Source organism: Nerophis lumbriciformis, linkage group LG07 (genome assembly GCF_033978685.3).
Source record: "Nerophis lumbriciformis linkage group LG07, RoL_Nlum_v2.1, whole genome shotgun sequence".
Lineage (NCBI taxonomy): Eukaryota > Metazoa > Chordata > Actinopteri > Syngnathiformes > Syngnathidae > Nerophis > Nerophis lumbriciformis.
Genome location: NC_084554.2, coordinates 1,713,158 through 1,780,000, shown reverse-complemented (window position 1 = coordinate 1,780,000; position 66,843 = coordinate 1,713,158). Strand labels below are relative to the sequence as shown.

General features: G+C 40.3%; 2 protein-coding genes across 7 annotated transcripts in view; both read left to right on the top strand.

Moving 5' to 3' along the window:
• The first annotated feature begins 9,614 nt into the window (after positions 1-9,614).
• u2surp (U2 snRNP-associated SURP domain containing) lies at positions 9,615-56,567 on the top strand. Of its 3 annotated transcripts, XM_061965938.1 has the most exons (26): positions 9,615-9,736; positions 15,902-16,000; positions 16,073-16,187; positions 16,284-16,411; positions 16,483-16,553; positions 19,485-19,573; positions 19,709-19,744; positions 19,886-19,968; positions 24,935-25,100; positions 28,064-28,275; positions 28,446-28,489; positions 32,147-32,251; positions 32,323-32,389; positions 35,382-35,548; positions 35,619-35,781; positions 35,844-35,923; positions 35,994-36,081; positions 36,158-36,295; positions 42,244-42,433; positions 42,502-42,582; positions 42,645-42,696; positions 49,462-49,594; positions 55,728-55,838; positions 55,903-56,024; positions 56,095-56,253; positions 56,330-56,567. In XM_061965938.1, the coding sequence occupies exons 1-26, from the start codon at positions 9,692-9,694 to the stop codon at positions 56,466-56,468; spliced, it is 2,883 nt and encodes a 960-aa protein (XP_061821922.1). In that variant the 5' UTR covers positions 9,615-9,691; the 3' UTR covers positions 56,469-56,567. The 3 variants fall into 3 exon arrangements, with proteins under 3 accessions (XP_061821922.1, XP_061821923.1, XP_061821924.1); XM_061965939.1 differs by lacking the exon at positions 19,709-19,744; XM_061965940.1 differs by lacking the exons at positions 9,615-9,736; positions 15,902-16,000; positions 16,073-16,187; ... (5 more) ...; positions 24,935-25,100; positions 28,446-28,489 and having other exon boundaries at positions 28,070-28,275.
• Positions 56,568-64,372: 7,805 nt separating this feature from the next.
• The window catches only part of arhgap12b (Rho GTPase activating protein 12b), a 159,667-nt gene continuing 157,196 nt past the window's right edge, over positions 64,373-66,843 (top strand). For all 4 annotated transcript variants that reach the window (XM_061965949.2, XM_072913441.1, XM_061965946.2 and 1 more), the window contains exon 1: positions 64,373-64,518. In XM_061965949.2, the coding sequence (XP_061821933.2) occupies positions 64,429-64,518 (90 nt within the window). In that variant the 5' untranslated portion in view covers positions 64,373-64,428. The remainder of the gene's footprint in view (positions 64,519-66,843) is intronic.

The following is a 66,843-nucleotide window of genomic DNA, read 5'->3' as shown; positions in this document are numbered from 1 at the left end:
ATGAAGAGATACAGACATGTAGATGAAGAGATACAGACAGGTAGATGACGAGATACAGACATGTAGATGAAGAGATACAGACAGGTAGATGAAGAGATACAGACATGTAGATGAAGAGATACAGACAGGTAGATGAAGAGATACAGACAGGTAGATGAAGAGATATAGACAGGTAGATGAAGAGATACAGACAGGTAGATGAAGAGATATAGACAGGTAGATGAAGAGATACAGACAGGTAGATGAAGAGATACGGACAGGTAGATGAAGAGATACAGACAGGTCGATGACGAGATACAGACAGGTAGATGAAGAGATACAGACAGGCAGATGAAGAGATATAGACAGGTAGATGAAGAGATACAGACAGGTAGATGAAGAGATACGGACAGGTAGATGAAGAGATACAGACAGGTAGATGAAGAGATACAGACAGGTAGATGAAGAGATACGGACAGGTAGATGATGAGATACAGACAGGTCGATGAAGAGATACAGACAGGTAGATGAGGAGATACAGACAGGTAGATGAAGAGATACGGACAGGTAGATGAGGAGATACAGACAGGTAGATGAAGAGATACGGACAGGTAGATGAAGAGATACAGACAGGTAGATGATGAGATACAGACATGTAGATGAAGAGATACAGACATGTAGATGAAGAGACACAGACAGGTAGATGAAGAGACACAGACAGGTAGATGAAGAGATACAGACAGGTAGATGACGAGATACGGACTGGTAGATGACGAGATACAGACAGGTAGATGAAGAGATACAGACAGGTCGATGAAGAGATACAGACAGGTCGATGAAGAGATACAGACAGGTAGATGATGAGATACAGACAGGTAGATAAAGAGATACAGACAGGTAGATGACGAGATACAGACAGGTAGATGAAGAGAGGATTTCAGTCGTGTGTATGAGAGGATTTCAGTATTGTGTATGAGAGGATTTCAGTTGTGTGTATGAGAGGATTTCAGTCGTGTGTATGAGTGATGATTGTGTACATGAGAGATGTTTCTGTGCATGAGTGTTAATTGTGTGCATGAATGATGTTTGTGTGTGTGAGTGCCATGAGCGTGTTTGTGTGAGGGATGATTGTGTGCATGACTGATGATTGTGTGCATGAATAATGATTGTGTGTGTGAGTGCCATGAGTGTGTTTGTGTGAGTTATGATTGTGTGCATGAGTGATGAATACGTGCATGAGTGATGATTGTGTGCATGAATGATGATTGTGTGCATGAATGATAATTGTGTGTATGAATGATAATTGTGTGTGTGAGTGCCATGAATGTGTTTATGTGAGTGATGATTGTGTGCGTGAGTGATGATCATGTGCATGAGTGATGATTGTGTGCGTGAGTGATGATTGTGTGCATGAGTGATGATTGTGCGCGTGGGTGATGATTGTGTGTGAGTGCCATTAGGGTGTTTGTGTGAGTGATGATTGTGTGCATGAGTGATGATTGTGTGCAGGAGTAATGAATATGTGCATAAACGATGATTCTGTGCGTGAGTGATGATTGTGTACATGAGTGATGATTGTGTGCATGAATGATGATTGTGTGCACGAGTGATGATTGTGTGTGAGTGCCATGAGTGTGTTTGTGTGAGTGATGATTGTGTGCATGAGTGATGATTATGTGCGTAAGTGACGATTGTGTACATGAGTGATGATTGTGTGCTTGAATGAAGATTGTGTGCATGAGTGATGATTGTGTGCTTGAATGAAGATTGTGTGCATGAGTGATGATTGTGTGCATTGGTGATGATTAGGTGCGTGAGTAATGTTTGTGTTGATGATTGTGTGCATGAGTGATGATTGTGTGCGTGAGTGATGATTGTGTGAGTGATGATTGTGTGCATGAGTGATGATTATGTGCATGAATGATGATTGTGTGTATGATTGATGATTGTGTGCATGAGTGCCATGAATGTGTTTATGTGAGTGATGACTGTGTGCATGAGTGATGATTGTGTGCATGAGTGATGATTGCGTGCATGAGTGCCACGAATGTGTTTATGTGAGTGATGACTGTGTGCATGAGTGATGATTGTGTGCATGAGTGATGATTGTGTGCGTGAGTGATGATTATGTGCATGAATGATGATTGTGTGTATGAATGATGATTGTGTGCATGAGTGCCATGAATGTGTTTATGTGAGTGATGACTGTGTGCATGAGTGATGATTGTGTGCATGAGTGATGATTGCGTGCGTGAGTGATGATTGTGTGTATAAATGATGATTGTGTGCATGAGTGCCATGAATGTGTTTATGTGAGTGATGATTGTGTGCATGAGTGATGATTGTGTGCATGAATGATGATTGTGTGCATGAGTGCCATGAATGAGTTTATGTGAGTGATGACTGTGCATGAGTGATGATTGTGTGCATGAGTGCCATGAATGTGTTTATGTGAGTGATGACTGTGTGCGTGAGTGATGATTGTGTGCGTGAGTGATGATTGCGTGCATGAATGATGATTGTGTGTATAAATGATGATTGTGTGCATGAGTGCCATGAATGTGTTTATGTGAGTGATGACTGTGTGCATGAGTGATGACTGTGTGCTTGAATGATGATTGTGTGCATGAGTGCCATGAATGAGTTTATGTGAGTGATGACTGTGCATGAGTGATGATTGTGTGCATGAGTGCCATGAATGTGTTTATGTGAGTGATGATTGTGTGCATGAGTGATGATTGTGTGCGTGAGTGATGATTGTGTGCATGAGTGATGATTGTGTGCATGAATGATGATTGTGTGCATGAGTGCCATGAATGAGTTTATGTGAGTGATGACTGTGTGCATGAATGATGATTGTGTGCATGAGTGATGATTGTGTGCATGAGTGCCATGAATGTGTTTATGTGAGTGATGACTGTGTGCATGAGTGATGATTGTGTGCATGAGTGATGATTGTGTGCATGAGTGCCATGAATGTGTTTATGTGAGTGATGATTGTGTGCATGAGTGATGATTGTGTGCGTGAGTGATGATTGCGTGCATGAATGATTATTGTGTGTATGAATGATGATTGTGTGTATGAATGATGATTGTGTGCATGAGTGCCATGAATGTGTTTATGTGAGTGATGATTGTGTGCGTGAGTGATGATTGTGTGCGTGAGTGATGATTGTGTGCGTGAGCGATGATTGTGTGTATGAATGATGATTGTGTGCATGAGTGCCATGAATGTGTTTATGTGAGTGATGATTGTGTGCATGAGTGAGGATTGTGTGCATGAATGATGATTGTGTGCATGAGTGCCATGAATGAGTTTATGTGAGTGATGATTGTGTGCATGAGTGAGGATTGTGTGCATGAATGATGATTGTGTGCATGAGTGCCATGAATGAGTTTATGTGAGTGATGACTGTGAATGAGTGATGATTGTGTGCATGAGTGATGATTGTGTGCATGAGTGCCATGAATGTGTTTATGTGAGTGATGATTGTGTGCATGAGTGATGATTGTGTGCATGAGTGCCATGAATGTGTTTATGTGAGTGATGATTGTGTGCATGAGTGATGATTGTGTGCATGAGTGATGATTGTGTGCATGAGTGCCATGAATGTGTTTATGTGAGTGATGACTGTGTGCATGAGTGATGATTGTGTGCATGAGTGATGATTGTGTGCGTGAGTGATGATTGTGTGTATGAATGATGATTGTGTGTATGAATGATGATTGTGTGCATGAGTGCCATGAATGTGTTTATATGAGTGATGACTGTGTGCATGAGTGATGATTGTGTGCATGAGTGATGATTGTGTGCATGAGTGCCATGAATGTGTTTATGTGAGTGATGATTGTGTGCATGAGTGATGATTGTGTGCGTGAGTGATGATTGTGTGCATGAATGATTATTGTGTGTATGAATGATGATTGTGTGCATGAGTGCCATGAATGTGTTTATGTGAGTGATGATTGTGTGCATGAGTGATGATTGTGTGCATGAATGATGATTGTGTGCATGAGTGCCATGAATGTGTTTATGTGAGTGATGATTGTGTGCGTGAGCAATGATTGTGTGCATGAGTGATGATTGTGTGTATGAATGATGATTGTGTGCATGAGTGACGAAGTCACTAAATGAATGTCACTAAATCCCACAATGCATTGCTGCGTGACGCATGTTTGCCACTGTCATCCTGTGATTATCAGCGAGTGTCCCGTAGAGAACCTTTCAGCCCGGTTTGTGTTGCCGTGTCGCCATGGCGACGACGCAGGAGGCCAGTTTTCAAGTCCACGTCCTCATGAGAGGATGCTCAGCTTGCAGAGGGCGAAGGCCCGCGTAGTCATGCGAGGGAGGGCCGTAAGAAAAGCTCCGTGGTTAACGAGTGACAGGAGGTCTGCTCCTCAAAGAATGTGGAACGTGACCCAGCTCGTCCAAATCCGCCCGGGGGGGAGGGGGACGCGCTTTATGGAGTTTTAGAAGAAGAAACAACCTCTGGGATGTCATCATGTCACTCCCGGGTAATTTTCCCCTTTTGTGTGCAGCTGATCATTGCCAGAAGCTCCTTCTCAGCCTGCTAGCGCCACCTTGTGTTCACAGGAACAAACAGCAGCACAATGAACTCCTATATCCACCTCAATCAATCAAACTTTGGACTCTTGACTTGTATTTTCTTCAAGAGCTCTGTGCTCTTGTGTGTCCTCGTTTTGTGTTCTTGATGCTTGACTCTTGTTTGCTTGTCTTCGTTTGACTTTTGGTTCGCATTTAACCCTTTAAAGCAGGCCTGGGCAATTATTTTGACTCAAAGAGCCAAATTTAGAGAAAAAAATATGTGTCTGGGGGCCGGTATATCTATTTATCTATGTATACATATATACATATACATTTACACGCTAAAAGTGATATATTAGATTGTAGGTGTTTTTTTTCACCTTCGCGTTCATATTTCGCTGTGTTTGTTGCATTTTTGTTGTGTTTTGCTTGATTGTTGAAATATGTGGATGGTTCATATGTTGTCAATATTTAGTGTTTTATCCCTAATAGTTAATATTGTAACTCCCACATTCTTTATTTTCATGTACATTCTGGGTGTCTCATACAGTAAAAAAAATTTAAAATTCCATTCCGTATTTGAAGACTTTGTATTAGTGTTCCTAAAAGTGTACAGCAGATATATATATATATATATATATATATATATATATATATATATATATATATATATATATATATATATATATATATATATATATATATATATATATATATATATATATGTATGTGTGGGGAAAAAAATCACAAGACTATTTCATCTCTACAGGCCTGTTTCATGAGGGGGGGTTCCCTCAATCATCAGGAGATTTTAATAGAAGCATTCACATACCATGGTTTATATAGGGCACAGAGTGGGTGGGTACAGGCTGGTGTAGGGGCGTGGTGATTGGCTCATGTGTTACCTAGGAGGTGTTTCCGTCTGTGGCGGCATGCTGTTACAATTTCGCTGCGCTTGTTGAGGGATGACAGGTCTGGACGGTAAATAATAAACAGTTTCTCTTTCAAGCATAGGTTGCATCTTTTATTACCACTATTGTAAGGTGTGCTGGATGCAAGAATTTGCCATGTTATTGAATATTCAACATTATTGTCTTTGAGGTCCCAAATGTGTTTGCTGAGTTCTGTGGTATTCCGCAGGTTTTGGTTCATGAAAGAAGCCTTGTGATTGTTCCATCTGGTTTTGAACTCCCCCTCGGTTAATCCTACATATGTGTCGGATGTGTTAATGTCCTTGTGTGTTACCTTAGATTGGTAGACAACTGATGTTTGTAAGCACCCCCCGTTGAGAGGGCAATCAGGTTTCTTTCGACAGTTGCAGCCTTTGTTGGTTTTGGAGTCGCTCTGTCCGGGGGCCGACGGCTCATTTGCAATTGTTTTGTTGTGGTTTGAGATAATTTGTCGTATATTGTTCATACAGCTGTAGCTCAATTTAATGTTGTTCTTGTTGAATACTTTTCTTAGGGTGTTGTCTTTGGGAAAGTGTTTGTCAATCAGATTGAGGAATTTGTGTCCAATGTTAGTTGAGACGTTTTTGCTGTATGGGGGGTTATGAGATAATGTTTGAAGAAAGGTGACCGGTTTTTACAAACATTTTGTTTTGAAGGGGGAATAGCAAACTTCTTGTTGATTTTTGCTGGGGGTTGTCAATTTATGAAATGCAGTGCTAAGTGAGACCTACATAGAGGTTTTTGTTTCGTTTCATGTCTCTCCGACCTTCCCAGTGGGAGTTACAGGCAGTGTTGTCATTTTTTTCTTCCGAGGAGCAGTTTTTTCTGCGTTTTATTCAAAAATTGCGGTAGAGCTTTGGGGTTAGGTTTTTTTATTAGATCGCAATTTTTGCCAGTCCTGATGTGTGCGTTCAGTTTGGTGAGTTTTGAAGCATGTTAAGGGGGTCAAATTACAGCTCAAAGAGGCAAAAGTGACTGTTTTTAGTACTTTTTTTTGTCTTGAAGGGGGAATTGCCAACTTCCTGTTGATTTTAGCCCGATAATGTACTACTATAAAATCTAGGTCTGAGTCAGACCTACTTAAAGGTTTTTGTTTCATGTCTCTCCGACCTTCCTAGTGGGAGTTACAGGCAGTCTAGTTTTTTTTTTCCTAGGGGGCGCTAGAGCGCAATTTTGAGTTTTGTGGTTCGTTTTTTCAAAAAAAAGGCAATTTTCGCAGGTCCTGATGTGTGGGTCAAATATGGTGAGTTTTGAAGCATGTTAAGTGGGTCAAATTACAGTTTAATGTGGCGGCGGAAGAATAAAGAATAATTAAAGCTGCAAGCAGCATTGGTCGGGCCCGCATATTTGGCAGGTGCTAGTCCTAAGTGTCCCAATGCTTTTGTCCAGTTTTCGTCCCAAGTGTCCCAATACTTTTGTCCAGTTTTAGTCCTAAGTGTCCCAATACTTGTGTCCAGTGTAGGTGTCCCAATACTTTAGTCCAGAGGTAGTCCTAATTGTCCCAATACTTTTGTCCAGTTTTAGTCCTAAGTGTCCCAATACATTTGTCTAGTGGTAGTCCGAAGTGTCCCAATACTTTTGTCAAGTTGTAGTCCTTAGTGTCCCAAAACGTGTGTCAAGTTTTAGTCCCAAGTGTCCCAATAGTGTTGTCCAGTTTTTGTCCAAAGTGTCCCAATACTTTTGTCCAGTTTTATTCCTAAGTGTCCCAATACTTGTGTCAAGTTTTCGGCCTAAGTGTTCCAATACTTTTGTCAAGTTTTATTTCCAAGTGTCCCAATACTTTTGTCCAGTTTTCGTCATAAGTGTCCCAATACATTTGTCCAGTTTTGTTCGTAAGTGTCCCAATACCTTTGTCCAGTTTTAGTCCTAAGTGTCCCAAAACTTTTGTCAAGTTGTAGTCCTAATTGTCCCAATACTTTTGTGCAGTGTAAGTGTCCCAATACTTTTGTCCAGTGTAAGTGTCCCAATACTTTTGTCAAGTGGTAGTCCTAAGTGTCCCAATACTTTTGTCCAGTGGTAGTCCTAAGTGTCCCAATACTTTTGTCCAGTTGTAGTCCTTCGACCTTCCCAGTGGGAGTTACAGGCAGTTTTGTCATTTTTTTCTTCCGAGGAGCAGTTTTTTCTGCGTTTTATTCAAAAATTGCGGTAGAGCGCAATTTTGAGATTTGGGGTTAGTTTTTTTTATTAGATCGCAATTTTTGCCAGTCCTGATGTGTGTGTTCAGTTTGGTGAGTTTTGAAGCATGTTAAGGGGGTCAAATTACAGCTCAAAGAGACAAAAGTGACTGTTTTTAGTACTTTTTTTGTCTTGAAGGGGGAATTTCCAACTTCCTGTTGATTTTAGCCCGAGAATGTACCACTATAAAATCTAGGTCTGAGTCAGACCTACATAGAGGTTTGTGTTTCATGTCTCTCCGACCTTCCTAGTGGGAGTTACAGGCAGTCTAGTTTTCTTTTCCCTAGGGGGCGCTAGAGCGCAATTTTGAGTTTTGTGGTTCGGTTTTTTAAAAAAAAGGCAATTTTCGCAGGTCCTGATGTGTGGGTCAAATATGGTGAGTTTTGAAGCATGTTAAGTGGGTCAAATTACAGTTTAATGTGGCGCCGGAAGAATAAAGAATAATTAAAGCTGCAAGCAGCATTGGTCGGGCCCGCATATTTGGCAGGTGCTAGTCCTAAGTGTCCCAATGCTTTTGTCCAGTTTTCGTCCCAAGTGTCCCAATACTTTTGTCCAGTTTTAGTCCTAAGTGTCCCAATACTTGTGTCCAGTGTAGGTGTCCCAATACTTTAGTCCAGAGGTAGTCCTAATTGTCCCAATACTTTTGTCCAGTTTTAGTCCTAAGTGTCCCAATACATTTGTCTAGTGGTAGTCCGAAGTGTCCCAATACTTTTGTCAAGTTGTAGTCCTTAGTGTCCCAAAACGTGTGTCAAGTTTTAGTCCCAAGTGTCCCAATAGTGTTGTCCAGTTTTTGTCCAAAGTGTCCCAATACTTTTGTCCAGTTTTATTCCTAAGTGTCCCAATACTTGTGTCAAGTTTTCGGCCTAAGTGTTCCAATACTTTTGTCAAGTTTTATTTCCAAGTGTCCCAATACTTTTGTCCAGTTTTCGTCATAAGTGTCCCAATACTTTTGTCCAGTTTTGTTCGTAAGTGTCCCAATACCTTTGTCCAGTTTTAGTCCTAAGTGTCCCAAAACTTTTGTCAAGTTGTAGTCCTAATTGTCCCAATACTTTTGTGCAGTGTAAGTGTCCCAATACTTTTGTCCAGTGTAAGTGTCCCAATACTTTTGTCAAGTGGTAGTCCTAAGTGTCCCAATACTTTTGTCCAGTGGTAGTCCTAAGTGTCCCAATACTTTTGTCCAGTTGTAGTCCTTCGACCTTCCCAGTGGGAGTTACAGGCAGTTTTGTCATTTTTTTCTTCCGAGGAGCAGTTTTTTCTGCGTTTTATTATTAAAAAATTGCGGTACAGCGCAATTTTGAGATTTGGGGTTAGGTTTTTTTATTAGATCGCAATTTTTGCCAGTCCTGATGTGTGTGTTCAGTTTGGTGAGTTTGGAAGCATGTTAAGGGGGTCAAATTACAGCTCAAAGAGACAAAAATGACTGTTTTAGTAAATTTTTGTCTTGAAGGGGGAATTGCCAACTTCCTGTTGATTTTTGCCCGAGGAATATAATTAATGAAAAGTAGGTCTAATTGAGCCTTACATAGAGGTATTTCTTTCATGTCTCTACGACATTTGTAATGGGAGTTAGAGGCAGTTTTCCTTCTAGGGGGCGCTAGAGTGCAGTTTTGAGTTTTGGGGTTTGATTTACCAAAAAGTTTTGTTCGCGTTTATTTATGTGTGCGTCAAATTTGGTGAGTTTTGCAGCATGTTAAGGGGGTCAAATTACAGCGCAAAGCTGCGGAATAATAATAATAATAAGAAGAAGAAAGAATAAAACGTTACAAATTCAATAGGTCCTTATGTCCCATTGTAAAAGGACTCCCGTTGGGATTCCTTTTACAATGGGCCATGCGGGCCCTAATAAAACCTTACAAATTCAATAGGTCCTTATGTCCCATTGCATAAGGACTCTCTTTGGTCCATGCGGGTCCTAATGAAATGGGGGTAAAAAAAATGGAAACAACTATCGATGAATTTGCGATTGATTATTCACCCTCGTTTCCGTTTTCCGCCTGGCATCTATTTATCGGCGATCGATTGTGTTTGAGTTCCACAAAAGATGGCGGACCGAACACCTGGAGGCTCTCATAAAGCAGGCGCTAAGGTGAATGTACGCTTTCTCCTCGCGTCAGCTCCGAACTATTTTGTGTAATGGTGACCCACGCGTGTATTTATGTGCCCGAACCGCGGCGAAAAGGTGACGCTCGCGGCGTGTACGCCACTATGCTAACTGTCTGCTACGTTAGCTTAGCACAGCTAGCTACATTAGCTTAGCCCAGCTAGCCACTCGCCTCCTCGATCGTGGTTTCATTCCACCACTGAAAGGCACGTTTTGCCACAGCTGAGTTAAGCGCTGTATCGGCGAAGGCAATAGGAATAACATGCCTGTATAATAGGTAATTGGGCCGAACGATGCTAGCGCTGCTTGGCTGCGGTCCGTCGGTGTTAAGGCGGCGTGCATGATCCGTCCAGTAGGCCCCTGGCTCATCAACCAACATCCTGCAGGGACATAATGTCAGCTTTATGTCAAATATGACAATAAATGTTGCACATGAGTGACCATACTCCAGTGACAGTAGCCAGTGCTGTGTTGGCGCTAGGAATTTTCAAAATGGGGTCCCAGGGACCCCCCCATCAAGTCATAAAAAAATGGGGTCCAACAGTAAATATTTGGGGTCCCACTTTTTTGTAAGCAAGATCTGGCCCCCGGACCTTGAGTTTGACACCTGTGGCCTAGCGCTTGCATAAGAGAATGACGGGCTCATAGCTTGTGTGGTGGGGCCACTTTTGCTTGAGACGCTCATAGATGATTTCAGAGGTGGGTAGAGTAGCCAGAAATTGTACTCAAGTAAGAGTACTGTTACTTTAGAGATGTATTACTCAAGTAAAAGTAATGAGTAGTCACCCAAATATTTACTTGAGTAAAAGTAAAAAGTATGTTGTGAAAAAACTACTCAAGTACTGAGTAACTGATGAGTAACATACACACACATATCATATATAAGGCTGCAGCTAACGATTATTTTTCTATCGATTAATCTATAGATTATTTTTTCGATTAATCGGTTAATCTATAGATTTTTTTTTTTTCGATTAATCTATAGATTTTTTTTCCTTTTACCGATTATTTTTTTTATTTAAAATGAAGATGAAAAAATAAATGTAGGCCAGTTTTTTCAAAAGGCATGGCTTTTATTTACAAAAAAAAGTATGGCCACTCAGTCAACATTGACAACAACATGACAAAATATTCTGTAACAATGTAAACATTTAACAAAATTAAAAGTAGCTTATTTGCTTTTAATGTGCAAATATAAAAGTAAACATCCAGTGCAAATCTTAATATTCTGCAATAGTATAAGCATTTCAAAAGTAAAAGTATTGTTTATTTTGCTTTAAAATGTGCAAAAATAAAGATAAACATCCAATTCAAAAAAGTGCAAAACGGAAATATTCTGTAACAGTGTAAACATTTCAACAAAAGTAAAAGTATTGCTTATTTGCTAAAATGTGCAAAAATAAAGATAAACATCCAATACAAAAAAGTGCAAAACGAAATATTCTGTAACAACAGTGTAAACATTTCAACAAAAGTAAAACTTTTGCTTATTTTGCTTAATAACACAACAATGATAGTATGATTAAAGTGAAAGTTAATTGTTCGTTTGTACATAGTATACGTAATTGTTAATGTTGTAAAAGGTATTTGCACAACTAATTAACGTTAGCGTTAAAGAGGAGCGCGTCTTTGTAAACACTGAACAGGCACGCCAAACGCTCCTCTCAGAGCGAAACGGTGCTTTAGTTTATGAATTTACAACGCAGATACAAATGACACATTCATGTTTTTGTGTAATGATGACAACGTATACTCACGCGGACGATTGACTAGTTGATGGTGATGGCAAGAACGCTGCCGTTGTGCTGCTATGATAGGCCATTTCCGCTCGACACAGTGTGCATACAACAACATTATTAGCAGAGGTGGGTAGAGTAGCCAGAAATTGTACTCAAGTAAGAGTACTGTTACTTTAGAGATTTATTACTCAAGTAAAAGTAAGGAGTAGTCACCCAAATATTTACTTGAGTAAAAGTAAAAAGTATGTTGTGAAAAAACTACTCAAGTACTGAGTAACATACACACACATATCATATATATATATATATATATATATATATATATATATATATATACATACATTGATATATACAGTATATAATTTATATTTATTTATTTTGCCGTTTTTGTTTACATGTTAAAGGTGTTTTAATGAATATACATGCATGTTTAACACATATAGATTCCTTTCTTTCATGTTGACAAGAATATAAGTTGGTGTATTACCTGATTCTGATGACTTGCATTGATTGTAGTCAGACAGCAGTGCTTAACGTCCACGTTTTCAAATGCAGGAGAAAAAAAGTTCCTCCTTTCTGTCTAATACCACATGAAAGTGGTTGGTTTTTGGTATCTTATTTGGCCAGCTTCCATATTCGTTTTCACACACTTTACAAGAAATACATTGGCGGCAAACTCCGTAGCTTGCTAGCTTGTTTGCGCAGGCTTTCGGAGACTCTTATTTTGAAAGCGCCGGCGCGGTGGAGCGGCACTTTTATTGTGAAGACAGGAACTGTGCAGTCAGTCTTTAGGCTTGTGACGGGATGTACGTTTGAAATAAAAAAGTGTATTTTTTCCTTTACACTTTTGATTGATTGATTGAAACTTGTATTAGTAGATTGCACAGTACAGTATATATTCCGTACAATTGACCACTAAATGGTAACACCCGAATAAGTTTTTCAACTTGTTTAAGTCAGGTCATGTGACCGCCTGGCTCTGTTTGATTGGTCCAACGTCACCAGTGACTGCATCTGATTGGTGGAACGGAGTCAAACGTCACTAGTGACTGCATTTTATTGGTGGAACGGAGTGAAACGTCACCAGTAAGGCAGGCACTTTGAAGGTCTGTCTGACAGACCAAAACAAACAAAGCGTGCATTAACAGATCGATAAAAATGAGTAGCGAGTAGCGAGCTGAATGTAGATAAAAGTAGCGGAGTAAAAGTAGCGTTTCTTCTCTATAAATATACTCAAGTAAAAGTAAAAGTAAGTTGCATTAAAACTACTCTTAGAAGTACAATTTATCCCAAAAGTTACTCAAGTAGATGTAACGGAGTAAATGTAGCGCGTTACTACCCACCTCTGGATGATTTTGAGCAAGCTGTCACGCCAAATTTCTTCCCCCTACAAAAACCTTCCCCCCACATTTACTTCCGGGGTCATTTCCTCCTACGTCATTGACAGCGATCGATAACACTTCGGCTTTGACTGCCCGTCGCTGGATGATACTTGTTTTTTTTAATTTTTTATAATATAGCGTTAACTAGTGATGGGTTGATGAGGCATCATGAAGCGTTTCAACCAGAGGTGGGTAGAGTAGCCAGAAATTGTACTCAAGTAAGAGTACTGTTACTTTAGAGATTTATTACTCAAGTAAAAGTAATGAGTAGTCACCCAAATATTTACTTGAGTAAAAGTAAAAAGTATGTTGTGAAAAAACTACTCAAGTACTGAGTAACTGATGAGTAACATACACACACATATCATATATATATATATATATATATATATATATATATATATACGTATGTGTGGGAAAAAAATCACAAGACTATTTCATCTCTACAGGCCTGTTTCATGAGGGGGTTCCCTCAATCATCAGGAGATCTCCTGATGATTGAGGGAACCCCCTCAAACGCTTTTGCCCCACACTTGACAAATTACGGTTGTCTGTCCGACATATTCCCACTTGAAGCCAAGACCATGGACCCCCTGCTGTTTTTTGGGGGGGAATTAATTCTTCCTTCATTTGTTACCAGATTCGCACCTTCTTTCTCTCGTATTACCACTCGCACTGCTGCGCTAGCATCACAGCTAATGTTAGCCTTGCTGCGACCTCTCTGCTCGGGGAGGGCGTATACGTACGTGACTTATGACGCGACAGTATGTGACGTATGTAAGAAGGTGCGCTTGCTGTCTGTGAGAAGGAGACACAGGAAAGAGCGAGGAGAGCCTGTAGTGTAATGCCAGCAGTTAAAAGCAACTGCGTGAGAACGTATACTCGAATATCACGATATAGTCATTTTCTATATCGCACAGAGACAAACCCGCGATATATCGAGTACAGGCAAAAGCCAGTAAATTAGAATATTTTGAAAAACTTGATTTATTTCAGTAATTGCATTCAAAAGGTGTAACTTGTACATTATATTTATTCATTGCACACAGACTGATGCATTCAAATGTTTATTTCATTTAATTTTGATGATTTGAAGTGGCAACAAATGAAAATCCAAAATTCCGTGTGTCACAAAATTAGAATATTACTTAAGGCTAATACAAAAAAGGGATTTTTAGAAATGTTGGCCAACTGAAAAGTATGAAAATGAAAAATATGAGCATGTACAATACTCAATACTTGGTTGGAGCTCCTTTTGCCTCAATTACTGCGTTAATGCGGCGTGGCATGGAGTCGATGAGTTTCTGGCACTGCTCAGGTGTTATGAGAGCCCAGGTTGCTCTGATAGTGGCCTTCAACTCTTCTGCGTTTTTGGGTCTGGCATTCTGCATCTTCCTTTTCACAATACCCCACAGATTTTCTATGGGGCTAAGGTCAGGGGAGTTGGCGGGCCAATTTAGAACAGAAATACCATGGTCCGTAAACCAGGCACGGGTAGATTTTGCGCTGTGTGCAGGCGCCAAGTCCTGTTGGAACTTGAAATCTCCATCTCCATAGAGCAGGTCAGCAGCAGGAAGCATGAAGTGCTCTAAAACTTGCTGGTAGACGGCTGCGTTGACCCTGGATCTCAGGAAACAGAGTGGACCAACACCAGCAGATGACATGGCACCCCAAACCATCACCCAACCATGCAAATTTTGCATTTCCTTTGGAAATCGAGGTCCCAGAGTCTGGAGGAAGACAGGAGAGGCACAGGATCCACGTTGCCTGAAGTCTAGTGTAAAGTTTCCACCATCAGTGATGGTTTGGTGTGCCATGTCATCTGCTGGTGTCGGTCCACTCTGTTTCCTGAGATCCAGGGTCAACGCAGCCGTCTATCAGCAAGTTTTAGAGCACTTCATGCTTCCTGCTGCTGACCTGCTCTATGGAGATGGAGATTTCAAGTTCCAACAGGACTTGGCGCCTGCACACAGCGCAAAATCTACCCGTGCCTGGTTTACGGACCATGGTATTTCTGTTCTAAATTGGCCCGCCAACTCCCCTGACCTTAGCCCCATAGAAAATCTGTGGGGTATTGTGAAAAGGAAGATGCAGAATGCCAGACCCAAAAACGCAGAAGAGTTGAAGGCCACTATCAGAGCAACCTGGGCTCTCATAACACCTGAGCAGTGCCAGAAACTCATCGACTCCATGCCACGCCGCATTAACGCAGTAATTGAGGCAAAAGGAGCTCCAACCAAGTATTGAGTATTGTACATGCTCATATTTTTCATTTTCATACTTTTCAGTTGGCCAACATTTCTAAAAATCCCTTTTTTGTATTAGCCTTAAGTAATATTCTAATTTTGTGACACACGGAATTTTGGATTTTCATTTGTTGCCACTTCAAATCATCAAAATTAAATGAAATAAACATTTGAATGCATCAGTCTGTGTGCAATGAATAAATATAATGTACAAGTTACACCTTTTGAATGCAATTACTGAAATAAATCAAGTTTTTCAAAATATTCTAATTTACTGGCTTTTACCTGTATATCGCCCAGCCCTACTTGTAATGCTTTCTTGGGGTAACTCTTTTTAGTTGACCTTGTACCAGTCAATCTGTACCGTCATGAAACTCTGCCTGATCCTCTGCAAACTTCTAAGAAATTCTTCAATTAATCGATCTATTATAATTAGTCAGAAAAGGTTGGAAAGGGAGCTAACACTACTTAGCTGTGTTCACTTACCGGAGACAAAATGTTCACAGCACAGTCTGGAGTGTTCTGTAGGAGTCCAGTGATCGATTTGATCGGTTTCTTCTTCGGTAGTTGCTTCAGGTCTTTCCGGTGCACTGCTGTGGATATAGCGCCTCTATAGTGGCGCAATGCTGCAACTGCAGTTAAAGTACGTAGAGGGACATCAATCGCTCAATCAACACAGCCAGAGCTTCACGCTGTGTTGAGCGATGTCAATTACGCAATTTTGAACGCAGGAAAAACCCTGCTGTCAATTTTCCCCTAAAATTAACATGTTGACCTCAACAGGCGCTGCTGGAGAGCAAACTAAAGTCTTTCAGCATAGGAAAAATGTCAGCGACCAAGCGAACGCTAAGCAAAAAAGAGCAAGATGAGATCAAGAAAAAGGTTAGTACATTGAATGGTGGTATATTCCCTTCAGCTCTACACATTATTGAATGCATTATTTTCCGTGTTCAGGAGGACGAGCGTGCAGCAGCAGAGATCTATGAGGAGTTTCTTGCTGCGTTTGAAGGCGGCGGGGAGGGAAAAATCAAAGCTTTTGTCCGTGGTGGAATTGCAAACGCCACGAAAGGTAAAGCGTTGCAAATTTCACTGTTTGCATGTAGAAGAATGCGCAGGTTTGCCTCCACAACACGTGTTTGTGTGTGCACGTGAAATACATTTTCAGAGGAGGCAGCAGTAGATGAGAAGAAAGGGAAGCTGTACAAGCCCAAGTCACGTTTCGAGGGAGAAAGCAAAACCATCTTGCCTCTGGAGAGTCCAACGCCTCAGTTCTTACCAGTGGACAAGCGACAAGTGAGTACGCTGCTTTGGTCGCGGTGTGCGGTGCCAGTTTTTCAAAACATGTTTTGTTGTTCATATCGCAGCTGGCGAAGAAAATGAGCGAGAAGGAGAGGAAGAAGAGCAACCTGGAGCTGTTCAAAGAGGAGCTTAAACAGTACGTTGTGACATTCTGTTAGGGCTGGGCAATATCAATCCAATCCACTTTATTTATATAGCACATTTAAACAACAAAATGTTTCCAAAGTGCTGCACAACAATATTAAACACAATTAAAAACAATATAAAATAAATATGATTAAAAACAATTTCAAAGGGTAAAACCAATTACCGTATTTTCCGCACCATAAGGCGCCCTGGGTTATAAGCCGCGCCTTCAATGAACGGCATATTTCAAAACTTTGTCCACCTATAAGCCGCCCCGTGTTGTAAGCCGCATCTAACTGCGCTAAAGGAATGTCAAAAAAACAGTCAGATAGGTCAGTCAAACTTTAATAATATATTAAAAACCAGCGTGATGTGGGCACGCACGGAGTCGTTTATCAACATGGACGGAGCTGCGTGAAAAAAGCCACCCGGCCTCTTCGCGTAAACTTAAACTTACCTTAACCACTCGCTCATCTTTTCTTCATCCATCCCTTCGAGTTAGCTTTTATGATGACGCCGGCTGGAAAGGTCTCTTTTGGCAAGGTCTTCCTTTTGAATATCACCATGGGTGGACGTTTCTGGCCATTAGCATGGCAAGCTAGAACCACAGTGAAGGATGACTTCTCATTCCCTGTGGTGCGAATATTCACCGCACGTGCTCCCGTTGTATCCACAGTGCGGTTCACAGGAATATCAGTTGCTGTAAAATAGTAATCCGTGTGCGGATGGAGAGATTGCGTCTTTTCATGAACCGGATCCCTGACGCTTAGTAGGAGCCATTTTGTGGTCTTTACAGATGTAAACAGGAAATGAAACGTACGGTAATATCCGCGCGCTTTTTCTTCTTCTACGCGGGCGGGTGGTTGCTTACAGTAGAAGAAGAAGCGCTTCCTGTTCTATGGGGGCGGGTGCTTACCTTGGCGGTTGCTTGCGTAGAAGAAGAAGCGCTTCCTGTTCTACCGGGAAAAAAGATGGCGGCTGTTTACCGTAGTTACGAGACCGAAACTTTATGAAAATGAATCTTAATATTTATCCATATATAAAGCGCACCGGGTTATAAGGCGCACTGTCAGCTTTTGAGAACATTTGTGGTTTTTAGGTGTGGCTAATAGTGCAGAAAATACGGTAAATAGAAAGCAACATTTTAAAAACACAGAGGACAACAGAGGACCACACAACTCACGTAGTGTTAAAAGCCAGAGAATAAAAGTGGGTCTTGAGACGAGACTTAAAACACTCCACTGTGGGAGCAGTTGGAACATGGAGGGGCAGAGTGTTCCAGAGCTTAGGGCCGACCACAGAGAAGGCCCTGTCTCCCCTGGTTTTAAGTCTCGTCTTGGACACCACGAGCTGGAGCTGGCTCTCGGACCTCAGAGCGCGCGCAGGATTGTAAGTTTGGATGAGGTCAGAGATATACTTAAAAACAAACAGCAAGGTTTTAAAATCAATTCTAAAATGAACAGGGAGCCAGTGCAAACTCTCAAGGATTGGGGTTACCGTATTTTCCGCACCATAAGGCGCCCTGGGTTATAAGCCGCGCCTTCAATGAACGGCATATTTCAAAACTTTGTCCACCTATAAGCCGCCCCGTGTTGTAAGCCGCATCTAACTGCGCTAAAGGAATGTCAAAAAAACAGTCAAATAGGTCAGTCAAACTTTAATAATATATTAAAACCAGTGTGATGTGGGCGCGCATGGAATCGTATATCAACATGGACGGAGCTGCGTGAAAAAAGCCACCCGGCCTCTTCGCGTAAACTTAAACTTACCTTAACCACTCGCTCATCTTTTCTTCATCCATCCCTTCGGGGTTAGCTTTTATGATGACGCCGGCTGGAAAGGTCTCTTTTGGCAAGGTCTTCCTTTTGAATATCACCATGGGTGGAAGTTTCTGGCCATTAGCATGGCAAGCTAGAACCACAGTGAAGGATGACTTCTCATTCCCTGTGGTGCGAATATTCACCGTACGTGCTCCCGTTGTATCCACAGTGCGGTTCACAGGAATATCAGTTGCTGTGAAATAGTAATCCGTGTGCGGATGGAGAGATTGCGTCTTTTCATGAACCGGATCCCTGACGCTTAGTAGGAGCCATTTTGTGGTCTTTACAGATGTAAACACACAAAGGAAATGAAACGTACGGTTTTTTCCGCGCGCTTTTTCTTCTTCTACGCGGGCGGGTGGTTGCTTACAGTAGAAGAAGAAGCGCTTCCTGTTCTATGGGGGCGGGTGCTTACCTTGGCGGTTGCTTGCGTAGAAGAAGAAGCGCTTCCTGTTCTACCGGGAAAAAAGATGGCGGCTGTTTACCGTAGTTACGAGACCGAAACTTTATGAAAATGAATATTAATATTTATCCATATATAAAGCGCACTGGGTTATAAGGCGCACTGTCAGCTTTTGAGAAAATTTGTGGTTTTTAGGTGCGCCTTATAGTGCGGAAAATATGGTACATTACGATAGCACATACAAATATGTGTAAAAGCACCCCTATAAATGTCACACATGGGATGGTTTAGTAAGTAAGAATTGTTTTAGTTATATTGTAAAACTTACAAATGTTGCTTGGAGTGATGAATGAAGAATCCGTACAAATAGAAACGCTATGAACGACTAGAAGATGGAACAGCAAAATCTCTAACCAGAAGGGAACTGCAGCAAAAAATCCATAAATTAGCCACAGAGTTCAAAGCGTAGGAAAAAATTAGCGGATTATAGGCCGTAATTTCCGGTAGTTGATTTTGCCCTTAAACAAATATTTGAACAATATCTTTCCTATGAATTTGTGTGAAAACAAAACACGCATCAAATAAAAATCAAGTTTGATTACCGTATAAAAATAATTTCAGGTAAATAAAGAGTGAAAAAAATGAGATTGAGCTGTGAGATGATTCCCCGGCCCTCCATTGTTGTGACATTGTTGTGACATTGTTGTGACGTTGGCAGGATCCAGGAGGAGAGGGACGAGCGGCACAAGCAGAAGGGGAGAGTTAGTCGATTTGAACCTCTCAGCGGCGCAGAGAGCAGACGTTCATGTAAGTGTTTGCAAAAAAAAAAACTCCCTAGACTGCGTGGAGCGGGTCGGAACCGGCCCATACCCCTCCCCCCCGCCACTGCGTCCACCTCACCCTGAAAAAAAACAATTTACACTGCCTCTCTGCTTCTTTTAGCGGATGGTTCCTCACGAAGAAACCGTCCGTCCAGTGGTAATTTTGACTTTAAGTACAGTGGCTGTGAATATCTTGAAGATGTTAAAATGATGATTGACTTTCTTTACTGGCCAAGAGCAAGTCGTCGTCCTCCTCCGGCAGCAATTGGAAATGTCCTCTTGTTTTGTGTCTGTGCAGTTTTGGATGACTGTGCGCCCGGCTCACACGATGTGGGAGACCCGTCCACCACTAACTTGTATCTGGGCAACATCAATCCACAGGTAAGGTCATCTCACAGGGGTGGGAAGGTCATGCGCGTGAAAGATACAATGACTTTCAATGGCTGCAGTTTATGGGACAATTCCACAGCATCAGTTTAGATTTTGATGTGTTTTGATCAGGGATCCACTTATCATTTCATTTTATTTTTAAAATTTATCTCCTTCATTTATGTGCATTTTTGATCAATAGACAATGAAACTTTAGCAACAAAACACATATTCACGCACCTATGCTTGAGAAGGAACAGGATGAAGAAAATCTTATACAGTGGGGCAAAAAAGTATTTAGTCAGCCACCGATTGTGCAAGTTCTCCCACTTAAAATGATGACAGAGGTCTGTAATTTTCATCATAGGTACACTTCAACTGTGAGAGACAGAATGTGAAAAAAAAATCCAGGAATTCACATTGTAGGATTTTTAAAGAATTTATTTGTAAATTATGGTGGAAAATAAGTATTTGGTCAATAACAAAAATTCAACTCAATACTTTGTTATTGCCAACAAAGGTTATATTACAGAGGTCAAACGATTACTATAGGTCTTTACCAGGTTTGCACACACAGTAGCTGGTATTTTGGCCCATTCGTCCATGCAGATCTTCTCGAGAGCAGTGATGTTTTGGGGCTGTCGCCGAGCAACACGGACTTTCAACTCCCTCCACAGATTTTCTATGGGGTTGAGGTCTGGAGACTGGCTAGGCCACTCCAGGACTTTCAAATGCTTCTTACGGAGTAAAAGTATTTAGTCAGCCACCGATTGTGCAAGTTCTCCCACTTAAAATGATGACAGAGGTCTGTAATCTTCATCATAGGTACACTTCAACTGTGAGAGACAGAATGTGAAAAAAAATCCAGGAATTCACATTGTAGGAATTTTAAAGAATTTATTTGTAAATCATGGTGGAAAATAAGTATTTGGTCACTTCAAACAAGGAAGATCTCTGGCTCTCACAGACCTGTAACTTCTTCTTTAAGAAGCTCTTCTGTCCTCCACTTGTTACCTGTATTAATGGCACCCGTTTGAACTTGTTATCTGTATAAAAGACACCTGTCCACAGCCTCAAACAGTCAGACTCCAAACTCCACTATGGCCAAGACCAAAGAGCTGTCAAAGGACACTAGGAAAATAATTGTAGACCTGCACCAGACTGTGAAGAGTGAATCTACAATAGGCAAGCAGCTTGGTGTGAAAAAATCAACTGTGGGAGCAATTATCAGAAAATGGAAGACATACAAGACCACTGATAATCTCCTTTGATCTGGGGCTCCACGCAAGATCTCATCCCGTGGGTTCAAAATGATCATGAGAACGGTGAGCAAAAAATCCCAGAACCACACGGGGGGACCTGGTGAATGACTTGCAGAGAGCTGGGACCAAAGTAACAAAGGTTACCATCAGTAACACACTACGCCGACAGGGAATCAAATCCTGCAGTGCCAGACGTGTCCCCCTGCTTAAGCCAGTGCATGTCCAGGCCCGTCTGAAGTTTGCCAAAGAGCACATGGATGATACAGCAGAGGATTGGGAGAATGTCATGTGGTCAGATGAAACCAAAATAGAACTTTTTGGTATAAACTCAACTCGTCGTGTTTGGAGGAAGAAGAATATTGAGTTGCATCCCAAGAACACCATACCTACTGTGAAGCATGGGGGTGGAAACATCATGCTTTGGGGCTGTTTTTCTGCTAAGGGGACAGGCCGACTGATCTGTGTTAAGGAAAGAATGAATGGGGCCATGTATCGTGAGATTTTGAGCCAAAACCTCCTTCCATCAGTGAGAGCTTTGAAGGTGAAACGTGGCTGGGTCTTCCAGTATGACAATGATCCCAAACACACCGCCAGGGCAACGAAGGAGTGGCTCCGTAAGAAGCATTTGAAAGTCCTGGAGTGGCCTAGCCAGTCTCCAGACCTCAACCCCATAGAAAATCTGTGGAGGGAGTTGAAAGTCCGTGTTGCTCGGCGACAGCCCCAAAACATCACTGCTCTCGAGAAGATCTGCATGGAGGAATGGGCCAAAATACCAGCTACTGTGTGTGCAAACCTGGTAAAGACCTATAGTAATCGTTTGACCTCTGTAATATAACCTTTGTTGGCAATAACAAAGTATTGAGTTGAATTTTTGTTATTGACCAAATACTTATTTTCCACCATAATTTACAAATAAATTCTTTAAAAATCCTACAATGTGAATTCCTGGATTTTTTTTTCACATTCTGTCTCTCACAGTTGAAGTGTACCTATGATGAAAATTACAGACCTCTGTCCTCATTTTAAGTGGGAGAACTTGCACAATTGGTGGCTGACTAAATACTTTTTTGCCCCACTGTATTTCTTGCCCCCTTCAACATAAAAAGTAGTCTTCATGGATAGCCCAGATTCACAAGCATACAAACCAAACAAATACATCCAAAATATAATGAAAACAAACAAAAAACACAAAAAAAAAACAAGTGCAAAACTTCATGAAGTACAAACCGAACAAAAAAAATAATATACACTTCCATACCTGCCAACTACTCTGGTTTTCCCGTAATTAGTACGGTTTTCATCAACCTATTCCGGGTTACGGTTGCAGTGATAAAAAATACGGTTTTTCATTAATTAAATTTTTTTTTTTTTTTTTAAGTTTTATTCACGAAATCGCGTAACAACAATGACAATCGACACTGCTTCCCGTAACTTCCTATCGAGCCATTCCGAATGCCATGCGCGAGGCTATTTATAGCACCGCTGCCAAGCACGAGGCACCTGTTGCCCATTGTTTCCAAACGAGCGAACGATCATGGAATCAGCCGGAGAAAAATCGCAAACGAGTCTTAAACCGAAAAGAAAACTGCAGTCATTCCGTGAAGAATATTCAAAAGCCTATCCGGGAATAATTATCCGTTCCAAAAAGGGTGAAAACTACGCGAATTGCACCTTGTGCAGACAAGATTTTTCGATCGGACACGGAGGAATTAGCGATGTAAAAGACCACGTTGGGAGAAGAAAACACAAGTCTAATGCCGTTGCTAAATTTGGATTTTAGCCACAAAAAGGTAATGACACCAATGTTATCTATTGGAATTGTTTAGTACTGTTATACTGTTAAAAGTGTTTATACTATTTATGCTTTCAAGTCCAAGTTGAAGAAATCTTGTTAAATGTTGACAGCATAACTACCAAAATACAGAAGTACCGTATTTTCCGCACCATAAGCCGCCCTGGGTTATAAGCCGCGCCTTCAATGAACGGCATATTTCAAAACTTTGTCCACCTATAAGCCGCCCCGTGTTATAAGCCGCATCTAACTGCGCTAAAGGGAATGTCAAAAAAACAGTCAGATAGGTCAGTCAAACTTTAATAATATATTAAAAACCAGCGTTCTAACAACTCTGTTCACTCCCAAAATGTACGGTAATGTGCAAATGTGCAATCAATAAGCATCAATAACTTAATGTTGCTCGAACGTTAATGTCACAACACACAAAATAAACATAACGCTCACTTTCTGAAGTTATTCTTCATTCATAAATCCCTCGAATTCTTCTCCTTCGGTGTCCGAATTAAAAAGTTGGGCGAATACGGGATCCAAAATGGCCGGCTCCGTCTCGTTCTGTGAATCCTGCCTTCCGGAAAGCTCGGACCACAGTTGTGACCGAAATATCCGCCCAGGCATTTACGATCCACTGGCAGATGTTGGCGTATGTCGTCCGGCGCTGTCTCCCTGTCTTAGTGAAGGTGTGTTCGCCTTCGGTCATCCATTGTTCCCACGCCGTTCGCAGTCGTGCTTTAAATGCCCTGTTGACACCAATATCGAGCGGTTGGAGTTCTTTGGTTAAATATTGCCTTAAGTTTAAATTCTGCGTTATACGCGTGTCGCTTAGTAGGAGCCATTTTGTGGTCTTTACAGATGTAAACACACAAATGAAATGAAACGCAATATCCGGGGGCTTCTTCTTCTATGGGGGCGGGTGGTTGCTTACAGTAGAAGAAGAAGCGCTTCCTCTTCTATGGGGGCGGGTGCTTACCTTGGCGGTTGCTTACCATAGAAGAAGAAGCGCTTCCTCTTCTACGGGGAAAAAAGATGGCGGCTGTTTACCGTAGTTGCGAGACCGAAACTTTATGAAAATAAATATTTATATTAATCCATATATAAAGCGCACCGGGTTATAAGCCGCACTGTCAGCTTTTGTGAAAATTTGTGGTTTTTAGGTGCGGCTAATAGTGCGAAAAATACGGTAGGCTAAATAACTTTAAACTTTAATACATGCTCGGATAGGCCAGTATCGGTATCGGATCGGAAATGCAAAAACAATATCGGTATCGGATCGGAAGTGCAAAAACCTGGATCGGGACATCCCTATATGAGTGATACTTCAGTGATTATGTAGATTTATTTTCTCAACCACAAGTGGTAGAAGATGGATGGATTTTTTTTTTTTTTTTTTTGTTAATATTTACAAATTCAGGAAATAATTTCCTGGACACATGAGGACTTTGAGAACAAAAACCAAAGGATTTAAAAGAGTAGTAAATAGTAGTTTTTAGGGGTGTGACTCTTTAGGTACCTAACGATTCGATCCAATTCCTGGGTTGACGAACCGCTTCAGAATTGATTCTCGATTCAAAACGATTTTCTTTGATATAATTATAATGAAACTTTTTCAAAACAGGTTAGAAAAGATTCTTCTGGTTGCCTAAACACATTGATTCTTATCAAATAAAACTTGTGCCCACAGCTGTCCAACACCCAGGAAGTAGGACTAACCTCATAACTCATTCATAATGACCACATGAAATCTGTGTGGACTTGGCATATAGGGATCAGGATGTAAATAATGGTGTTTTAAACGTATCGGATGGTTGCTTGTGAACGTTCGTCATACCAGAGATGCCCATCCCTGTCATCCCCATATATACCAACCGTTTTGCCTTTTCAAATCACGCTTTTGCTACATGTCTGCTGTGTGGTTGTGGTGCAGATGAACGAGGAGATGCTGTGTCAGGAGTTTGGGCGCTACGGACCTCTGGCCAGCGTCAAGATCATGTGGCCCAGGACTGACGAGGAGAGGGCACGGGAGAGGAACTGTGGCTTTGTGGCCTTCATGAACAGGAGGGATGCTGAGAGAGCCCTCAAAAACCTCAATGGTAAGCTTGTCTACTCGAGATGCACCGATATGTTTTTTTTTAAGGTTTTTTATCGATAACGGTCAAGGAGGCCGTTGAGCGATATTTGGAGCTGATATACAGGTAAAAGCCAGTAAATTAGAATATTTTGAAAAACTTGATTTATTTCAGTAATTGCATTCAAAAGGTGTAACTTGTACATTATATTTATTCATTGCACACAGACTGATGCATTCAAATGTTTATTTCATTTAATTTTGATGATTTGAAGTGGCAACAAATGAAAATCCAAAATTCCGTGTGTCACAAAATTAGAATATTACTTAAGGCTAATACAAAAAAGGGATTTTTAGAAATGTTGGCCAACTGAAAAGTATGAAAATGAAAAATATGAGCATGTACAATACTCAATACTTGGTTGGAGCTCCTTTTGCCTCAATTACTGCGTTAATGCGGCGTGGCATGGAGTCGATGAGTTTCTGGCACTGCTCAGGTGTTATGAGAGCCCAGGTTGCTCTGATAGTGGCCTTCAACTCTTCTGCGTTTTTGGGTCTGGCATTCTGCATCTTCCTTTTCACAATACCCCACAGATTTTCTATGGGGCTAAGGTCAGGGGAGTTGGCGGGCCAATTTAGAACAGAAATACCATGGTCCGTAAACCAGGCACGGGTAGATTTTGCGCTGTGTGCAGGCGCCAAGTCCTGTTGGAACTTGAAATCTCCATCTCCATAGAGCAGGTCAGCAGCAGGAAGCATGAAGTGCTCTAAAACTTGCTGGTAGACGGCTGCATTGACCCTGGATCTCAGGAAACAGAGTGGACCGACACCAGCAGATGACATGGCACCCCAAACCATCACCCAACCATGCAAATTTTGCATTTTCTTTGGAAATCAAGGTCCCAGAGTCTGGAGGAAGACAGGAGAGGCACAGGATCCACGTTGCCTGAAGTCTAGTGTAAAGTTTCCACCATCAGTGATGGTTTGGGGTGCCATGTCATCTGCTGGTGTCGGTCCACTCTGTTTCCTGAGATCCAGGGTCAACGCAGCCGTACCTGTATACCTGTATATTGTGTATCGCAATATGGCCTTAAAATATCGCAATATTAAAAAAAGGCCATATCGCCCAGCCCTAGTTTCAATGATGCCATTTCTGTTTGTTATGTATAATTTTGTCTATTTTGTGTTTATCCTTTAATAAACAGGTCAGTTTCTTGTTACCAACCATTGTGTATTATTCAAACTCCCCTAATTCAGCTGGCTAGTTGTTATCAAGAGTACTAAAACCCTTTTCAACATGATTCTGACTAGGGCTGCAGCTAACGATTATTTTTCTATCGATTAATCTATAGATTATTTTTCCGATTAATCGGTTAATCTATAGATTATTTTTTTCGATTAATCTATAGATTATTTTTCCTTTTACCGATTATTTTTTTTATTTAAAATGAAGAGGAAAAAATAAATGTAGGCCAGTTTTTTCAAAAGGCATGGCTTTTATTTACAAAAAAAAAAGTATGGCCACTCAGTCAACATTGACAACAACATGACAAAATATTCTGTAACAATGTAAACATTTAAAACTTTTAACATTTAACAAAATTAAAAGTAGCTTATTTGCTTTTTAATGTGCAAATATAAAAGTAAACATCCAGTGCAAATCTTAATATTCTGGAATAGTATAAGCATTTAAAAAGTAAAAGTATTGCTTATTTTGCTTTAAAATGTGCAAAAATAAAGATAAACATCCAATACAAAAAAGTGCAAAACGGAAATATTCTGTAACAAGTGTAAACATTTCAACAAAAGTAAAAGTATTGCTTATTTGCTAAAATGTGCAAAAATAAAGCTAAACATCCAATAAAAAAAAATGTACAGTGTAAACATTTCAACAAAAGTAAAAGTATTGCTTATTTTGCTTAATAACACAACAATGATAGTATGATTAAAGTGAAAGTTAATTGTTGGTTTGTACATAGTATATGTAACTGTTAATGTTGTAAAAGGTATTTGCACAACTAATTAACGTTAGCGTTTGTGACACGTCTTGTGCCGTGGGGTTCTTTCAGGACCGACAGACTGAACGCCAGACGGCTTTGCCAGGTTTACAATCTTTTCATTTTACACAAAGTCTTTTCTCTTCCAACTCTTTTCTCTTTCTTTCCTCGCTTTTCAGCTCCTCTTCCTCGCTCGCTCGTCGTCCCCTGTCTCTTGCGGCGTCGCTCCCGGCGCGCCCCGCCTCGCCGCCGTCTCGCCGCCGCCGCCTCTCCACAGCGTTAAAGAGGAGCGCGTCTTTGTAAACACTGAGCAGGCACGCCAAACGCGCCTCTCAGAGCAAACGGTGCTTTAGTTTATGAATTTACAACGCAGATACAAATGACACATTCATGTTTTTGTGTAATAATGACAACGTATACGCACGCGGACGATTGACTTGTTGATGGTGATGGCAAGAACGCTGTCGGGGGTTTTCTTTTCAAATGTTCGTTCATAGCCGTTGTGCTGCTATGATAGGCCATTTCCGCTCGACACAGTGTGCATACAACAACATTATTAGGCCGTTTATTGAAATACTCCGACACTTTTGACGACTTTTGGCGTGCTTTTTTCCCCTCGCTCGCATCGTCTGCTTTGCGCTCCGCCATGACAGTAGTGTGACGTAAATATGCGACGCGCCGACGCACAAAAACGGCGTCGACGTATTTACGTAACCGATGACGTCGACGCGTCGTTTCAGCCTTAATTCTGACAACTAAGTAGGCTAAATAACTTTAAACTTTAATACATGCTCGCATAGGCCAGTATCGGTCGGTATCGGATCGGAAATGCAAAAACAATATCGGTATCGGATCGGAAGTGCAAAAACCTGGATCGGGACATCCCTAGTCCAAACCTTTGGCCTGTACTGTATGTCAAAATGCCAGGTAATGGTTCATCACTACTGTTTACCCAGAAAAATGAGGAAGTGGATTTGTTGTGGTATTGCAGGGAAGATGATCATGAACTTTGAGATGAAACTGGGATGGGGCAAAGGTGTTCCCATCCCCCCGCACCCCATCTACATCCCTCCGTCCATGATGGAGCACACACTCCCGCCGCCTCCCTCGGGCCTCCCCTTCAACGCCCAGCCCCGCGAGAGGTTAAAGAACCCCAATGCCCCCCTGCTGCCTCCCCCTAAAAACAAGGAGGACTTTGAGAAGGTAATGCCCCCTCTTCCGAAAGTTAGCTTTCATCATGACTTTGTTAGTGCTAGTTGTTGTAAACTAGGTCAGGGCTTTTCAAAATGCATTTTTTTGATATTCACCTGTTGCCTTTGTAACAATACTCACTCACGCTCTATGTTTATTATCTGATGTGACTTCATATACAGACTCTGTCGCAAGCCATAGTCAAAGTGGTTATCCCAACAGAAAGGTACATGCTTTTTTCATTATTCCCCTAAATTGGTGTAGAAACACAAAAACATCCCATAAAGAGATGAATAAGCTTATTGATGGCCGCACGCCACGGGGGTTGGTCAGTGTGCGTGAGCAATGGTGGCGGCCACCGCATCATGTCCGCCTGTTACGATAGACTCCATCACAATAAATGTCATGGACACCTGTTGAGCAAGCACCTCACCTCATAAGAGTAGCCACACGTTAACTTAGCGTTGACTGAACGCCTCGGGTTGCTAGCCGCCACATCGACGTGCGGCCGTCGGACCATTGCTCACGCCCGCCGCCCCGCCCCTCGGCCTGCGTCGCGCCCAATCCGGCCCCCGCCAAACAAGCCACCACTCTTAGCCTAGCCATGACCTTTGACATTGGCCTTGGTGAGCAGCACACGTTGAACTGTCTGCGGCAGCGAGGGACCCGAAAAAGGCTTCATGGGATGGATTGGGAAAGTATACAGGCTTGTGCCCCGCCATCGGTACGATCGGCTCCAATACAAGTAACTGTGATCTGTGTTGACTTGATTGATTAGTTATGTCCCAAATTGACCTTTTGGCCACGCACGCACTGACTCACAACACGATGCCCACGCACACACCACACACTGTCCACGCAGTGTCCTGACATGAAACACACAACACTGAAACACACATATGTGATATAGTACTGACACCTTTGGAGGGGAGGAGTGATGCTTTTGTCACCTGACACTTTTCAACTGTTGCCTTTCTGACGACACGGCGTATTATTCAACAATCCTGTAGAGCAGGGGTCCCCAACCTTTTTCCCACCATGGACCGGTGTAAAGTATGCATTATTTTCACAGACCGGCTTTTCACCTGTGGCAGATTAAAAAGAGCAAAACAATTAGCATGAAAAATCAACTCACTATAATGCTGAAATAATGGCGTGTTTTTTTGCAAAAAGATGGTTTCCGGCACATTGATGGCATATACATACCTGCCAACTACTCCGGTTTTCCCGTAATTAGTACGGTTTTCATCAACCTACCGTATTTTCCGCACCATAAGGCGCCCTGGGTTATAAGCCTTGCCTTCAATGAACGGCATATTTCAAAACTTTGTCCACCTATAAGCCGCCCCGTGTTGTAAGCCGCATCTAACTGCGCTAAAGGAATGTCAAAAAAACAGTCAAATAGGTCAGTCAAACTTTAATAATATATTAAAACCAGCGTGATGTGGGCGCGCATGGAGTCGTATATCAACATGGACGAAGCTGCGTGAAAAAAGCCACCCGGCCTCTTCGCGTAAACTTAAACTTACCTTAACCACTCGCTCATCTTTTCTTCATCCATCCCTTCGAGTTAGCTTTTATGATGACGCCGGCTGGAAAGGTCTCTTTTGGCAAGGTCTTCCTTTTGAATATCACCATGGGTGGAAGTTTCTGGCCATTAGCATGGCAAGCTAGAACCACAGTGAAGGATGACTTCTCATTCCCTGTGGTGCGAATATTCACCGTACGTGCTCCCGTTGTATCCACAGTGCGGTTCACAGGAATATCAGTTGCTGTGAAATAGTAATCCGTGTGCGGATGGAGAGATTGCGTCTTTTCATGAACCGGATCCCTGTCGTTTAGTAGGAGCCATTTTGTGGTCTTTACAGATGTAAACACACAAAGGAAATGAGACGTACGGTAATATCCGCGCGCTTTTTCTTCTTCTACGCGGGCGGGTGGTTGCTTACAGTAGAAGAAGAAGCGCTTCCTGTTCTATGGGGGCGGGTGCTTACCTTGGCGGTTGCTTGCGTAGAAGAAGAAGCGCTTCCTGTTCTACCGGGAAAAAAGATGGCGGCTGTTTACCGAAGTTGCGAGATCGAAACTTTATGAAAATGAATCGTAATATTAATCCATATATAAAGCGCACCGGGTTATAAGGCGCACTGTCAGCTTTTGAGAAAATTTGTGGTTTTTAGGTGCGCCTTATAGTGCGGAAAATACGGTATTCCGGGTTACGGTTGCAGTGATAAAAAATACGGTTTTTCATTAATTAAAAAAAAAAATTTTTTTAAATGCGTGAGGCTATTTATAGCACCGCTGCCAAGCACGAGGCACCTGTTGCCCATTGTTTCCAAACGAGCGAACGATCATGGAATCAGCCGGAGAAAAATCGCAAACGAGTCTTAAACCGGAAAGAAAACTGCAGTCATTCCGTGAAGAATATTCAAAAGCCTATCCGGGAATAATTATCCGTTCCAAAAAGGGTGAAAACGACGCCAATTGCACCTTGTGCAGACAAGATTTTTCGATCGGACACGGAGGAATTAGCGATGTAAAAGACCACGTTGGGACAAAAAAACACAAGTCTAATGCCGTTGCTAAATTTGGACTTTAGCCACAAAAAGGTAATGACACCAATGTTATCTATTGGAATTGTTTAGTACTGTTATACTGTTAAAAGTGTTTATACTATTTATGCTTTCAAGTCCAAGTTGAAGAAATCTTGTTAAATGTTGACAGCATAACTACCAAAATACAGAAGTATGTCCTTAATATTTTTGCAGTGCTATTTCTGTTGAAAAGTTCAAACGATTACATTAGAGATGTGATGTGCCACTTTTCAAGTGTCTGATGGCTTCAATTAATTTTCATGAATTTTTCATATTTGGAATTCTTTTGAAAGGCTTACAAAAAAACTACATTTGAATTGTAATTCCATGCTATTGACAGGACTATTAATTTTAATGAAGTTAGCTTACCATGTTTACAGTATGATAATTGTGATAGAAATGTGAATTTTAGGCACAGACTATTTTATACAATTGAACAAGGCAGTAGATTATACAAGCTTGGACAGAAAGTTAATAATGACACCAATTTTTTTTTAAATGGAATTGTTTAGTACTGTTTTACCATTTGTTTACTGTAAAAAGTGTTTATACTGTTTATACTTTCAATGAACAAATTGAAGTCTTGTGAAAGGTTGACAGGATAACTGGCATTAACTGTCAAAATAATTTCAAACTATTGAAGTTAGCTTACAGAATAAACATGTCAATCAACCCATATGATTTTTACTGTAATATTTTTGTTTTGAAAAGTCACTGTGACTGATAGAAAAGTGATGGTTTTAGCAACATTTTAACCTGTCTGAATGCTATTAATCATTTTGCGTCGGGGGGCGAAGCCTGAACCCCCCACCAGGACTTTGTGCTGGACCTACCGGGGCCTGCGGCCCCTGGACCCTGGCTACTAGGTTTTTCTGATTTCAAAAGTTGGCAGGTATGCTAATGTAATGTGATGAAAAACATGAATTACTAAGTCAATATTTTTAAATTGCAAAGAGACTTTGTGGACTGTTGGATATTTCAAGAACGCAAACCGGCTTGTGAGTACCAACATTTTAGCACATAACACCTTCTTGCTCTTCTCGTGCACATTAAAAAAATGAGCCGTGGGCTGCACTTTAAAGCCTTGCTCTCAGTCTATTAAATTTCCTTTGTGATTATTTGTTAAAATGATTTATTTCCTCACCGACTGTGTCGCGGGGATGTGCAGTTCCTGTCCAATCGAAGTAGTTTAACCCGGGGAGGCGACAGTTGAAAAGCAGCCGTCTTTACAAAGAACTTAAGCGACGTGCAGCCGGTCTGAATTGTTTGCTTTAACTGTGTCTTTCTTGTAGGAATTTGCTCTCTCTCATCCACCGAATGATCGAGTTTGTGGTGCGTGAAGGCCCAATGTTTGAAGCCATGATCATGAACCGAGAAATCAACAACCCCATGTACAGGTGAGCCACGTCCGCCGGCTTTGCTGCAAGCTTTGCCGACTGCTGGCTAACGCTTTTGAATTGTCTTCAAGGTTTCTGTTTGAGAACCAGAGTCCAGCACACGTTTACTACCGCTGGAAGCTCTACACCATCCTGCAGGTGTGTGTATATTCTCAAAAACTCAGCACTTAATCTAAGGACAACCCTTAAACGGATGCCTAGAGGGCGCTAACTTTGCACTGTTGTAAAGACGTACATAATACACACACACACGCATATATATTAGCTTTGTGTGTGGTCAGCTAATGATAGCGATTAGGTAAAGTTTAGCGACTACATTAGCTATCATTTAGTGATGTAACAATAAATGTTAATAATAATTAAAGCTGCAAGCAGCATTGGTCGGGCCCGCGTATTTGGCAGGTGCTAGTCCTAAGTGTCCCAATACTTTTGTCAAGTTTTAGTCCCAAGTGTCCCAATACTTTTGTCAAGTTTTAGTCCCTTTTGTCCAGTTTTCGGCCTAAATGTCCCAATACCGTATTTTCCGCACCATAAGCCTCCCTGGGTTAAAAGCCGCGCCTTCAATGAACGGCATATTTCAAAACTTTGTCCACCTATAAGCCGCCCCGTGTTATAAGCCGCATCTAACTGCGCTAAAGGAATGTCAAAAAAACAGTCAGATAGGTCAGTCAAACTTTAATAATATATTAAAAACCAGCGTGATGTGGGCGCGCATGGAGTCGTATATCAACATGGACGGAGCTGCGTGAAAAAAGCCACCCGGCCTCTTCGCGTAAACTTAAACTTACCTTAACCACTCGCTCATCTTTTCTTCATCCATCCATCCCTTCGAGTTAGCTTTTATGATGACGCCGGCTGGAAAGGTCTCTTTTGGCAAGGTCTTCCTTTTGAATATCACCATGGGTGGAAGTTTCTGGCCATTAGCATGGCAAGCTAGAACCACAGTGAAGGATGACTTCTCATTCCCTGTGGTGCGAATATTCACCGTACGTGCTCCCGTTGTATCCACAGTGCGGTTCACAGGAATATCAAAAGTCAGTGGAACCTCGTCCATGTTGATAATGTTCTCTGGCCGGATCTTTTTTTCAGCTATCTTGTTTTTACAATATGCACGGAAAGTAGCCAGCTTTTCTTGAAAGTCTTTAGGCAGTTGCTGTGAAATAGTAGTCCGTGTGCGGATGGAGAGATTGCGTCTTTTCATGAACCGGAAACCTGTCGCTTAGTAGGAGCCATTTTGTGGTCTTTACAGATGTAAACACACAAAGGAAATGAAACGTAATATCCGCGCGCTTCTTCTTCTTCTACGGGGGCGGGTGGTTGCTTACAGTAGAAGAAGAAGCGCTTCCTGTTCTATGGGGGCGGGTGCTTACGTAGAAGAAGAAGCACTTCCTCTTCTACGGGGAAAAAAGATGGCGGCTGTTTACCGTAGTTACGAGACCGAAACTTTATGAAAATGAATCTTAATATTAATCCATATATAAAGCGCACCGGGTTATAAGCCGCACTGTCAGCTTTTGAGTAAATTTGTGGTTTTTAGGTGCGCCTTATAGTGCGGAAAATACGGTAATTAAAAAATTTTTTTTTTTTTAAAGTTTTATTCACGAAATCGCGTAACAACAATGACATTGGACATGCTTCCCGTAACATCCTATCGAGCCATTCCGCGAGGCTATTTATAGCACCGCTGCCAAGCACGAGGCACCTGTTGCCCATTGTTTCCAAACGAGCGAACGATCATGGAATCAGCCGGAGAAAAATCGCAAACGAGTCTTAAACCGAAAAGAAAACTGCAGTCATTCCGTGAAGAATATTCAAAAGCCTATCCGGGAATAATTATCCGTTCCAAAAAGGGTGAAAACTACGCGAATTGCACCTTGTGCAGACAAGATTTTTCGATCGGACACGGAGGAATTAGCGATGTAAAAGACCACGTTGGGACAAAAAAACACAAGTCTAATGCCGTTGCTAGCGATACAAGTGGAAAACTTTCAACGTTTTTCGGATTTTAGCCACAAAAAGGTAATGACACCAATGTTATCTATTGGAATTGTTTAGTACTGTTATACTGTTAAAAGTGTTTATACTATTTATGCTTTCAAGTCCAACTTGAAGAAATCTTGTTAAATGTTGACAGCATAACTACCAAAATACAGAAGTATGTCCTTAATATTTTTGCAGTGCTATTTCTGTTGAAAAGTTCAAATGATTACATTAGAGATGTGATGTGCCACTTTTCAAGTGTCTGATGGCTTCAATTAATTTTCATTCATTTTTCATATTTTGAATTCTTTTGAAAGGCTTACAAAAAAACTACATTTGAATTGTAATTCCATGCTATTGACAGGACTATTAATTTTAATGAAGTTAGCTTACCATGTTTACAGTATGATAATTGTGATAGAAATGTGAATTTTAGGCACAGAATATTTTTTACAATTGAACAAGGCAGTAGATTATACAAGCTTGGACAGAAAGTTAATAATGACACCAATTTTTTTTTTTATGGAATTGTTTAGTACTGTTTTACCATTTGTTTACTGTAAAAAGTGTTTATACTTTCAATTAACAAATTGAAGTCTTGTGAAAGGTTGACAGGATAACTGGCATTAACTGTCAAAATAATTTCAAACTATTGAAGTTAGCTTACAGAATAAACATGTCAATCAACCCATATGATTTTTGCTGTAATATTTTTGTTTTGAAAAGTCACTGTGACTGATAGAAAAGTGATGGTTTTAGCAACATTTTAACCTGTCTGAATGCTAATAATCATTTTGCGTCGGGGGGCGAAGCCTGAACCCCCCACCAGGACTTTGTCCTGGACCTACCGGGGCCTGCGACCCCTGGCTACTAGGTTTTTCTGATTTCAAAAGTTGGCAGGTATGAGGGTTCAAAGTGTGGCGGCTTATAGTCCGGAGTTTAGAGTAGTCATTTTGAAAAATGTATAAGTTCTGTTAAACCACCAATGGTAACATAAGCAAGCTGCTGATGTTCTTCTTACATTTAAAAATGTAACTTAAAACAAACCGCAAGCAGTCCTTTTTAACTAAAAGCATCCAAATGATGCCCAGCGGGAGACTTTGTGGTCGTTTACAACTTTGGTGCTAACTGGACATGTTGACGTTTGCAGGGCGAAGCTCCGGTCAAATGGCGAACAGATGACTTTAGAATGTTCAAGAATGGCTCTCTGTGGCGCCCGCCTCCTCTCAATCCGTACCTGCACGGCCCGTACGACGACGGCGAGGAGGAGGAGGACGACGACGACGAGTCCATCAAGAGAGGCGGCTTGAAAGAAGAGTAAGACTTGCAGATCTCCCAGGTCCACGGTGACACTCGGCTGACCTTTTGCTGCCATGCTTGTGTGCAGCGAGCGCGACAAGCTGGAGGAGATGCTGCGCGCTTTGACGCCCAGGAGGGGCGACGTGGCCGAGGCCATGTTGTTCTGTCTCAATCGCGCCGAAGCTGCGGAAGAGATCGTGGAATGTGTCGCCGAGTCTCTTTCCATCCTCAAGACTCCTCTGCCCAAGAAGGCGAGCAGACGGCGCGAGGAGAAGACTGAGCTGCAGACACTAAACAACTGCTCCGCTTTCAGATCGCTCGCTTGTATCTGGTGTCTGACGTGCTCTACAACTCCTCGGCCAAAGTGGCCAACGCCTCCTACTACAGGAAATAGTCAGTCGCTTTCTGTCCACACTCAGCTGCTCTCCACCTCACACTGAGACTCTCTCTCTCTCCTCGCCAGCTTCGAGAACAAGCTCTGCCAGATCTTCTCCGACCTCAACGCTACCTACAGAAGCATCCAGGGCCACCTTCAGAGTGAGAACTTCAAGGTGAGCCAGGAGAACAGACCTCACTCCCAAAGCCTCTTGGATGAGTCATTCAGCTGTGTGGTCTCCATGGTAACAGCAACGCGTGATGGCGTGCTTCCGAGCGTGGGAGGACTGGGCCGTGTATCCCGATCCTTTCCTCATCAAGCTGCAGAACATCTTCCTGGGCCTCGTCAACCTGGCCGCCGACAAGGAGCCCGTTCCAGTGCCTGAGGAGGTAAACACCTGGAAGATACTTGTTTTTATTCTACAAAGAAAACCAGATTTAAAAGATCTACACCAACACTTGATTATACTTTAAGTACAGGTAAAAGCCAGTAAATTAGAATATTTTGAAAAACTTGATTTATTTCAGTAATTGCATTCAAAAGGTGTAACTTGTACATTATATTTATTCATTGCACACAGACTGATGCATTCAAATGTTTATTTCATTTAATTTTGATGATTTGAAGTGGCAACAAATGAAAATCCAAAATTCCGTGTGTCACAAAATTAGAATATTACTTAAGGCTAATACAAAAAAGGGATTTTTAGAAATGTTGGCCAACTGAAAAGTATGAAAATGAAAAATATGAGCATGTACAATACTCAATACTTGGTTGGAGCTCCTTTTGCCTCAATTACTGCGTTAATGCGGCGTGGCATGGAGTCGATGAGTTTCTGGCACTGCTCAGGTGTTATGAGAGCCCAGGTTGCTCTGATAGTGGCCTTCAACTCTTCTGCGTTTTTGGGTCTGGCATTCTGCATCTTCCTTTTCACAATACCCCACAGATTTTCTATGGGGCTAAGGTCAGGGGAGTTGGCGGGCCAATTTAGAACAGAAATACCATGGTCCGTAAACCAGGCACGGGTAGATTTTGCGCTGTGTGCAGGCGCCAAGTCCTGTTGGAACTTGAAATCTCCATCTCCATAGAGCAGGTCAGCAGCAGGAAGCATGAAGTGCTCTAAAACTTGCTGGTAGATGGCTGCGTTGACCCTGGATCTCAGGAAACAGAGTGGACCGACACCAGCAGATGACATGGCACCCCAAACCATCACCCAACCATGCAAATTTTGCATTTCCTTTGGAAATCGAGGTCCCAGAGTCTGGAGGAAGACAGGAGAGGCACAGGATCCACGTTGCCTGAAGTCTAGTGTAAAGTTTCCACCATCAGTGATGGTTTGGGGTGCCATGTCATCTGCTGGTGTCGGTCCACTCTGTTTCCTGAGATCCAGGGTCAACGCAGCCGTCTACCAGCAAGTTTTAGAGCACTTCATGCTTCCTGCTGCTGACCTGCTCTATGGAGATGGAGATTTCAAGTTCCAACAGGACTTGGCGCCTGCACACAGCGCAAAATCTACCCGTGCCTGGTTTACGGACCATGGTATTTCTGTTCTAAATTGGCCCGCCAACTCCCCTGACCTTAGCCCCATAGAAAATCTGTGGGGTATTGTGAAAAGGAAGATGCAGAATGCCAGACCCAAAAACGCAGAAGAGTTGAAGGCCACTATCAGAGCAACCTGGGCTCTCATAACACCTGAGCAGTGCCAGAAACTCATCGACTCCATGCCACGCCGCATTAACGCAGTAATTGAGGCAAAAGGAGCTCCAACCAAGTATTGAGTATTGTACATGCTCATATTTTTCATTTTCATACTTTTCAGTTGGCCAACATTTCTAAAAATCCCTTTTTTGTATTAGCCTTAAGTAATATTCTAATTTTGTGACACACGGGATTTTGGATTTTCATTTGTTGCCACTTCAAATCATCAAAATTAAATGAAATAAACATTTGAATGCATCAGTCTGTGTGCAATGAATAAATATAATGTACAAGTTACACCTTTTGAATGCAATTACTGAAATAAATCAAGTTTTTCAAAATATTAAAATTTACTGGCTTTTACCTGTATATCTAATATGTCTAAATCTTCTACTGTTGTCACTCTATGAACATTTATTATCGCAGTTATTGAGACCAAAATTATCACGGTATTTGTGCTCAAAATTTAAAAAAATGACTTCTACTGAAGTCTTTTTGTCACGTTCAAACACTGAAGACATCTATTAAACAAGACAAAAGGCAAGTAATCAAACAGAGACAGAATTCAACTTGGACTCAATATTGAGGAGAGACATGGCCACTGCACTCTCTGTACAGCCCTGCACCACGCTCTGACGAAGAAGGTTTTCGTCTCCTCTTTTATTAGATATTCAATGTTCACGCACCAACACATGTCTCATTAGAAATAGGAAGTACCGTATTTTCCGCACCATAAGCCGCCCTGGGTTAAAGCCGCGCCTTCAATGAACGGCATATTTCAAAACTTTGTCCACCTATAAGCCGCCCCGTGTTATAAGCCGCATCTAACTGCGCTAAAGGAATGTCAAAAAAACAGTCAGATAGGTCAGTCAAACTTTAATAATATATTAAAAACCAGCGTGATGTGGGCGCGCATGGAGTCGTATATCAACATGGACGGAGCTGCGTGAAAAAAGCCACCCGGCCTCTTCGCGTAAACTTCCCTTAACCACTCGCTCATCTTTTCTTCATCCATCCATCCCTTCGAGTTAGCTTTTATGATGACGCCGGCTGGAAAAAGTCTCTTTTGGCAAGGTCTTCCTTTTGAATATCACCATGGGTGGAAGTTTCTGGCCATTAGCATGGCAAGCTAGAACCACAGTGAAGGATGACTTCTCATTCCCTGTGGTGCGAATATTCACCGTACGTGCTCCCGTTGTATCCACAGTGCGGTTCACAGGAATATCAAAAGTCAGTGGAACCTCGTCCATGTTGATAATGTTCTCTGGCCGGATCTTTTTTTCAGCTATCTTGTTTTTACAATATGCACGGAAAGTAGCCAGCTTTTCTTGAAAGTCTTTAGGCAGTTGCTGTGAAATAGTAGTCCGTGTGCGGATGGAGAGATTGCGTCTTTTCATGAACCGGAAACCTGTCGCTTAGTAGGAGCCATTTTGTGGTCTTTACAGATGTAAACACACAAAGGAAATGAAACGTAATATCCGCGCGCTTTTTCTTCTTCTACGGGGGCGGGTGGTTGCTTACAGTAGAAGAAGAAGCGCTTCCTGTTCTATGGGGGCGGGTGCTTACCTTGGCGGTTGCTTGCGTAGAAGAAGAAGCACTTCCTCTTCTACGGGGAAAAAGATGGCGGCTGTTTACCGTAGTTGCGAGACTGAAACTTTATGAAAATGAATCTTAATATTAATCCATATATAAAGCGCACCGGGTTATAAGCCGCACTGTCAGTTTTTGAGTAAATTTGTGGTTTTTAGGTGCGGCTAATAGTGCGGAAAATACGGTACTAATACTTTCTTGGTGTATTTGCTTGTTTTTTTAAAAAGTTTTTTTTAACTATTTTTATTATGGCTGTTATTGGAGAAAAATCCACAAATTAGCCGCACCGTCTTATATGGTCTTCTGTGTTTTTAGAATTTTGATTTATATTTATTGTTTTAATTGATTTTACCCTTTAAAATAGTTTGTAATCATATTTATTTTTGTATGGTTTTTATATTGGTTTTATATTTATTTATTTTTTGTTTTTATTCAGTCATTGGTGGAGCCAAGGATAATATTTGAATATTGTTTTTAATATTGTTGTGCAGCACTTTGGAAACATTTCTGTTGTTTAAATGTGCTCTACAAATAAAGTGGATTGGATTGGATTATCAGCCGCAGTGTTCAAAGTATAAGAAAAAAGTAGCGGCTTATAGTCCAGAATTTACGGCATATCTATATAATTTTATATATTAATACAGCCTATTATTTTTGCACTATTCGGCTGCCAAACTGGATGATGTGATGACATCACAGAGGCTTGCTGCAGCTCTCTCTGTTCGTCGCGTACATTAAGGGACAGGAGTAAAGAGTCTCTTAACACGAGTACAGTCTATAATAACATCAGAAGAAGATGCTACATTTATTTTGAGTTGTTTTTAATTTAAAAAAAAAAAAGTGAAAGGATTGGAGAAGTCTCTAAAAAGTAGCAAAAATTCTCTCAGTACGTTGTACAAACTTTTTAAAAGTGTAAAAATAGAGCAAAATGATTGAAGAAAAACATATGGTGATACTTATTAACACTGAATTGGTTTTAAATGTATGTATTACATATTTTTTTAGCCTTTTTAAAGAAAATATATACATACCGTATTTTCCGCACTATAAGGCGCACCTATAAACCTCCTATTTTCTCAAAAGCTGACAGTGCGCCTTATAAGCCGGTGCGCCTTATATATGGACCAATATTGAGCCACTACAGGTCTCGCAACTACGGGATGCATAACGTAACCCCAGCCTCTACTATAGCGTCTATTCCAGGGGTGCTCACACTTTTTCTGCAGGCGAGCTACTTTTCAATTGATCAAGTCGTGGGGATCTACCTCATTCATATATATCATTTATATTTACTTATATGTTTTTGTTAACAAGTTAAAGGTGTTTAATGATAATGCAAGCATGTTTAACACATATAGTTAATATTGTTAATACATTAAAGGTGTTTAATGATAATACAAGTATGTTTAACACATATAGTTAATATTGTTAACAACTTAAAGGTGGTTAAAAATATTACAAGCATGTTTAACACAAATAGTTAATATTGTTAACAACTTAAAGGTGGTTAAAGATAAAACAAGCATGTTTAACACATATAGTTAATATTGTTAACAACTTAAAGGTGGTTAAAGATAATACAAGCATGTTTAACACATATAGTTAATATTGTTAACAACTTAAAGGTGTTTAAAGATAATACAAGCATGTTTAACACATATAGTTAATATTGTTAACAACTTAAAGGTGGTTAAAGATAATACAAGCATGTTTAACACATATAGTTAATATTGTTAACAAGTTAAAGGTGTTTAAAGATAATACAAGCATGTTTAACACATATAGTTAATATTGTTAACAAGTTAAAGGTGGTTAAAGATAATACAAGCATGTTTAACACATATAGTTAATATTGTTAACAACTTAAAGGTGGTTAAAGATAATACAAGCATGTTTAACACATATAGTTAATATTGTTAACAAGTTAAAGGTGGTTAAAGATAATACAAGCATGTTTAACACATATAGTTAATATTGTTAACAAGTTAAAGGTGGTTAAAGATAATACAAGCATGTTTAACACATATAGATTCCTTTCTTTCATGAAGACAAGAATATAAGTTGGTGTATTACATGATTGTGATGACTTGCATTGATTGGAATCAGACAGTGGTGATGATAACGTCCGCATTTTCGAATGGAGGAGAAAAAAAGTCCTCCTTTCTGTCCAATACCACATGAAAGTGGTTGGTTTTTGGCATCTTATTTGTCCAGCTTCCGTACTCCTTTGTATACACTTAACAAGAAATACATTGTCGGCAAACTCCGTAGCTTGCTAGCTTGTGCACGCCAGCTTTCTGAGACTCTTATTTTGGTAGCGCAGGCAGGATAAAGCAGAGCTTTTATTGTGCAACTGTGCAGCCGGTCTTTGGAGTTTTGACGACAGGTACGGCGCCAGAGTCTGTTGAAATAAAGTGTTTCTCGCCTTCCTGTCGGTAATTTGAATGAGCTGGCAGCAGCCAGCGTCATCTCAGAAGACCCTCGGGTGCCGTGAATGTCAATCAAGTGACGAAAGTGACGTCATAGTGAAGATTTATGATCGCTCATTTTTAGGACTATTTTTTTTAATGCCTGGCTGGTGATCGACCGGTAGATCGCGATCGACGTAATGAGCACCCCTGGTCTATTCTATGCGCCTTATAATGCGGTGCGCCTTATATATGAACAAAGTTTTCAAATAGGCCATTCATTGAAGGTGCGCCTTATAATCCGGTGCGCCTTATAGTGCGGAAAATACGGTAATCGCAGATTATGCTAATTATGTCATGTTGACCGCGCCCCCACCGCCAAAGGTATGTTGGCAATCTAGGGAAAACCCTCACCTGGTCTCCATAGGCGAGGGTAGGGGCGTAGATCGGTAGACTAAGTTCTCACTTAGTCCAGTACATGGACCACATTACTGCAGATGCTGTCCCAGTTCCAAGGTACTCAGATACCTGAACTCCTCCACCTGGGGAAAAACTTGACTCCCAGGGTGCAATCCCTTAAGACAGAAAATAACCTTTTTTGAGCTAGAACTGAATTAGACGCTGTCTCTGTGACGTTGTAGGCGGAGCCAGCAGAGGACATCGACGGCGCTCCGATCGGCGACTACGGGGACGCCTCTCCACTAGAAGACGTGGACGGGATCCCCATTGACGCGGGGGCCATTGATGGCGCGGTGATTGACGGGGCGCCCCTGGACGACCTGGACGGCGTTCCCATCAAGCCCATGGAGGAGGACCTCGATGGCATTCCCTGTGAGTAAAACCAAGGTCACGACGACGGTGACGATGAACAAGGTACTCATTGAATTTGTCCTCTAAAGTCGACCAGTCCAAGGAGGCCACGTTTAAGGTGGCGCCCTCCAAGTGGGAAGCTGTGGATGAGTCTGAGCTGGCGTCTCAAGGTGAGACAACAAACTTGGCATCTTTAACTTCTTTTAAACTCCTTTTTGTGTTTGCTGCTCAGCTGTGACCACATCAAAGTGGGAAGCTTTTGAACAACCTGAAGAGGGCAAGAGGTGAGTGTTTAACCATCACTATCAGTCCCTCCGGGGCTTTTATTGTGGCCTGGAAAACCTGAATTACCGCAGCTTTTTCACAATGTTGCAGGAAAAAGTTGAGATATTTCGAGGCTTAGTTATGAATTTGTTATCCATCCATCCATTTTCTACCACTTGTCCCTCTCGGGGTTGCGGGGGGTGCTGGAGCCTATCCCAGCTGCACTTGGACGGAAGGCGGTGTACACCCTGGACAAGTCGCCACCTATTAATATTTGTATTGTTTTTTTGTAACCTTAACCTAAAAAAAGCAGGGTTTTAACAAAAATGTTACCTCATAGACTTTAAAAGGGTCATATTACGATTTCTTTTCCATGCTCTTTTTTTCGGACCATAGAGCTCTAGGGATTATAAGGCTCACAGCCGATGCGCGGGTCTATTCGGGTATATTTTAATACAAAAGGCGCATTAGAGTGGTCATATTATATTTTTCCTACATTCAAACACTTACTTGTGGTGTACATAACATGCATACCTGCCAACTACTCCGGTTTTCCCGTAATTAGTACGGTTTTCATCAACCTATTCTGGGTTACGGTTGCAGTGATAAAAAGTATGGTTTTTCATTAATTAAAAATATATATTTAAAAAAAAAAGTTTTATTCACGAAATCGCGTAACAACAATGACAATCGACACTGCTTCCCGTAACTTCCTATCGAGCCATTCCGAATGACATGCGAGAGGCTATTTATAGCACCGCTGCCAAGCACGAGGCACCTGTTGTATGGCGTCACATTAGTGCCAAAAATCCGAGCGCATAAAAACTGTTATCGCGCGCTGATTCTCCACTTCGTGCGCGCGCGCGCGACACCATTTTGCGCGCGCGTGGTGCCTTTTAGCGCGCGCGCGGTGCCTTTCTGCGCGCTCTCTGTGTACTCCTGGCATCTCTCCTCGCGCTGTCATGTTTCTTTTTGGCACTTTGGGGGCGGGTATGCTTAGACGGCCCCTTCTTTCTGATTGGTCAGGCGAAAAACGCTGAAAAATGCTCAGAGCCAATCAGAAGTATAGCAGGGCGGGTCATCGTCAATATGTATCAAGATTTACGGAGGAAGAAGTGGATAAAAAAATGTGGCGCGCTGATGAAGGTTATTTCATAGCACATAAATAGCACACAATACAGGGTAATACAAAATGTGAGCCAAATAAATAATAAGACAACAAACACCATCATCACATCTTTCAGCCAGAACTGGTCCACCAGCAATAACATTATTTTATATTTTCACTTCTTCTTGAACATTTGTTTTCTAATTTATGGAATTTCTTTTGATTCAGCCATAAAATTAATGAAATAATCTTTGAATTTTGTTTTTAAAATGTTAAAAATAGCTTTTAATAATGTATTCTGAAACAGTTTAAAATAATCAGAGAACTGACTAACACTGACCCTACACAACTATGTTGCACAATTAAGTCTTTTTTTTTTTAAAGCGAAAGAGGTCATTTCAACAGGTACAGCATCCTATGTCATATCTACATGTAATAATTTTGTAACAAGGCAAACCGTTTGTAAATTGGTTGAAAATCGAGCAAGTTATGGTAATTTAATTAGTACATGTACCATTGACATCAATGTAATGATTGAGGCTAGATGTCTGAAGTAAGATGGCTACAACGTTGCTACGCTGGAGAATGATTGGTCATATGAAAAATGCTCACAGCCAATCAGAAAGAAGGGGCCGTCTAAGCATACCCGCCCCCAAAGTGCCAAAAAGAAACATGACAGCGCGAAGAGAGATGCCAGGAGTACACAGAGAGCGTGCAGAAAGGCGCCGCGTGCAGAAAGGCGCCGCGCGCGTGCGCGCAGAATGGCGCCACGTGCGCAGAAAGGCGCCGCGCGCGTGCGCGCAGAATGGCGCCACGTGCGCAGAAAGGCGCCGCGCGCAGAATGGCGCCACGTGCGCAGAAAGGCGCCACGTGCGCAGAAAGGCGCCGCGCGCGCGCAAAATGGTGTCGCGTGCGCGCACGAAGTGGAGAATCAGCGCGCGATAACAGTTTTTATGCGCTCGGATTTTTGGCACTAATGTGACGCCATACAGTTGCCATTGTTTCCAAACGAGCGAACGATCATGGAATCAGCCGGAGAAAAATGGCAAACGAGTCTTAAAGCGAAAAGAAAACTGCAGTCATTCCGTGAAGAATATTCAAAAGCCTATCCGGGAATAATTACCCGTTCCAAAAAGGGTGAAAACTACGCGAATTGCACCTTGTGCAGACAAGATTTTTCGATCGGACACGGAGGAATTAGCGATGTAAAAGACCACGTTGGGACAAAAAAACACAAGTCTAATGCCGTTGCTAGCGATACAAGTGGAAAACTTTCAACGTTTTTCGTCGCCCAAACAGTGATGGTTTTAGCAACATTTTAACCTGTCTGAATGCTAATAATCATTTTGCGTCGGGGGGCGAAGCCTGAACCACCCACCAGGACTTTGTCCTGGACCTACCGGGGCCTGCGGCCCCTGGACCCTGGCTACTAGGTTTTTCTGATTTCAAAAGTTGGCAGGTATGTAACATGTACCGTAATGGTGGTTCTTTGCTCAAAATGTTGCATAGATGATGTTTTACAGACAATCATCAAGACGATTTCTGACAGTCTTTTTTTGTGGGCGGTCTTATTTATGTGCCTCCACTTTGACTGCGTCTTCTCCCCTCATCTTTGTTGTAGTTTTTAGCGCTTCTATAGCGAGACTACTGACCGATAAGCAGAGGTGGGTAGAGTAGCCAGAAATTGTACTCAAGTAAGAGTACTGTTACTTTAGAGATTTATTACTCAAGTCAAAGTAAGGAGTAGTCACCCAAATATTTACTTGAGTAAAAGTAAAAAGTATGTTGTGAAAAAACTACTCAAGTACTGAGTAACTGATGAGTAACATACACACTCATATTATATATATATATATACATATATATATATATATATATATATATATATATATATATATATATATATATATACATTGATATACCGTATTTTCCGCACCATAAGGCGCCCTGGGTTATAAGCCGCGCCTTCAATGAACGGCATATTTCAAAACTTTGTTCACCTATAAGCCGCCCCGTGTTATAAGCCGCATCTAACTGCGCTAAAGGAATGTCAAAAAAACAGTCAAATAGGTCAGTCAAACTTTAATAATATATTAAAACCAGCGTGATGTGGGCGCGCATGGAGTCGTATATCAACATGGACAGAGCTGCGTGAAAAAAGCCACCCGGCCTCTTCGCGTAAACTTAAACTTACCTTAACCACTCGCTCATCTTTTCTTCATCCATCCCTTGGAGTTAGCTTTTATGATGACGCCGGCTGGAAAGGTCTCTTTTGGCAAGGTCTTCCTTTTGAATATCACCATGGGTGGAAGTTTCTGGCCATTAGCATGGCAAGCTAGAACCACAGTGAAGGATGACTTCTCATTCCCTGTGGTGCGAATATTCACCGTACGTGCTCCCGTTGTATCCACAGTGCGGTTCACAGGAATATCAGTTGCTGTGAAATAGTAATCCGTGTGCGGATGGAGAGATTGCGTCTTTTCATGAACCGGATCCTTGTCGCTTAGTAGGAGCCATTTTGTGGTCTTTACAGATGTAAACAGGAAATGAAACGTACGGTAATATCCGCGCGCTTTTTCTTCTTCTACGCGGGCGGGTGGTTGCTTACAGTAGAAGAAGAAGCGCTTCCTGTTCTATAGGGGCGGGTGCTTACCTTGGCGGTTGCTTGCGTAGAAGAAGAAGCGCTTCCTGTTCTACCGGGAAAAAAGATGGCGGCTTTTTACCGAAGTTGCGAGACCGAAACTTTATGAAAAGGAATCTTAATATTTATCCATATATAAAGCGCACCGGGTTATAAGGCGCACTGTCAGCTTTTGAGAAAATGTGTGGTTTTTAGGTGCGCCTTATAGTGCGGAAAATACGGTATACAGTATATAATTTATATGTATTTATTTTGCTGTTTTTGTTTACATGTTAAAGGTGTTTTAATGAATATACATGCATGTTTAACATATAGATTCCTTGCTTTCATGAAGACAAGAATATAAGTTGGTGTATTACCTGATTCTGATGACTTGCGTTGATTGTAATCAGACAGTCGTCCACGTTTTCAAATGGAGGAGAAGAAAAGTTCCTCCTTTCTGTCTAATACCACATGAAAGTGGTGGGTTTTTGGCATCTTATTTGTCCAGCTTCCATATTCGTTTTTATACACTTTACAAGAAATATGTTGGCGTCAAACTCCGTAGCTTGCTAGCTTGTTTGCGCTGGCTTTCGGAGACTCTTGTTTTGAAAGCACAGGCGCGATGGAGCGGCACTTTTATTGTGAAGACAGGAACGTCCTCATGTGCGGTCAGTCTTTAGGCTTTTGACGGGATGTACGGTTGAAATAAAACAGTATCTTTTTTCCTTCACACTTTTGATTGATTGATTGGAACTTTTATTAGTAGTACAATACACATTCCGTACAATTAACCACTAAATGGTAACGCCCCAATAAGTTTTTCCACTTGTTTAAGTCAGGTCATGTGACCACCTGGCTCTGTTTGATTGGTCCAACGTCACCAGTGACTGCATCTGATTGGTGGAACGAAGTGAAACGTCACCAGTAAGGCAGGCACCTTGAAGGTCTGTCTGACAGACCACAACAAACAAAACGTGGATTAACAGATCGATAAAAATTAGTAGCGAGTAGCGAGCTGAATGTAGATAAAAGTAGCGGAGTAAAAGTAGCGTTCCTTCTCTATAAACATACTTAAGTAAAAGTAAAAGTATGTTGCATTAAAACTACTCTTAGAAGTACAATTTATCCCAAAAGTTACTCAAGTAGATGTAACGGAGTAAATGTAGCGCGTTACTACCCACCTCTGCCGATAAGTTAGAACTGTACGCTACTTTGTATTAGAAACGGCAAGAGTGGAAGATACATGTGCATGTACGAGCCAGTCTGCCCCATAACAAGAGGATGGGAAAAAAAAGAAGCTTATTGACAACAGCGCGGATTACAATGGCGGACTCGCGCAAAGCACTCTGGGTACATTTCTACCATATATGGAGATATCCTTTGACGTCACTTTTGGAGGAAAACGTCACAAATCGGGCAGGAAATTTGGAAGAAGGCAAGATTGTTTTATAAAAAATCTCCGCCATAGTTTGATTTCACATTATTGGGACTTGCGGTGATCCCATATACATAAAAATAGGTATGAGTAGGTAAGAAAAGTTGCTTTTGCATAATAGGACTTGTTTAATGTAGAGCTCGTTGTCAAATGATTGTACTGTTTTCATGCGTAATATTTCATTATAATCATAAAAGGCTTTCTTTTTGTTCGCTCTCTGCTCAGTCGTCCACAAGTTGCAGACATTCTTAATCTATAGGAGTTCTGATTTATTTTACCCTGGATAGAGAAAATGTAAATACATGTAAATGTTTTCATACTACATTACCCAGAGGGCTTAGCGCCATAGACAGGAAGAGGAAGTAGGTCTGATTGTTACATTGTTGTTCCTGCCTCGTCAAGGCAAGAAACAAACTACCGTATTTTCCGCACTATTAGCCGCACCTAAAAACCACAAATTTACTCAAAAGCTGACAGTGCGGCTTATAACCCGGTGCGCTTTATATATGGATTAATATTAAGATTCATTTTCATAAAGTTTAGGTCTCGCAACTACGGTAAACAGCCGCCATCTTTTTTCCCCGTAGAAGAGGAAGCGCTTCTTCTTCTACGGCAAGCAACCGCCAAGGTAAGCACCCGCCCCCATAGAAGAGGAAGCGCTTCTTCTTCTACTGTAAGCAACCACCCGCCCCCGTAGAAGAAGAAGAAGGGCGCGGATATTACGTTTCATTTCCTTTGTGTGTTTACATCTGTAAAGACCACAAAATGGCTCCTACTAAGCGACAGGTTTCCGGTTCATGAAAAGACGCAATCTCTCCATCCGCACACGGACTACTATTTCACAGCAACTGCCTAAAGACTTTCAAGAAAAGCTGGCTACTTTCCGTGCATATTGTAAAAACAAGATAGCTGAAAAAAAGATCCGGCCAGAGAACATTATCAACATGGACGAGGTTCCACTGACTTTTGATATTCCTGTGAACCGCACTGTGGATACAACGGGAGCACGTACGGTGAATATTCGCACCACAGGGAATGAGAAGTCATCCTTCACTGTGGTTCTAGCTTGCCATGCTAATGGCCAGAAACTTCCACCCATGGTGATATTCAAAAGGAAGACCTTGCCAAAAGAGACCTTTCCAGCCGGCGTCATCATAAAAGCTAACTCGAAGGGATGGATGAAGAAAAGATGAGCGAGTGGTTAAGGGAAGTTTACGCGAAGAGGCCGGGTGGCTTTTTTCACGCAGCTCCGTCCATGTTGATATACGACTCCATGCGCGCCCACATCACGCTGGTTTTTAATATATTAAAGTTTGACTGACCTATCTGACTGTTTTTTTGACATTCCCTTTAGCGCAGTTAGATGCGGCTTATAACACGGGGCGGCTTATAGGTGGACAAAGTTTTGAAATATGCCGTTCATTGAAGGCGCGGCTTATAACCCAGGGCGCCTTATGGTGCGGAAAATACGGTACTTAAGTTTTGATTAGACCGTTGACGCTCTCAGACTAATTCCCTGACGCCGATTGGCTGAAATGTGAATTTGTGACACCACAACTTCCTGGAGGGACTTAGTCGTGTGAGCACCTTGTGAACAAAAGTGTGCTCCGTGTTTAAAGGCACAACAACGACAACAGCGACGAGGACAAGAGCCCACGCTCAGTGGACACGCCCGGGTACTCCAACGCCATCAGGGACGACGTGGACCTGAAGATGAACGAGGAGAAGCGCACGAAGCTACGGGAGATAGAAGTGAGAAAGTCACTTTGGATGTCTTTTCCATGTGACCACACTGTGGAACTTTGATACTAAGTCAAGTAGTCCACACACTATCAGTCCACACTCATGCATCAAAGCATGCTTCAAAAAACAATAGTGCGTGCGTGTAACTATTGGAGTCCGAAATGGGTCAATAATTCATAACAATAGTGATTTAGATTCATTAGATTTTGAGCAATGACAGTTTAAAAAAAAAAAAAAAAAAAAAGCTCATAAGTGTGAAAAATGTCATATTTCTTTTTTTTCTTTTTGATCAGCTTCATTCGTCGATTATAAGTATTTATTTTTTATCAAGTTTTTTTCATTTGTTTTATGCCTTTTTTTGGCATAGAAACGTTTGCTTTTATTTGGCAAAATACATAAAATAATATAAATATTATTTTTTAATGTTTTTGTTTTAAGCCCTTTTATCATAGATTTTTATTTTATGGCAAAAACACAAAAAAATGCAATATTTTCCTTAAAAACATATTTCAAAATATAATATTTGTTGTAATTGGAGCCTTAAATAGGTCAATAATTCACAACAACGTTGATTTTGATTTATTATTTTTGAGCAATGACAGTTTAAAAAAAAAAAGCTGAGTGATCCATAAGCCCCCCCCACTCATAAGTGTTAAAAATGTAATTTCTTTTTTTTCTATTTATTTTTTACTTTTGACGCTTGAATTTCTAGATCAGCTGCATCCGTCGATTATAAGTATTTATTTTTTATAACGTTTTTTCATTTGTTTTATGCCTTTTTTTGGCATAGAAACGTTTGCTTTTATTTGGCAAAAACACAAAATATATAAAATAATATAATAAATATTATTTTTTAACGTTTTTGTTTCAAGCCCTTTTATCATACAATTTTTTTTATGGCAAAAACACAAAAAAATGAAATATTTTCCTTAAACATATTTCAAAATATAATATTTGTTGTAATTGGAGTCTTAAATAGGTCAATAATTCACAACAACATTGATTTTGATTTATTATTTTTGAGCAATGACAGTTTAAAAAAAAAAAAAAAAAAAGCTCATAAGTGTTAAAAATGTCATATTTCTTTATTTTTCTTTTTGATCAACTTCATTCGTCGATTATAAGTATTTATTTTTTATAACGTTTTTTCATTTGTTTTATGCCTTTTTTGGCATAGAAACGTTTGTTTTTATTTGGCAAAAACACAAAATACATAAAATAATATAAATATTATTTTTTAATGTTTTTGTTTTAAGCCCTTTTATCATAGATTTTTTTTTATGGCAAAAACACAAAAAAATGCAACATTTTCCTTAAAAACATATTTCAAAATATAATATTTGTTGTAATTGGAGCCTTAAATAGGTCAATAATTCACAACAACATTGATTTTGATTTATTATTTTTGAGCAATGACAGTTTAAAAAAAAAAAGCTGAGGGATCCATAAGGCCCCCCCCCCCACTCATAAGTGTTAAAAATGTCATATTTCTTTTTTTTCTTTTTGATCAGCTTCATTCGTCGATTATATGTATTTATTTTTTATCAAGTTTTTTCATTTGTTTTATGCCTTTTTTTGGCATAGAAACGTTTGCTTTTATTTGGCAAAAACACAAAATAATATAAATATTATTTTTTAATGTTTTTGTTTTAAGCCCTTTTATCATAGATTTTTTTTTTATGGCAAAAACACAAAAAAATTCAACATTTTCCTTAAAAACATATTTCAAAATATAATATTTGTTGTAATTGGAGCCTTAAATAGGTCAATAATCCACAACAACATTGATTTTGATTTATTATTATTTTTGAGCAATGACTGTTTAAAAAAAAAAAAAGCTGAGGGATCCATAAGCCTCATAAGTGTTAAAAATGTCATTTCTTTTTTTTCTATTTATTTTTTACTTTTGACGCTTGAATTTCTAGATCAGCTGCATCCGTCGATTATAAGTATTTATTTTTTATAACGTTTTTTCATTTGTTTTATGCCTTTTTTTGGCATAGAAACGTTTGCTTTTATTCGGCAAAATATATAAAATAATATAAATATTATTTTTTAATGTTTTTGTTTTAAGCCCTTTCATCATAGATTTTTTTTTATGGCAAAAACACAAAAAAATGCAACATTTTCCTTAAAAACATATTTCAAAATATAATATTTGTTGTAATCGGAGCCTTAAATAGGTCAATAATTCACAACAACATTGATTTTGATTTATTATTTTTGAGCAATGACAGTTTAAAAAAAAAAAAAAAAAAAAGCTCATAAGTGTTAAAAATGTCATATTTCTTTATTTTCTTTTTGATCAGCTTCATCCGTCGATTATAAGTATTTATTTTTTATAACGTTTTTTCATTTGTTTTATGCCTTTTTTTGGCATAGAAACGTTTGTTTTTATTTGGCAAAAACACAAAATATATAAAATAATATAATAAATATTATTTTTTAACATTTTTGTTTTAAGCCCTTTTATCATACAATTTTTTAATGGCAAAAACACAAAAAAATGAAATATTTTCTTTAAACATATTTCAAAATATAATATTTGTTGTACCGGTAATTGGAGCCTTAAATAGGTCAATAATTCACAACATTGATTTTGATTTATTATTATTTTTGAGCAATGACAGTTTAAAAAAAAAAAAAGAAAAAAAAAAGCTCATAAGTGTTAAATGTCATATTTCTTTATTTTCTTTTTGATCAGCTTCATTCGTCGATTATAAGTATTTATTTTTTTATCAAGTTTTTTTCATTTGTTTTATGCCTTTTTTTGGCATAGAAACGTTTGCTTTTATTTGGAAAAAACACAAAATATATAAAATATAATTATTATTTTTTAACGTTTTTGTTTTAAGCCCTTTTATCATACAATTTTTTTTATGGCAAAAACACAAAAAAATGAAATATTTTCCTTAAACATATTTCAAAATATAATATTTGTTGTAATTGGAGCCTTAAACAGGTCAATAATTCACAACAACATTGATTTTGATTTATTATTATTTTTGAGCAATGACAGTTTAAAAAAAAAAAAAAAGCTGAGGGATCCATAAGCCCCCCCCACTCATAAGTGTTAAAAATGTCATTTCTTTTTTTTCTATTTCTTTTTTACTTTTGACGCTTGAATTTCTAGATCAGCTTCATTCGTCGATTATAAGTATTTATTTTTTATCAAGTTTTTTCATTTGTTTTATGCCTTTTTTTGGCATAGAAACGTTTGTTTTTATTTGGCAAAAACACAAAATTCATAAAATAATATAAATATTATTTTTTTATGTTTTTGTTTTAAGCCCTTTTATCATACAATTTTTTTTATTGCAAAAACACAAAAAAATGCAATATTTTCCTTAACATATTTCAAAATATAATAATTGTTGTAATTGGAGCCTTAAATAGGTCAATAATTCACAACAACATTGATTTTGATTTATTATTATTTTTGAGCAATGACAGTTTAAAAAAAAAAAGCTGAGGGATCCATAAGCCCCCCCACTCATAAGTGTTAAAAATGTCATTTCTTTTTTTTCTATTTCTTTTTTACTTTTGACGCTTGAATTTCTAGATCAGCTGCATCCGTCGATTATAAGTATTTATTTTTTATAACGTTTTTTTCATTTGTTTTATGCCTTTTTTTGGCATAGAAACGTTTGTTTTTATTTGGCAAAAACACAAAATACATAAAATAATATAAATATTATTTTTTAATGTTTTTGTTTTAAGCCCTTTTATCATACAATTTTTTTTATGGCAAAAACACACAAAAATGCAACATTTTCCTTAAAAACATATTTCAAAATATAATATTTGTTGTAATTGGAGCCTTAAATAGGTCAATAATTCACAACAACATTGATTTTGATTTATTATTATTTTTGAGCAATGACAGTTTAAAAAAAAAAAAGCTGAGGGATCCATAAGCCCCCCCCACTCATAAGTGTTAAAAATGTCATTTCTTTTTTTTCTATTTCTTTTTTACTTTTGACGCTTGAATTTCTAGATCAGCTGCATCCGTCGATTATAAGTATTTATTTTTTTATAACGTTTTTTCATTTGTTTTATGCCTTTTTTTGGCATAGAAACGTTTGCTTTTATTTGGCAAAAACACAAAATATATAAAATAATATAATAAATATAATTTTTTAACGTTTTTGTTTTAAGCCCTTTTATCATACAATTTTTTTTATGGCAAAAACACAAAATAATGAAATATTTTCCTTAAACATATTTCAAAATATAATATTTGTTGTACCGGTAATTGGAGCCTTAAATAGGTCAATAATTCACAACAACATTGATTTTGATTTATTATTATTTTTGAGCAATGACAGTTTAAAAAAAAAAAAAGCTGAGGGATCCATAAGCCCCCCCCCCCCACTCATAAGTGTTAAAAATGTCATTTCTTTTTTTTCTGTTTATTTTTTAGTTTTGACGCTTGAATTTCTAGATCAGCTGCATCCGTCGATTATAAGTATTTATTTTTTATCAAGTTTTTTCATTTGGTTTATGCCTTTTTTGGCATAGAAACGTTTGCTTTTATTTGGCAAAATCACAAAATACATAAAATAATATAAATATTATTTTTTAATGTTTTTGTTTTAAGCCCTTTTATCATAGATTTTTTTTATGGCAAAAACACAAAAAAATGCAATATTTTCCTTAAAAACATATTTCAAAATATAATATTTGTTGTAATTGGAGCCTTAAATAGGTCAATAATTCACAACATTGATTTTGATTTATTATTATTTTTGTGCAATGACAGTTTAAAAAAAAAAAAGCTGAGGGATCCATAAGCCCCCCCACTCATAAGTGTTAAAAATGTCATTTCTTTTTTTTCTATTTATTTTTTACTTTTGACGCTTGAATTTCTAGATCAGCTGCAGCCGTCGATTATAAGTATTTATTTTTATAACGTTTTTTCATTTGCTTTATGCCTTTTTTTGGCATAGAAACGTTTGCTTTTATTTGGCAAAAACACAAAATATATAAAATAATATAATATTATTTTTTAACATTTTTGTTTCAAGCCCCTTTTATCATACAATTTTTTTTATGGCAAAAACACAAAAAAATGCAATATTTTCCTTAAAAACATATTTCAAAATATAATAATTGTTGTAATTGGAGCCTTAAATAGGTCAATAATTCACAACAACATTGATTTTGATTTATTATTATTTTTGAGCAATGACAGTTTAAAAAAAAAGAAGAAAAAAAAGCTCATAAGTGTTAAAAATGTCATATTTCTTTATTTTCTTTTTGATCAGCTTCATTCGTCGATTATAAGTATTTATTTTTTTATCAAGTTTTTTTCATTTGTTTTATGCCTTTTTTTGGCATAGAAACGTTTGTTTTTATTCGGCAAAAACACAAAATACATAAAATAATATAAATATTATTTTTTTATGTTTTTGTTTTAAGCCCTTTTATCATACAATTTTTTTTTTATGGCAAAAACACAAAAAAATGAAATATTTTCCTTAAACATATTTCAAAATATAATATTTGTTGTACCGGTAATTGGAGCCTTAAATAGGTCAATAATTCACAACAACATTGATTTTGATTTATTATTATTTTTGAGCAATTACAGTTTAAAAAAAAAAAAAAAAAAAAAAGCTCATAAGTGTTAAATATGTCATATTTCTTTATTTTCTTTTTGATCAGCTTCATTCGTCGATTATAAGTATTTATTTTTATAACGTTTTTTCATTTGTTCTATGCCTTTTTTGGCATAGAAACTTTGGTTTTATTTGGCAAAAACACAAAATATATAAAATAATATAATATTATTTTTTAACATTTTTGTTTCAAGCCCTTTTATCATACAATTTTTTTTACGGCAAAAACACAAAAAAATGAAATATTTTCCTTAAACATATTTCAAAATATAATATTTGTTGTAATTGGAGCCTTAAATAGGTCAATAATTCGCAACAACATTGATTTTGATTTATTATTATTTTTGAACAATGACAGTTTAAAATAAAAATAAATTTTAGATTTGTGTTATTAGTGAACATTGCAACTTTTTCTCCTTACATTCCACCTGTTTTGCTCTTTTATTACACGTTTTGAAGTTTCTTGCAAAAGACTTTCTTAGAATGCGCCGCACTTTGTACTTCAACGTTTTTGTGTGCAGGTGAAGGTGATGAAGTTCCAGGACGAGTTGGAGTCGGGCAAGAGGCCCAAGAAGGCCGGCCAGAGCCTCCAGGAGCAAGTGGAGCACTACAGAGACAAACTCCTGCAGAAGGTAGAAGAAGAAGGTGGACAGCACATGTTGGGAGCGTCTTCATTGTGGTCCTGACGTCCTGCAGGAGAAGGAGAAGGAGAAGATGGAGCGTGAGAAGGAGAAGAAGGACAAGGAGAAAGTGGACGCTCGCCTGAAAGACTTGAAGAAGGAGAAGGAGAAGGAGGACACGCCCACCAGGAAAGAGAAGTGAGTGAAGATGGAGGTGAGGTGAGGTGAGGTGAGGTGTGTACAGACATGTGTCCTCTGCACTCGACAGGAAGCGACGTCACAGCGGCTCTCTCAGTCCCACCACGCGAGGCAGCAGGCGAGGACGCTCCGCCTCCCCTCGCTCTGAGCGCTCCTACTCCAAAGACACGTCCGCGCGATCCTCCCACAAAGACTCTCCTCGGACCTCCAACAAGAAGTCCTCCAAGAGGTACCGTACCGGACCCGCCTAAAAAAAAAAAGTCCCGCCTCGGCAAAACTAACCCGGGCTCCTCCCGACCTCCCAGATCTCCGTCGTCTCCTCGCACGCCCAAACGCTCCAGGCGGTCGCGCTCCAGGACGCCCAAGAAGTCGGCCAAGAAGTCGCGGTCCAAGTCCAGATCCCCGCACAGATCCCACAAAAAGTCCAAGAAGAGCAAACACTGAAGACCAGGTGGTCTACTTGTTGTTTTATATTGTACAAAATGTCAACACGCTAGTCTGCTCTTCGTTTTCTAGTCCTCCTAATAAAATGTTCATTTCGTATCAGGCACTCTCACCTTTCTTACAGCAGGGTGTATCACTCTCTCCTTTCTTACAGCAAGGTGTATCACTCTCACGGTGAGAGTGACACACCCTGCTGTAAGAAAGGTGAGAGTGATACAGCCTGCTGTAAGAAAGGTGAGAGTGACACACCCTGCTGTAAGAAAGGTGAGAGTCTCACCTTTCTTACAGCAGGGTGTATCACTCTCACCTTCCTTACAGCATGGTGTATCACTCACCTTTCTTACAGCAGGGTGTGTCACTCTCACCTTCCTTACAGCAGGGTGTATCACTCACCTTTCTTACAGCAGGGTGTATCACTCTCACCTTCCTTACAGCAGGGTGTGTCACTCACCTTTCTTACAGCAGGGTGTATCACTCTCACATTTCTTACAGCAGGGTGTATCACTCTCACCTTTCTTACAGCAGGGTGTGTCACTCTCACCTTCCTTACAGCAGGGTGTATCACTCTCACTGTATTGGTTATAAAACAATACATTTAATTAGAACCCCCCCAAAAAAGTAATTTATTGTTCTCCAGGCTTAAATCAACTTCAGATCTGTTTTATATTTAGTTTTATGCCCCTTAAAACTGTTTTTTTATTACAAAAACAAAGTCAAGTGTTTGTGGGGAAGAACATGTCCACGACCAGCAGAAGAAGACGTGAACTTCCATGACATTGGAATGAAATGTCAAAGTACATCAAGTACACATTAGTTTTTACTCAAGCATTCCCTTGGAAACCACCCAACTTCCCTTAATTGGTGAGACAATTACAAGTGACAGGCAGTGCAATTCCACCCTCGTCCAGCAGATGGCAGCAGCCACGCGTTGATCCTGCTACACAATAAGTAAATACATCATTTATGTGCCTTGGCATCATACTTGCCAAATTGAGACCTCCGATTTCGGGAGGTGGGGGGTGGGGGGGCGGGGCTAAGAGGGGAGGAGTATATTTACAGCTAGAATTCACCAAGTCAAGTATTTCATATATATACGTATATTAGAGATGCGCGGTTTGTGGGCACAACCGCGGAGTCCGCGGATTATCCGCGGAGTCCGCGGATTATCCGCGGATCGGGCGGATGAAATTAAAAAAAATTAGATTTTATCCGCGGGTCGGGTCGGGTCGGGTGGTTCAAATTATTAAAAAAAAATAGATTTTAAATAGATTCAGGCGGGTGGCAGTTAAACCAATTGGTAAATATATATACATAGTTAAATGTTGTTACCCACATACGAAAAACGAGCAGGCACCTGCAGCATATGCCACAACAGAAGAAGAAAAAAGAAAAGAGATGGACACTTTTACAGAGCGGAGAAGGGACGCCTCGCCGGGTTCCGGGACCGAGGCCCCTTCCCCCGAGAGAGGGCCCCACCGGGAGCCGTAGCTGAGGCGATCCGCGAGAAGGGCCCGACGCACGTCCAGAGTCACCACCGCGCCCACCGCACCGACACCCCGCCTCGTCCGCCTTCGCCGCGGCCGGCGTCACGCGCAGCAGGTAAGCAGCTTACCTGCCCGCCACCCCCGTGGCCGGGGGCTCGTAACAGGGGTCACTCTGCGCGCAGTGCGCTCACGAAAGGGGTGGGGCTCACCCTGGTTGATATAGACAGCAGCTAGGACGGTGGCCATGGAAGTTGGAACCCGCTAAGGAGTGTGTAACAACCCACCTGCCGAATCAACTAGCCCTGAAAATGGATGGCGCTGGAGCGTCGGGCCCATATACCCGGCCGTCGCCGGCAGCGAGACGCGCTTGGAGGTGCGCTCAGCGCGGCTCCCATATGATTGCGCACTGGTGTGCGTCTGGGTCGTGACAGCGTGGCACGCGAATGTCTGTGCTGCATTGGATCAGTCTCCTTTCTTTAACAGGCAAAAGCTTTATAACCTCACTAATGCCTTGCATCGTCTATATTAGATATATAACAACGGGCGGGTGCGGGCGGATGGCGGGCGGATGCGGTTCTGATCAAATGTTAGATCGGGTGGATTGCGGATGGTTGACGACTTTCTGATGCGGTTGCGGATGAAATAATTGCCTATCCGCGCATCTCTAATATATATATATATATATATATATATATATATATATATATATATAAAAATACTTGACTTTCAGTGAATTCTAGCTATATATATGTATATTTTATTTTATATATATATAAAAGAAATACTTGATTTTCAGTGTTCATTTATTTACACACATAACACTCATCTACTCATTGTTGAGTTAAGGGTTGAATTGTCCATCCTTGTTCTATTCTCTGTCACTATTTTTCTAACCATGCTGAACACCCTTTCGCAGGTACCCAGAAAGGTTTCGAGTACCACCAAAAAAACTGAATCTCTGAAGACAGTATAAAAATGTGTGTTAAAGGTGTACAAATACTGTTTGTATAATAAGCATGTTATTTTTCTACAAATGAGGGTTAAGAGTTCAGTACTAAAAAAAAAAGAAAGAAAAGAATGTGGCTTAAGTACAGTTTTTTAATCGAGCTGCTGCATTTTTTGGTTGGGTTGTTTATTTATTTTGAGTAACTTCTATACATTTCTAAAAGGGGAGGAATGTAATAGAGTGATCTATGTTTGTCTGTTGCCATCTCCTGGTGAATGTTGGCTATAGCATACTGGGGTTACTTTTTGGTTGGCCAACGATTGGCGTGGCTTCCAGCTCCGCCTGAATTTCGGGAGATTTTCGGGAGAAAATTTGTCCCGGGAGGTTTTCGGGAGAGGCGCTGAATTTCGGGAGTCTCCCGGAAAATCCGGGAGGGTTGGCAAGTATGCTTGGCATAGAAAAGACGAGCATGTTGTAGAAAGAGGACAAAACTGCATTTTAATTGTATATATTTTTGAAACATGTCAACTTTACCTCGAAATTAAGGAAGTACTTTTAAACTAGTCCTAACTACTACAGACATGTAGTGTGTAGTACAACAAACCACACCGCCAGCTGACCAACTTGACCAATCAGTGTTTCGGCACCTAAACCCCCCCCAACCCCAACTTTTGGTCAGTGAATTTTGTTTTCATGAAACAAAACAATTTTTTAATTTGGAATTTTATTTAGAAAAAAAAAAAAAAAAAGTTTTCTTTATTTGATTTTCATTTTTAAATACAAACTAAAATTATTTTTTAATGTTTTTGTTTTAAGCCCTTTTATCATACCATTTTTTTTATGGCAAAAACACAAAAAAATTAAATATTTTCCTTAAACATATTTCAAAATATATTTGTTGTAATTGGAGTCTTAAATAGGTCAATAATTCACAACAACATTGATTTTGATTTATTATTTTTGAGCAATGACAGTTAAAAAAAAAAAAAAAAAAAAAAAAAAAAGCTCATAAGTGTTAAAAATGTCATATTTCTTTATTTTATTTTTGATCAGCTTCATTCGTCGATTATAAGTATTTATTTTTTTATCAAGTTTTTTTCATTTATTTTATGCCTTTTTTTGGCATAGAAACGTTTGCTTTTATTTGGCAAAAACACAAAATACATAAAATAATGTAAATATTATTTTTTAATGTTTTTGTTTTAAGCCCTTTTATCATACCATTTTTTTTTATGGCAAAAACACAAAAAAATGCAACATTTTCCTTAAAAACATATTTCAAAATATAATATTTGTTGTAATTGGAGTCTTAAATAGGTCAATAATTCACAACAACATTGATTTTGATTTATTATTTTTTGAGCAATGACAGTTTAAAATAAAAATAAATTTTAGATTTGTGTTATTAGTGAACATTGCAACTTTTTCTCCTTAAAATCAATCAATAAATCAATAAAATCGAAAAACAAAGGTTTCTTTTTATGTCCGTGTCAAAGAACAACTAGTTTGAATTTTTTTTATTTAATTCTCATTTTGTGTAACCAAGTCAGCAAAAACAAAATAAATGGCCTAAAAATATGTCGTTTCTTATTCTGGAACTGGAAGTTATAAAGTTAAAAAGACAGTGTTGTAATATGACAAACATCAGCAGGCCCGGCCCTAACCAATCTGGCGCCCTAGGCAAGATTTTAGGTGGCGCCCCCCCACATCGGCAGTGAAGTGTATATACTCACAAGAAACCGAATAGCTTTGTCTTTGACCTTTTTTTTTTTACTTACAACTATACCTAATATATAAAGGGGTGGAAAAGTGACTATTACCTGCAGGGCAAACAGCTAACCAGAAGGCAATATAACAATGTAAACAAAAAACACCTGCTTAAAAGATCTAATACAAATGTCCCTGAGGAATGTAAGGTGGGAGTACTGTAATTACCTAACGTTACATTATTATTTTCCATAACAATTTAGCCCCCTCCACAATATTAACCCGACGTTAAAACAGAACTAGCTATTTATTGATTAGCAATTGCCGAATCATGTAAAATTAGCTTAATGCTAAAAAGCCAGGTTACTATCACATTCTGTAACAGACAAATAATTTCATGTAGGCTAACGTTAGCTACCTGCTACCTCTTGTCTTTTCTCGTTTCTCCTCCTCTTCTTTTCTCTTTTTTTCTTCCCTGGGCACCTGACAGTTTTGGCCGTTTTGACATCTTGTGTTGATTTTTTGATGTGGTGACGTCCACAAAGAGTCATGATACGGGAAGGGAGGGGGCGCACCGTGCGGGGTAATCTTGTAACAAAAAATATTTCTATTAAATAGGCTTTACTTTGCATTTTAATTAACGTGGGATTATTTTTTGTATTCAGAAATAATAGTACCAACTTTTTTTTTCTCTTTTTTTTTTTCTCCAACATTTGTGGCACTGGCGTGGCGCCCCCTTATGGACGGCGCCCTTAGCATTTGCCTATACGGCCTATGCCAAGGGCCTAACATCAGTTTTTCGGCTAATTATTTTGTGTATTTGAAAATGCAACATTTCTACGAGATCGAAGTATTGCTTTTTGTCACGTTTGGGTTTCAAAATAAAATTCCAAACAAACTTTTTTTTCTTTTTCTCCCAATTCCCATTCCTGAATAGAAAATGACATTTAAAAGCGTAGTCATAGTAGCCTAGATACATTCAACTTTATTCTTGTTCTAGCATTTCCTTAGTTTTTTACAAGTCGTACAAATAAAATATAATTGTCATTCATTAGATGTTGTACCAATTATGCAAAACATTTTTATAACTATATTTAATAAACCTCCACCTGATTGGAGCTGTGGCCGCAAGGTAGTTGGTGCTTGTCGTGGCGGTAATCCTAGAACCCGTTGGTGGACTCCGGCGGTGAGGGATGCCGTCAAGCTGAAGAAGGAGTCCTATCGGGTTCTTTTGGCTCATAGGACTCCTGAGGCAGCGGACAAGTACCGACAGGCCAAGCGGTGTGCGGCTTTAGCGGTCGCGGAGGCAAAAACTCGGACATGGGAGGAGTTCGGTGAGGCCATGGAAAACGACTTCCGGACGGCTTCGAAGCAATTCTGGTCCACCATCCGCCGCCTCAGGAAGGGGAAGCAGTGCACTACCAACACCGTGTATGGCGAGGATGGTGTTCTGCTGACCTCGACTGCGGATGTTGTGGATCGGTGGAGGGAATACTTCGAAGACCTCCTCAATCCCACCAACACGTCTTCCTATGAGGAAGCAGTGCCTGGGGAGTCTGTGGTGGGCTCTCCTATTTCTGGGGCTGAGGTTGCCGAGGTAGTTAAAAAGCTCCTCGGTGGCCTCGATGAGATCCGCCCGGAGTTCCTTAAGGCTCTGGATGCTGTGGGGCTGTCTTGGTTGACAAGACTCTGCAGCATCGCGTGGACATCGGGGGCGGTACCTCTGGATTGGTAGACCGGGGTGGTGGTTCCTCTCTTTAAGAAGGGGAACCGGAGGGTGTGTTCTAACTATCGTGGGATCACACTCCTCAGCCTTCCCGGTAAGGTCTATTCAGGTGTACTGGAGAGGAGGCTACGCCGGATAGTCGAACCTCGGATTCAGGGGGAACAGTGTGGTTTTCGTCCTGGTCGTGGAACTGTGGACCAGCTCTATACTCTCGGCAGGGTCCTTGAGGGTGCATGGGAGTTTGCCCAACCAGTCTACATGTGTTTTGTGGACTTGGAGAAGGCATTCGACCGTGTCCCTCGGGAAGTCCTGTGGGGAGTGCTCAGAGAGTACGGGGTATCGGACTGTCTGATTGTGGCAGTCCGCTCCCTGTATGATCAGTGCCAGAGCTTGGTCCGCATTGCCGGTAGTAAGTCGGACACGTTTCCAGTGAGGGTTGGACTCCGCCAAGGCTGCCCTTTGTCACCCATTCTGTTCATAACTTTTATGGACAGAATTTCTAGGCGCAGTCAAGGCGTTGAGGGGATCTGGTTTGGTGGCTGCAGGATTAGGTCTCTGCTTTTTGCAGATGATGTGGTCCTGATGGCTTCATCTGGCCAGGATCTTCAGCTCTCACTGGATCGGTTCGCAGCCGAGTGTGAAGCGACTGGGATGAGAATCAGCACCTCCAAGTCCGAGTCCATGGTTCTCGCCCGGAAAAGGGTGGAGTGCCATCTCCGGGTTGGGGAGGAGATCTTGCCCCAAGTGGAGGAGTTCAAGTACCTCGGAGTCTTGTTCACGAGTGGGGGAAGAGTGGATGGTGAGATCGACAGGCGGCGTCTTCAGTAATGCGGACGCTGTATCGATCCGTTGTGGTGAAGAAGGAGCTGAGCCGGAAGGCAAAGCTCTCAATTTACCGGTCGATCTACGTTCCCATCCTCACCTATGGTCATGAGCTTTGGGTCATGACCGAAAGGACAAGATCACGGGTACAAGCGGCCGAAATGAGTTTCCTCCGCCGGGTGGCGGGGCTCTCCCTTAGAGATAGGGTGAGAAGCTCTGCCATCCGGGGGGAGCTCAAAGTAAAGCCGCTGCTCCTCCACATGGAGAGGAGCCAGATGAGGTGGTTCGGGCATCTGGTCAGGATGCCACCCGAACGCCTCCCTAGGGAGGTGTTTAGGGCACGTCCCACCGGTAGGAGGCCGCGGGGAAGAGACCCAGGACACGTTGGGAAGACTATGTCTCCCGGCTGGCCTGGGAACGCCTCGGGATCCCCCGGGAAGAGCTGGACGAAGTGGCTGGGGAGAGGGAAGTCTGGGCTTCCCTGCTTAGGCTGCTGCCCCCGCGACCCGACCTCGGATAAGCGGAAGAAGATGGATGGATGGATGGATATTGAATAAACCTTATATTCCATTTTATAATGAAAAATGTTTAGAAACAACCTCTGATTTTAGTAAATATTTGTGAACGCTTGACTGTTACAAAGGTAAGTTTTGTATATGGAAATTACAATTGAAAAGAAACTTTTTCAAATACATAAATCTTATCTTTTTTATGTTTTAATCGATCATGGAGTTACTAAACACAAAGTCTTTGTTCAGGTATTGTTTCTAACAACTTTATCAACACCTTTTACAAACGTACTTATATTTTTTTATTGCAATGTATATTCATTTGTGTCATTTACTGTCCTCGTTTTTGTGCGTTTCGTTGTTTTTGTAACATAATTCGCTTTATATTTTAAATGAAAAATAAAAATGCCGTGCCACTTCCGGGTTCCGGACAAACACTTCCCGCCCTCACGCAAGGCGGAAGTGATCGAGCCAATCAAGTTGCGTTGTTATTGAGGCACCGCGATACTGCACATTTTGTTGTCGACCTGATACCGTTAAATACAGGTCCACCAATTACTTTTGTTACGCGAATGTGTTAAAATTCTGGAATTATTTATTTTTTATTTTATTGGTAATACAGATAAAACTAAATAGTAGGTAAATAAAAAAAAAAATATTTTAGATTGTATGACTGTGGTGAAAATAAACAGGCACACATATCAGACACCACCTCGGTATCGGCGTTTCGATGTTGGGATGACCCCGCCCACCCCGCAGAAGGACAATGCTGATGGAGGCTGCGGATTGTCGATACTGCGTCGGCAGGGAAAACATCTCAGCTCCTCAAACAAGACAACGTTGGACTTTTTTTCAGGTCAGTCTTCGCTTTTTTTTCCTTGTCGCCATTCTTTGTCACTTTGTTGCGTGTCGATCTTGTTGATATCAATCAACCTGCGCGTGCTTTGCCCCCCAAAAAAATCCCCGTCACGCCAAAAAAAAAAAAAAAAAAACTCGGTTTCGAGTGTGGAAATGTTTCACGGCATCAAGTCCACGACCTTCGTGTTCCCGCAACACGTGGAGTTTTTAGCCGAGGTTTCCAGCGGTGTGCCCGGCGGCTCCTCCCCGCTCATGGTGCCCCTTTTTCGGCCGGCCTCCTGCGGGTGACACCGGTGGATGCATGGTCCTAATCAGCTGCCCTTTGTTGGCCAGACACGTGGATTATTCTATCTATTTCTGCAACATTTGTCTTCTTTATTGACGTTTTCCACGCACATGGTTCGTCACGAATGTGCTGCCTCATCGGCTGGATGAAGGACAGGGACAAAAGGCTGCAGATGCACACAAAGACACAGGTGGTGCTGCAGTGTCGATATCACACTTGACATCCACACTTGGGGTTTTAATAGTCACTCCCTGCAGGCTTCTGGGGGATTTTGGATCAAAGTCGATGCCTGTTTTGATAACATTGAGATCAATTGTGATTCCAATAATATTGTCACAAAAAAAGTGGAATAAAAGAGCAAAAACAAGAGGAGAAAAAGTTGCAACAACGGATGTTTTTTTTCTCTTTAACTATCTTTACTCAAAACATAATAATCAATCAAAATCAATGTTGTTATGAATGATTGACATATTTATTACACTTTGAAATATTTTTGGGAAAAAATATAATATAATATGACAAAAAGGGGGCATAAAACAAATAAATACATGAAAAACATAAACATATAATCACCAGATAGATGTGAAGTTGGTCTAGAGATTTAAGTATTTGGCAGGTGCTAGTCCTAAGTGTCCCAATACATATGTCAAGTTTTAGTCCCAATACGTTTGTCCAGTGTAAGTGTCCTAATACTTTTGTCCAGTGGTAGTCCTAAGTGTCCCAATACTTTAGTCTACTTTTGGTGCGAAGTGCCCCAATACTTTTGTCCAGAATACGTCGTAAGTGTCCCAATACTTTTGTCCAGTTTTAGTCTTAAGTGTCCCAATACTTATGTCAAGTTGTAGTCAAGTGTCCCAATACTTTTGTCAAGTTTGAGTCCCAAGTGGCCCAATACTTTTGTCAAGTTGTAGTCCTAAGTGTCCCAATACTTTTGTCCAGTTGTAGTCCTTAGTGTCCCAAAACGTTTGTCCAGTTTTAGTCCTAAGTGTCCCAATACTTTTGTCAAGTTGTAGTCCTAAAAGTCCCAATACTTTTGTCCAGTGTAAGTGTCCAAATACTTTTGTCCAGTGTAAGCGTCCCAATACTTTTGTCCAGTGGTAGTCCTCTGAGTTCCAATACTTTTGTCAAGTTTTAGTCCCAAGTGGCCCAATACTTTTGTCAAGTGTTAGTCCTAAGTGTCCCGAGACTTTTGTCCAGGTGTAGTCGTAAGTGTCCAAAACTTTTGTCAAGTTTTAGTCCCAAGTGTCCCAATACTTTTGTCAAGTTTTAGTCCCAAGTGTCCCAATACTTTTGGCCAGTTTTAGTCCTAAGTGTCCCAATACTTTTGTCCAGTGTTAGTCCTAAGTGTCCCAATACATTAGTTCAGTTGTAGTTGTAAGTGTCCCAATACTTTTGTCAAATTTAGTCCTAAGTGTCCCAATACTTTTGTCCAGTTTAAGCGTAAGTGTCCCAATACTTTTGTCCAGTGGTAGTCCTAAGTGTCCCAATACTTTTGGCAAGTTTTAGTCCCAAGTGTCCCAATACTTTTGTCAAGTTTTAGTCCCAAGTGTCCCAATACTTTTGGCCAGTTTTAGTCCTAAGTGTCCCAATACTTTTGTCCAGTGTTAGTCCTGAGTGTCCCAATACATTAGTTCAGTTGTAGTTGTAAGTGTCCCAATACTTTTGTCAAATTTAGTCCTAAGTGTCCCAATACTTTTGTCCAGTTTAAGCGTAAGTGTCCCAATACTTTTGTCCAGTGGTAGTCCTAAGTGTCCCAATACTTTTGGCAAGTTTTATTCCCAAGTGTCCCAATACTTTTGTCCAGTTGTCGTCCTAAGTGTCCCAATACTTTTGGCAAGTTTTAGTCCCAAGTGTCCCAATACTTTTGTCCAGTGGTAGTCCTAAGTGTCCCAATACTTTTGGCAAGTTTTATTCCCAAGTGTCCCAATACTTTTGTCCAGTTGTCGTCCTAAGTGTCCCAATACTTTTGGCAAGTTTTAGTCCCAAGTGTCCCAATACTTTTGTCCAGTGGTAGTCCTAAGTGTCCCAATACTTTTG

Bases quoted from the DNA above. Each gene is read 5' to 3' on its own strand.
- u2surp (XM_061965938.1), top strand. From the start codon at position 9,692: ATGGCGGACCGAACACCTGGAGGCTCTCATAAAGCAGGCGCTAAG. The intron at 32,390-35,381 runs GTGTGTGTATAT...TGACGTTTGCAG, and splicing joins AGCTCTACACCATCCTGCAG to GGCGAAGCTCCGGTCAAATG. The intron at 36,296-42,243 runs GTAAACACCTGG...GTGACGTTGTAG, and splicing joins CCGTTCCAGTGCCTGAGGAG to GCGGAGCCAGCAGAGGACAT.